Below are 72089 nucleotides of genomic sequence, written 5' to 3'. Positions count from 1 at the left end.
ATTCTTGAACATATGTACCTATGAATCGAATAATGCATTGGTTGTTTGAACCTGATGGATATGAATGAAGCTATAGCATACATTCAAATTCAAATCTGGTACAATTTGAAATAGCAGCAATTAAATTATGGTGAAATTACGCTCTCCAGGTCGTTACGGCACACACCGTTGGTAAAACACAAACGTTTGCGATATACACCATAATCTGACACGATTCATAGAGAGGAAACGTGTGCAAGCATGCACACAGTTGCCGCTTGCAAAGCGTGTGCGATGTCAGACAACATCACAAACGGTGCGGGCAAACTAAACGTTGTGATAGTTGCCTTACCGTACATGATTCGCAACCATGAACAGTTTTTGATGAAGTATGCATCGTAAATGTTGCACCACAGAATAGCGTGTGCGATAGTTGTCGTGTACGACGATGTTACGATGGTCCGACGTTTCATAATCCTCTACGACACTCGTACGATGATTAGCTAATCTTCTTAATTAGTTATCGCATACAGTTTGGGAAAAGCGAATGTGTGTGATTGTATGCTTGTCATACACGTTCTATAATAGTGAACCGTTTGTGATGGGCCGCACATCATAAATGTAGCAACCACGGAATACCGATTGTGATGGCAATGCGAGCACAAATGAGTAGGAGTACTGTATATGCATCTTGGCTCCCTATCCCCGACGGTTTCTGGGTCGTGTGGGAAGGACCCCCCCCCCCCTATCTCCCACACTCACTTGGCGACGGTTCCAAATATCGTCGCGGAAAGGGGTTAAAAACCGTTTGTATAACACCGACGCGTACCAGTGATCGACCACTATCCAGCATGCATCTAGTGTATTAAGTTCATGGAAAACGGAGTAATGCAATAAGAACTATGGCATGATGTAGACAAGATCTATTCATGTAGGAATAGACCCCGTCTTGTTATCCTTAATGGCAATGATCAATACGTGTCTTGCTGCCCCTTCTGTCACTGGGAAAGAACACCGCACGACCGAACCCATCACAAAGCACCTCTTTCCATCGCAAAAAAAATCGATCTAGTTGGCCTAACTAAACCAAATATTCGAAGAAGAAATACGAGGATGTAAGTAATCATGCATATAAGAGATCAAAACTCAAATAACTTTCATGGATAAAATAGATTTGATCATAAACAAACACACTACAAAAAGAGTTACATCAAATAGATCTCCAAGAGACTATTGTATTGATAATCAAAAGAGAGAGAGGAAGCCATCTAGCTACTAACTACGGACCCGTAGGTCTACAATGAACTACTCACGCATCATCGGAGAGGCACCAATGAGGATGATGAACCCCTCTGTGATGGTGTCTAGATTGGATATGGTGGTTCTGGAACTTGCGGCGACTGGACTTGTGTTTCATCGACTCCCCTAGGGTTTTTGGATTTTCGAGGTATTTATAGAGTAATGAGGCGGTGCAGGAGGTAGCCGAGGTGGGCACAACCCACCAGGGCGCGCCTGGGGGCCCAGGCGCGCCCAGGTGGGTTGTGCTCCCCTCGGAGCCCCCTCTGGAACTTTTGGCCCAATAGGTGTCCTCTGGTGCAGAAAAATTCTCCAAAAAGTTTCACTGCGTTTGGACTCCGTTTGGTACTGATATTCTACGAAGTAAAAAACAAGCAAAAAACAGCAACTGGCATGGGCACTATGTCAATAGGTTAGTCCCAAAAAATGATATAAAGTTGCTATAAAATGATTGTAAAACATCCAAGAGTGATAATATAACAGCATGGAACAAGCAAAAATTATAGAACATTGGAGACGTATCAAGAACCACTGCGATTGTACTTCCAGCTCACCTGGTTAAGTACCTCAGTGGAGAAAGCCGAAAATTGACTGTCATAATAAGCAAGAATTGGACGGCAAACTGATGACAAGTGTTAAACTACAAATCGATGGAGGTTACGCCGTGTTATACGAAGGGTTTCTACTCACACAAACCATGTGATTAAGGTATATACCTCGGCTATCCGAACATCACAAAACACTGCGGGGCTAGTCATGGCCCCCACAGTCAGGCTCCTATGGCTAAGTGAAAGCACTAAAACCGCATAGTCTGATTGCCTTGTTTCCCTCACACACTACCACCTTCAGGCACCGAGACATCGGCTAAGGGTCACAGTGTGGAGGTCGAAACACCCCTTGTAGCATCTACATGGGGGCTAAAGCCGACGGTTGGTAACTTTCAGATTAAAATGGCCGCACAGGAGTCAAAATAAACAAAAGCAGACAAAGTGTGATAAACCACACAAAGCAACTGCATTATAAAGCAAAAGGTTCAACTGTCATCTAACACATGATAGTGCACTCACTCATAAATTACATCTTTCGAACACTGGGCCTCTATCGCCTGACAACCATCCATCCTGATGGGAAAATATTGCTCGAGGTGCATGTGCTCCTTTCCTAGGGGCCGGGGTTCGGTAGCCATCTCGATTGGCTTGATCTTCGGCCAGTGCACCATCATCTTCGCGAACGCCATCCGAGCCCCCTCAATGCATAATGACTACTTCAGGACGTCGACCTAGGGCATGGCGTCACACAGCTTCTTCACGAGGCCAAAGTAGCTGCTCAGTATCGACTCTGAAGGCCACAGCCGGACACAAAGGTCCTTCATGACCGACTCACCATCCGGTGCAACTCCATTAGCTGCTTCATTTGATTACTCAGGAGGCAGGGTGCTCGGGCGCTTGGAACTACGCCAGAACAGCCTATGCTCGGCATCGCCCTCCCAAGACGCAAAGTGCCTTGTCGCGTCCGCCGCACTCCTCTGATGATCCACAAATGTGCTTGAGGAATGCCACACTCGTGTGAGAAAAGCGAACCTGTGACCACCAAAGACACTCTGCAGTAATATGGCTTACCATCTGTAATAAGCTTCACTTGGCGGAGTTCCTCTCAGGCGCCTCCCGTTTCCGTCCTCGCCTCCTTGATCTCTAGGTTCATCGTGGGCAGCTCAGTGGCTTGACCTTTATTTTTCCGCTCAAGGTCCTCACATTTAGTGATGGCATCCTTGAGCTCCTGCTGCACCTCGGCCACTCTGGCCTCGTGCTTGTCACTTACGGTCTTCACCGTCGACAGTTCGACGGCCGCTCGCTTGGCTGCCGCCTTCTGTTCAGCGGCCTCCTGCTTCGCCTTCTTCGGCTCGGCCTTGAGGTTCTCGACCTCCGCGGTAATAGCTACATTCATATTAAGCACTCTTTGCTTAGGGTTAACCCCGAATACCTTGCCCGCTAAGGAAATCCAAACTACTAAAAAGTTTAGTCTGGACTAACCTTGCACTTCGTCGAACCGCTTGTTGACAAGGTCGACCTCCTCATCAGAGCTCTTGAGCTTTCGATTCATTTCCGCCAGCTTCGCGGCATTGGCAGCCGCCGACGAAGATGAGGCCTACAAAACAGGTTCCATCATTTAGACTCCTGATTCAATGATTTTCAATCCTCCACCGGGTTTTTTCAATCCTCCACCGGGTTTTTTCAATCCTAACAGAGTCTCGGGGGCTACGCTTAAATTTTGAATATCATAGGCATTCTTCGACTATTTGATCCCCGCCTGAGTTTTTCAAACTCACCCAGGGCTCAGGGGCTACTACATATATGAGGATTGCACGACCTTGCTTAAATATTCACTTTATAGAAAGGACATTGCATGGCTTACCTCAAAGCACGTTAGGAGGCCGCCAAAAGCTTCCTCCGGTCCGCTGCTAACGGACCGAGCACTTTGTAAAACCATGCCAATTAGGGTGCGGTGTTCTGTAGCGATGGAGGGGATATTTAAAGCCTCCTCCATCACGTCGGCCCACCCAGTCGCGACCCGCTCTCCGGTGGCTGGCACTGGTGGCGAGGCCTCGGCTCCCTCTTCAGAGGAGGGCGGGATGGACGACTCTGGGGGCCTCGGGGGCTCCGGAACTGTCTTTGGGGAGGGCTCGGATTGACCGAGCTCCCCCTCTTTGTTCACCAGGAGGGATCCCCCTCCTGGTCTTCGGCGACCGAGGTGTTAACCTCGGCCATGACATCATCAGCCCCGCCCGCCGTGTTCGGGCCGAGAGAGGTCTTTCGGGACAACACCTCCCCGGTTTGACCTAGGCTAGCCCTTCATGTTTGCATCATGTTTAAATTCCATATAAATTTGAAATGGGGATTTGTGAAACCCTCAGAAATCATTTCTGGAAATAATCCAGATAAAAATTTCTCCAAAAAGGTCCAAGAATATGTTCATGTTACTCTCTGAAAATATTGGTCAGAGGTAAAAATCAAACCAATATTTTAAGGAACTCATAAATATTTATCTTGGACATTTGGAGTTAATCCAGTAATTATTTGCGTTGGATAAATATTTATATATATATGAAATATTGTCCAATAATTCTGAATTTTGGTGAGGGGCTTTGGAATAATCCCTTAGGCCCCTGCAAAAATTGTCAGAATTAAATAAAATGATTTGGTATTTTTATCAAACCAAAACAAATGTCAGAAATTAGAAAAGAGAAATAAGAGAGAAGGAGAGAAGTACCTGGGCCTTACCTGGCAGCCCATCTGGCCGGCCCAGCCCACCAGGGGCAGGGAGGTCTTCTTCCTCCCGCCAGTCGGATGCACAGCGCATGCCCGACGCGCGCACGGCCACCGCCGCCACCTCCTGCTTCCCCGCTCGGTGCTGGAGGCCCCCGACAATGCCACGCACTCCCCTCGGCCTCTCTCACTCCCTCTCGCTCTCCCTCCTCCCCTGGATCCCTCTCTCTCACCCCCCCCCCCCGAATGGCTCCGTCGCCACGGCTCGCCGTTGCCGCGCCCACCGTCACGGCCTTGCCCTCGTTCCATGCCCAGACGCTCCGCGTCGTCCTCCTCGTCCTCTCCACCAAGTCACGCACCACGGGAGGCCCTGGAGCACCGCCTCGCCATCGTCTTCACTTCCGGCCGCCGGAGATCACCCTTGCCGTTCCGGCTGCACCAAGCCTTCCCCGAGCTCGCCGACCCCGCCGTTGGATTCGCTGTGAGCCCCGCCATCGAACCCCCCTCTCCCCTGCTCTTCTGGCGCCCTCTAGCCCCGTCTGGCACCACGGCCGTAGCACCTCGCCGGCGGCCATGGCACCACCGTGGCCAGGGGCCATGCCAGCCACTCCCGCGCGCGTCACCGTGCTCCTGGTGACGCCAGGAGGCCGTAGAGGCCCTCCGCAGCCCCTGCCATGCCCCGTAGCTCGATTCCACCCGAACCCGTGCTCCGGCTGCCGCCGCGAGCCTCGCTCCGGCGAGCTCCGGCCATCCCTCCTCCTCCTATCTACCCCACTAGATGCGGGAGAGCACGGGCTACGCCCCGGTGCTCTCCGCCGCCCGAATGGTCGCCGGAGGGCGATTCCCGTGCCCTCCGCCGCGTTCGGCCTCGCCAGCGGCTAAACGCCAGCAGGTTTGACCGAGTCAACCCCGGTAATTAACCCCCCCCCCCTCTGTGACACTGAGAGTGGGCCCCGCACCCTAATCTATTAATTAGATTAGAAATAACCCCCTCTGTTAATTAACCTATGAAACTGACGTGTGGAGCCCACACGTCAGGTTTGACCGGTCAGCCACGGTTGACTTGCTAACGTCATGCCACTGTCATGCTGACGCAATTATTCATTTTCTGGTATTAAAATAAATCAGGAAATTCCAGAATATATTCAAAACTTCAAAAATTCATAGAAATTCAACCGTAGCTCAGATTGAAATAATTTATATATGAAAAATGATCAGAAAATTTCAATCTATCCATCTGTACCATTTTCATGCATGTTCAACCAACTTATACCCACTGTATAAGTGAAAACATGATAATGGCATTTTAAATGCTAAATATGGAGTTTGCATATGAAACCTTGGTCCATATGGATTTCATTTAAATTGTTGCTAGATGCATTAGTGCAAATCATAACATTATTACCATGTTCATGCATCATAATGTTGCATATGTTCGTGTCTTGATTTCCAACACCGTTCCTTCTCGATAGGTCCTGCTCCGGAAAGTGTTCGAGAGTACCTATCAGTGGAGCAGTGCCCCTCTGTTGATCTACCAGGCAAGCAAACTCCCTTGTTCATTCCGATACAATCCCACTCTCTCGCTCCTGCTCCCTTTTACTACATTAGGACAACAACGATGCAACGGCTACTTTATGTTGCGGTAGTTGAACCCATCCCTCTGCATGACCTGTCATTGCCACAGTAAATAGTTGAAACCCACTAGCATGTGTAGGAGTTGCTTGAGCCATGTTGTGTTCTTGCCATGCCATGCCTGCTATTGCTTAGAGTATGTCAGGTCTGATTCATCGGGAATGAATTGGAGTGTTATGATATGTTCTGGTGCTGAGAGTTAAGCGTGTGAACACGATTTGGTAAAGGTAGCCGTGAGAGGCCATGTAGGAGTACATGGTGGGTTGTCTCATTGGGACCGTCCTTAAGAACTGAGTTCTGTGTAAGTTGCCCAATGACTAGCTACTACCACACATTGGGCTCCGGGCGCTCCAAGCTCTCTCGGCTTATTAACTGCCTTGAACTCTGTCCAGGAGTTGCAAACAGTTTCTGGTGCTTGTAGGTAGTGCTATTTTTTCTACCGAGTGGCACCCGGCAGGGTGGGCTCGGGACAGACTAGGCACAGGTGGCACGGTGTACCAAGTGGCACCCGGATGGTGGGCTTGGGAACCCTGCTCACATCATTTGGGGCCGTGAGCGACACCCCGGCCGGATCTCCTTGCGGGTGGAACCCAAATAGGCGATAAACCTGGACTAGAGTCTTGCGTGGATTGTCAGGTCGTGGCCGACACCCTCGCCAGGCTACCGCTTGAAGGTTGCCGAGATACATGACGTGTACATGGTGATAAGTGGTGAGAGCGTGTGTGAAGAAGTACACCCCTGCAGGGTTATCATGATCTATTCGAATAGCTGTGTCCTCGGTTATGGACTTCTTGGATGCTTACGTGGTTCATAGACAACTTAAAGTGGATACTCTAAAATGCTCAAGACAAGTGTGAGTGCTATGGATGGCCTTCTCGTAGGAGAGACGGGGATGAATCCATAGTAGTGTATTGACGTGGTGATTAGTGAACTCGTGTGCGCTGCCTCACCTCAAAGAAGTTTCTCATTGTCGTAGAACAGGATAGCCACTGAGTCAAAGCTGGCTTGCTGCAACTAAACCCCACATTACCTTCTTGATACAAATGCATGTATGTTAGGATCTGATGTAAGTCTTGCTGAGTACCTTGTACTCACGTTTGCTTTATTTATGTTTTGCAGGTGAGACATCTGTCTCACTAGTAGTACCGCTTGGACTTCGACGAGTAGCTTGTTACCTCAGCTACGATCTTGTACCTTGGAGGGACTTGTAGATAGTCAGGCTTCTCAGCCTTTTTCTTTTGTAGTTGTCTGTACTCAGACATGTAATGCTTCCGTTGCTTGTATGCTCTGAATGATGGGTCATGTGACCCCTGTTTTTATTTATGCTATGTGGCTCTTCTGAGCCTTTATCTATATGAGTTGCGTTATGTTGTGATGCCATGTTGTACATCACATACTTGCATGTTATGCGTATGTGTGACGTGTATTGCTATGTGTGGGATCTGACAATCTAGTTGTTTGTCCTTGGCAACCTCTCTTATGGGGAAATGTAGTCTAGTGCTTCCTTGAGCCATAGTAGTCCGCTACAGCCCGGTTCACCGGAGTCCTGCTAGCCCAACACTACTGCTCAGAACACTTGACTGGCCGGCATGTGTTCCACTTCGTTCCTATGTCTGTCCCTTCGGGGAAATGTCATGCGGTGACTTCCGGAGTCTTGTTAGCCCAGTACTACAGCCCGGATTCATACGTTGTTGACCGACATGCTCGATGTGATTCATGTATGCCTGTCTCCATAGGTCTGTGCCGCTTTGGGTTCACGATTAGCCATGCCGGCCCGGGTTCCCTGTCATATGGATGCTAGCGACACTATCATATACATGAGCCAAAAGGCGCAAACGGTTCCGGGCCATGGTAAGGCGACACCCGTGGGGATACCGTGTGTGAGGTCGCAAAGTGATATGAGGTGTTACATGCTAGATTGGTGTGACTTAGAATCGGGGTCCTGACAGCTTTGGTATCAGAGCCTGACTGCCTGTAGGATTTCCAAGCCAACCTGGTCGAAGTTGAGTCTAGAAATTCTTTAGTTATGTAAGGGAATTGATTGTGGAAGGGAACGTAAGGCTCTTTTTACTTCTTTCACCTCATGCCTTCTGATCTGAGTCATCCTATCTTTCCTACGAGGTTAAGGAACTAGGCTTTCTCTTCCGTCCATCAGGATCACGTGTTACTACTCCGTAGTCTCTAAGGTTTGGTTGATCTGAGTCATATCCCAGTTTGAGTACCTCCGGTGTAGCCTGTTTAGCAATATCCCAGAACCTTGAGTGATGATGTTGAGTATGGTGCTACCCCGTCTTTGGCAGAATGTCTCATTTCGAGCATTTTACTGCCGTTATGCTGCCGGAATTGTTCTAGGAGTTCAAGAGATAGTATTTTTCCTCGTACTATATTCTACATCCTTATGATGATGTTGAATCCATCCTTGTTTCCTTGGTTGGTTCTTCAGGATGTCGTCAGTTAACCAAAGTTCTGTTGCTCGTAGCTGGAACCACGGAGATGGTAGGGATGAGGATCCTCCTGACCAGTCTTCGTTGGCAGAGTTCATGTTAGAGATGGAGAAGAACAAGCGAGAGTCTAACCGCTTGTTAGCACGTATTGAGGAGAACACCTCCCATCAGCACAAAGAGTCAGCGTCCATCTATGATTTCATTGGTCTGAAACCACCTACCTTCCATCATTCCATTGAACCACTCAATGCAGATGACTGGCTCCGTAGTATCACACACAAGCTGCGTTCGGCAAACGTAGCTGAAAGTGACAAGGTCACCTACGCTGCTTATCATCTGGAAGGTCCTGCTAGTCTTTGGTGGCAGAACTATGAGGCTATGCTTCTAGCTGGCCAGATACCTACCTAGAAGGATTTCACTGAGGCTTTTCGCGAGCATCACATTCCTCAGGCTCTCAATGATCGCAAGAGAGAAGAGTTTTGTAGTTTCACCCAGAGTAAGATGGCTGTTGATGCTTATAGTAGAGAATTTGAGAACCTCGCCCGCTATGCTACAGAAGAAGTGTCCACAGACGCCAAGAAGCAGGCTAGGTTCTGGAAGGGTCTCAACCCCAAGTTGTGTCGTGATCTCCACTTGCACCATTGCAATACCTTCCAGGCTCTTGTGAACAAGGCCATTAATGCAGAGACAGCTCAGCTCACTTATGAGGAGTCTCGTAAGCACACCCGTGATTTGGTTTCTTCCCCCGGTTCTAGTTCGCAGAAGCGCCGGATTTGGGTTCCGAACTCCGCTCTTCCACCCGGATATTCACCGAGGCCATCTTGTGTGGCACCCCACCCAGTTCAGTTACATGCTCCACCCAGGCCTATTGATAGACCGCTTGTCAAAGCGGGTCCACGTCCTACTTCAGGGACTTGTTTCACTTGCGGAGAGCCAGGACACTATGCACGTGACTGCTCTCAAACCAACTATGCTCCACCCCAGCCTGAGAAGTCTGTTGGCCGTGGTAAGCCATCACGCAAGATGATTAGTGTCAAGTCAGCTCCCACTGAACGTGGATGTGTGCATCACGTCTCAGCTAAAGACACTCATGATGATCCGGATGTCGTTCTTGGTACCCTCCTTGTCAATTGCCATCCAGCTTCGGTTCTGTTCGATACCGGAGCATCTCACTCCTTCATTTCTGAAGGCTATGCTCGTTTGCACGACATGTCATTTTGCGATATGCCAACTCCACTTGAAATCCAAACTCCAAGGTCTAGATGGAAAACTACCAGAATAAGCCATGGTAATGAAATCCTTGTTGACAGACTTGTATTCCTTGCATCACTTATAGCCCTCAAGTCTACAGATATTAACATCATCTTGGGTATGGACTGGATGAAAGCTCATCATGCCAAGATTGATTGTTACACAAGGTCTGTTCAGCTTACGCACCCATCTGGCAAGATAGTCACCGTCTCCACTAGAGTTGCAAAGCGTCGGCTCTATTCTCTTAATGCCAACCCTCTTCCAGACCTTGAAGATATTCTGGTAGTCCGTGACTTTCTGGATGTCTTTCCAGAGGAACTGCCAGGTATTCCACCTGACAGAGATGTAGAGTTTGTCATAGATCTTATCCCAGAAACCGCTCCAATCTCTAGGAGACCCTACAAGATGGCACCCTTAGAACTAGCTGAGCTTAAGAAACAACTCGATGAATCCTTGCAAAAGGGTTTCATCCGTCCTAGTTCTTCTCCCTGGGCTTGCCCCGTCCTCTTCGTCAAGAAGAAGGATGGTACGGACCGGATGGTTGTAGATTATCATCCCGTTAATTTGGTCACGATAAAGAACAAGTATCCGCTCCCCAGGATCAACGACTTGTATGATCAGCTCGCTGGATCCTCAGTCTTTTCAAAGATGGATTTGAGGTTAGGCTACCACCAAATCAAGATCAGAAATGGGGACATTCCTAAGACGGCTTTTGTCACTCCTTATGGCCAGTACGAGTACACCGTCGTGTCCTTTGGTTTAACCAACGCTCCAGCTACTTTCTCTCGCTTGATGAACTCAATCTTCATGGAGTACTTAGATAAGTTCGTCGTGGTTTACCTCGATGATATTCTTATTTACTCGAAGAACAAGGAAGAGCATGCCAAACATCTTAGGCTTGTGCTAGAAAAACTCAGAGAGCACCGCCTTTATGCCAAGTTCTCCAAGTGTGAATTTTGGTTGCCAGAAGTGACCTACCTAGGCCACGTGATATCTGGTAAGGGCATTGCCGTCAATCCCGAGAGAGTTCAGGCCGTTCTTGATTGGACTCCGCCTGAAACAGTTAAGCAAGTTAGGAGTTTCCTTGGCCTGGCCAGTTATTGTCGCCGCTTCGTTCAGAACTTCTCCAAAGTGGCCAAACCTCTCACGGAACTTCTCAAGAAAGATAAAAAGTTTGAGTGGTCCCCACAGTGTGAGCACAGTTTTCAGGAACTGAAAAGACGCCTGACTTCTGCTCCCATACTTGTGCCACCGGATTTCACTAAGGACTTTGTTATCTATTGTGATGCCTCACGACAGGGACTAGGTTGCATTCTTATGCAAGATCGCCATGTGATTGCCTATGCATCTCGACAGTTGCATCCACATGAGGAGAATTATCCTACACATGATCTAGAGCTTGCAGCCATAGTCTATGCACTTAAGACATGGCGACATTACCTTCTCGGTAAACGTTGCGAGATTTACACCGACCACCAGAGTCTCAAATATATCTTCACCCAACCAGATTTGAACCTTAGACAAAGACGTTGGTTGGAGTTAATCTCAGATTACGACTTAGGGATTACCTACACCCCAGGCAAGGGGAATGTCATGGCTGATGCGCTAAGTCGTAAGTCCTATTGCAACAATCTCATGTTGCAGCAGGGCCAACCACTTCTCCATGAGGAATTATGTAAGCTTAACCTCCACCTTGCTCCTCACGAATTCCTTTCTACCTTGGTGGCGAAACCTACTCTTGTGGATCAAATCATCTCTGCTCAGAAGCAAGATACGGGAATTTCCCGGATCAAGAGAAACATTAACAAAGGAGTTGGTGGTAGTTTCTCTATAGATGATCGTGGTGTTGTTTTCTTTGAGAGTCGCTTGGTGGTTCCCAAGAATCAACATCTTCGATAATTAATCCTTAAGGAGGCGCATGAATCTCCTCTCACGTTTCATCCCGGTAGTACTAAGATGTATCAGGACCTACGCCAGAGGTTCTGGTGGACTAGGATGGAGAGAGAAATTGCTCAATTTATTGCTAACTGTGACGTTTGTCGTCGCGTGAAGGCAGAGCATCAGAGACCTGCTGGCACCCTTCAACCTTTAGCTATTCCTGAGTGGAAATGGGATAAAGTTGGTATGGACTTCGTCACCGGCTTTCCCAGGACCAAGAGAGGGAATAATGCTATCTTTGTAGTCATTGATCGTCTTTCCAAAGTGGCTCACTTCCTACCTGTTCGAGAGAGTATCACTGCTGGTCAGCTCGCTGACTTATATATTTCTCGAATAGTGTCACTTCATGGTGTTCCACTAGAGATCAATTCAGACCGTGGTAGTCTTTTCACTTCTCATTTCTGGGAGTGTTTCCAAACTGCCATGGGCACCCATCTTTCCTTCAGTACCGCTTTCCACCCTCAATCAAGTGGTCAGGTGGAAAGGGTCAACCAAATTCTTGAAGACATGCTTAGAGCTTGTGTTATCTCATTCGGTATGGATTGGTAGAAGTGTCTTCCCTTCGCCGAGTTTGCTTATAACAACAGCTACCAATCCAGCCTCAAGAAAGCTCCTTTTGAGGTTCTGTATGGACGAAGATGTTGAACACCTTTGAACTGGTCAGAAACCGGTGAACGACAATTCTTTGGACCAGATATGATCCAGGAGGCAGAAGAGCAAGTTCGCATCATTCGTGAGAATTTGAAAATAGCCCAATCTCGTCAAAAGAGCCAGTATGACCGTAGTCATAAGGAAGTGGCTTATGAAATTGGCGACAAAGCTTACCTTCGGGTTACCCCTTTGAAGGGTACCCATCGATTCGGTATCAAGGGCAAGTTGGCTCCTCGTTACATTGGTCCCTTTCTCATTCTCGCTAAACGAGGAGAGGTTGCCTACCAGTTGGAACTACCCCCACATCTTTCTCGAGTTCATGATGTCTTCCACGTCTCTCAACTTAGGCGTTGCTTCTCGGATCCCATCCGCGAAGTGGACCACGAAACGCTTGATCTCCAAGATAACCTCACTTATCGAGAATACCCTGTCTGCATCCTTGATCAAGCAGAGCGTGTCACCCGACGTCATAACATCAAGTTTCTCAAGGTTCAGTGGTCTCATCATTCCGAGAGAGAAGCTACTTGGGAGTGTGAAGATCGTCTTCGACTTGAGTACCCCACTTTCTTTCCGCCGACTCCTGAATCTCGGGACGAGATTCTTCCGAGTGGGGGCGAGTTGTCACATCCCTAGTTCTGGTATGACCTAGGCTAGCCCTTCATGTTTGCATCATGTTTAAATTCCATATAAATTTGAAATGGGGATTTGTGAAACCCTCAGAAATCATTTCTGGAAATAATCCAGATAAAAATTTCTCCAAAAAGGTCCAAGAAAATGTTCGTGTTACTCTCTGAAAATATTGGTCAGAGGTAAAAATCAAACCAATATTTTAAGGAACTCATAAATATTTATCTTGGACATTTGGAGTTAATCCAGTAATTATTTGCGTTGGATAAATATTATTATATATATGAAATATTGTCCAATAATTCTGAATTTTGGTGAGGGGCTTTGGAATAATCCCTTAGGCCCCTGCAAAAATTGTCAGAATTAAATAAAATGATTTGGTATTTTTATCAAACCAAAACAAATGTCAGAAATTAGAAAAGAGAAATAAGAGAGAAGGAGAGAAGTACCTGGGCCTTACCTGGCAGCCCATCTGGCCGGCCCAGCCCACCAGGGGCAGGGAGGTCTTCTTCCTCCCGCCAGTCGGATGCACAGCGCGTGCCCGACGTGCGCACGGCCACCGCCGCCACCTCCTGCTTCCCCGCTCGCTGCTGGAGGCCCCCGACGACGCCACGCACTCCCCTCGGCCTCTCTCACTCCCTCTCGCTCTCCCTCCTCCCCTGGATCCCTCTCTCTCACCCCCCCCTCCCCCGAACGGCTCCGTCGCCACGGCTCGCCGTTGCCGCGCCCACCGTCACGGCCTCGCCCTCGTTTCGTGCCCAGACGCTCCGCGCCGTCCTCCTCGTCCTCTCCACCAAGTCACGCACCACGGGAGGCCCTGGAGCACCGCCTCGCCGTCGTCTTCACTTCCGGCCGCCGGAGATCGCCCTCGCCGTTCCGGCTGCACCAAGCCTTCCCCGAGCTCGCCGACCCCGCCGTTGGATTCGCTGTGAGCCCCGCCGTCGAACCCCCCTCTCCCCTGCTCTTCTGGCGCCCTCTAGCCCCGTCTGGCACCACGGCCGTAGCACCTCGCCGCCGGCCATGGCGCCACCGTGGCCAGGGGCCGAGCCAGCCACTCCCACGCGCGTCACCGTGCTCCTGGTGACGCCAGGAGGCCGTAGAGGCCCTCCGCAGCCCCTGCCATGCCCCGTAGCTCGATTCCGCCTGAACCCGTGCTCCGGCCGCCGCTACGAGCCTCGCTCCGGCGAGCTCCGGCCACCCCTCCTCCTCCTATCTACCCCACTAGATGCGGGAGAGCACGGGCTACGCCCCGGTGCTCTCCGCCGCCCGAATGGTCGCCGGAGGGCGATTCACGTGCCCTCCGCCGCGTTCGGCCTCGCCGGTGGCTAAACGCCGGCAGGTTTGACCGAGTCAACCCCGCTAATTAACCCCCCCTTTGTGACACTGACAGTGGGCCCCGCGCCCTAATCTGTTAATTAGATTAGAAATAACCCCCTCTGTTAATTAACCTATGAAACTGACGTGTGGAGCTCACACGTCAGGTTTGACCGGTCAGCCACGGTTGACTTGCTGACGTCATGCCACTGTCATGCTGACGCAATTATTCATTTTCTGGTATTAAAATAAATTAGGAAATTCCAGAATATATTCAAAACTTCAAAAATTCATAGAAATTCAACCGTAGCTCAGATTGAAATAATTTATATATGAAAAATGATCAGAAAAATTCAATCTATCCATCTGAACCATTTTCATGCATGTTGAACCAACTTATACCCACTGTATAAGTGAAAACATGATAATGGCATTTTAAATGCTAAATATGTAGTTTGCATATGAAACCTTGGTCCATATGGATTTCATTTAAATTGTTGCTAGATGCATTAGTGAAAATCATAACATTATTACCATGTTCATGCATCATAATGTTGCATATGTTTGTGTCTTGATTTCCGACACCGTTCCTTCTCGATAGGTCCTGCTCCGTAAAGTGTTCGAGAGTACCTATCAGTGGAGCAGTGCCCCCCTGTTGATCTACCAGGCAAGCAAACCCCCTTGTTCATTCCGATACAATCCCACTCTCTCGCTCCTGCTCCCTTTTACTGCATTAGGACAACAACGATTCAACTGCTACTTTATGTTGCGGTAGTTGAACCCATCCCTCTGCATGACCTGTCATTGCCACAGTAAATAGTTGAAACCCACTAGCATGTGTAGGAGTTGCTTGAGACATGTTGTGTTCTTGCCATGCCATGCCTACTATTGCTTAGAGTATGTCAGGTCTGATTCATCGGGAATGAATTGGAGTGTTATGATATGTTCTGGTGCTGAGAGTTAAGCGTGTGAACACGATTTGGTAAAGGTAGCCGTGAGAGGCCATGTAGAAGTACATGGTGGGTTGTCTCATTGGGACCGTCCTTAAGAACTAAGTTCTGTGTAAGTTGCCCAAAGACTAGCTACTACCACACATTGGGCTCCGGGCGCTCCAAGCTCTCTCGGCTTATTAACCGCCTTGAACTTTGTCCAGGAGTTGCAAATAGTTTCTGGTGTTTGTAGGTAGTGCTATTTTTTCTACCGAGTGGCACCCGGTGGGGTGGGCTCGGGACAGACTAGGCACAGGTGGCATGGTGTACCAAGTGGCACCCAGATGGTGGGCTTGGGAACCCTGCTCACATCGTTTGGGGCCGTGAGCGACACCCCGGCCGGATCTCCTTGCGGGTTGAACCCAAATAGGCGATAAACCTGGACTAGGGTCTTGCGTGGATAGTCAGGTCGTGGCCGACACCCTCGCCAGGCTTCCACTTGAAGGTTGCCGAGATACATGACGTGTACATGGTGATAAGTGGTGAGAGCGTGTGTGAAGAAGTACACCCCTGCAGGGTTATCATGATCTATTCGAATAGCTGTGTCCTCGGTTATGGACTTCTTGGATGCTTACGTGGTTCATAGACAACTTAAAGTGGATACTCTAAAATGCTCAAGACAAGTGTGAGTGCTATGGATGGCCTTCTCGTAGGAGAGACGGGGATGAATCCATAGTAGTGTATTGACGTGGTGATTAGTGAACTCGTGTGCGCTGCCTCACCTCAAAGAAGTTTCTCATTGTCGTAGAACAGGATAGCCACTGAGTCAAAGCTGGCTTGCTGCAACTAAACCCCACATTACCTTCTTGATACAAATGCATGTATGTTAGGATCTGATGTAAGTCTTGCTGAGTACCTTGTACTCACGTTTGCTTTATTTATGTTTTGCAGGTGAGACATCTGTCTCACTAGTAGTACCGCTTGGACTTCGACGAGTAGCTTGTTACCTCAGCTACGATCTTGTACCTTGGAGGGACGTGTAGATAGTCAGGCTTCTCGGCCTTTTTCTTTTGTAGTTGTCTGTACTCAGACATGTAATGCTTCCATTGCTTGTATGCTCTGAATGATGGGTCATGTGACCCCTGTTTGTATTTATGCTATGTGGCTCTTCTGAGCCTTTATCTATATGAGTTGCGTTATGTTGTGATGCCATGTTGTACATCACATACTTGCATGTTATGCGTACGTGTGACGTGTATTGCTATGTATGGGATCCGACAATCTAGTTGTTTGTCCTTGGCAGCCTCTCTTATGGGGAAATGTAGTCTAGTGCTTCCTTGAGCCATAGTAGTCCGCTACAGCCTGGTTCACCGGAGTCCTGCTAGCCCAGCACTACTGCTCAGAACACTTGACTGGCCGGCATGTGTTCCACTTCGTTCCTATGTCTGTCCCTTGGGGAAATGTCACGCGGTGACTTCCGGAGTCCTGTTAGCCCAGTACTACAGCCCGGATTCATACGCTGTTGACCGACATGCTCGATGTGATTCATGTATGCCTGTCTCCATAGGTCTGTGCCGCTTTGGGTTCACGACTAGCCATGTCGGCCCGGGTTCTCTGTCATATGGATGCTAGCGACACTATCATATACGTGAGCCAAAAGGCACAAACGGTTCCGGGCCATGGTAAGGCGACACCCGTGGGGATACCGTGCGTGAGGCCGCAAAGTGATATGAGGTGTTACATGCTAGATCGGTGTGACTTAGAATCGGGGTCCCGACACCGGATGCCCCCTTGGGCGGAGGCCCCCTTCTCAGGCCTCCCTCACCTCGGCCTTCTTCTTCTCTTTCTTCTCTGGCGCCGTAAGGCACCACGGTTAGCATCTCCTCCAATAGGGCCGACCTGGGGTCTTCAGGCAATGGGGCTGGGTTGTCGATTCACACGGCTTTGTTTAGCCAGCTCTGTGAATGCGGGGAAGAAAGAATTAGGTTCCTCGTTAAAAAGACAAATATTGGAACATAGAAAGTAAAACCTCGTTACCTCCCGGGGAGGGTGTGCGGCATCAAGGCTGATATCTTCTTCCTTGGCTGGCCACTCCTTCTAGGGCTTGAATAGCACCTTCCACGTCCTGTCGTGGGTGGTGCCATAGAAGCGAAGCATGGTGGCTAGGTCCTCGGGCATGTAGGACCACATGGGGCCGACCCGTTGTTGGCAAGGTAGGAGGCGGCGGCAGAGCATCACCTGGACCACGTTGGTCAGCTTGTCGTTCGCCCTTATCATACTGGAGACGCGTTTTTGTAGCGACTCCACCTCCGTGGATGATCCCCGGTCAAGGCCCTTCTTGGTCCACGAGGTTAGCCTTGTTGGAGGCCCGGATCTGAATTCAGGGGCCGATGCCCAGCCCGCGTCGCGTGGTTCGGTGATATAGAACCACTCTTTTTGCCAGACCTTGACGGTATCTATAAAGGTACCCTCTGGCCACTCAACCCGGGCAAGCTTACTAATCATCCCCTCGCACACACACACACACACACACACACAGTCTGCATGCTAGCCATCGACTATCTTTGACTTGACGTTGAAGACCTTTAGCCATAGGCCAAAGTGTGGCTAGACCCGCAGAAAGGCCTCACAGATGACGGTGAAGGCCGAAATATGAAGGATGGAGTTCAGAGTGAGATCATGAAAATCTAGCCCGTAAAAGAACATCAACCCCCTGATAAAGGGGTGAGGCGGGAAGGTCAGCCTCCGGGTGAAGTGGGGGACGAACAACACCCTCTCGCCTAGCCATGGAGTGGGGACGACTTGGCCCTCCTCCGGAGCCCGGTGAGTGACATTGGCCAGAAGGTAGCCAACAGGCTTTAGATTCTCGATGTCGTCATTGTGACGTTGGAGGCCTCCCACTTCCCTTTCGAACTAGATCCAGCCATGGACAGATTGAGGAAATGGCTAGGAGGGATTCTTGGGGGAGGATGGATCAGGGCGCTGGAGCCCAGTAGATTGGGGAAGCAATGGCGAGAGGGGAAGGGGAAAGCATGCAGAGAAAGCGGTCGAAATATGAAGGAGGGAGTTCGGAGTGAGATCATGAAAATCTAGCCCATAAAAAACATCGACTCCCTGATAAAGGGGTGAAGCGGGAAGCCCAGCCTCCGGATGAAGTGAGGGACGAACAACACCCTCTCGCCTAGCCAGAGAGTGGGGACGACTTGGCCCCTCCTCCAGAGCCCGGTGAGTGACATTGGCCAGAAGGTAGCCAGCGCGCTTCAGATTATCGATGCTGTCGTTGGTGACGCTGGAGGCCTCCCACTTTCCTTTCGAACCAGATCCAGCCATGGACGGATTGAGGAAGTGGCTAGGAGGGATTCTTGGGGGAGGACGGGTCAGGGCGCTGGAGCCCAGTAGATTGGGGAAGCAATGGCGAGAGAGGAAGGGGAAAGCGTGTGGCAGTTTTCCTTTTATAAACTGCCATAATACCAAGAGTCCCTTTACTGCGCCTCAGACCTCGCCGCTTCCCGATATAATCGTGTCATTATGCGTGAGTGGGATAAGCAAAATCATTGATCATATCCCTTAAAACACGGGGCACGATCTCCATATTGATGGGACGTGCCAATGGAGGAGCCGCCTCGAACCTGAATCAAGTTTTTACAATGGTTCAGTGTTTGTGGCCGGCCGTGACCTTTCGCCAAAAGTTATCAGGCAAGGGCACTGTTCACACTTGAGCAGTTGGCCTTCGAGGCTAAGCGATGTTCACAATTCAGAGTCAGGATATAATCTGGATGACCCATGGCTGAACTTGGACGAGTGGCCCTTGAGGGATAGGTACGATGGGCCCAACGACGCTTCGATGAATCGGGAGATCATCGGCAGCCGAACTATTGACATCCGAACATTGAGGGGGTGAAGAACTCATCTTGCAAGCCGGAGACTTCGGACATGCAGAACTACCAGAAATCATGAACCCCGGCGTTGGACACTAGTTCGGGGGCTACTGAGGGAGTCCAAGACTAAGGGGTCCTCGGGCTGCCAGACTATCTCCTGTGGGCCAGACAGGTGGGCCGCTCAATGACTACTAGAAGGTTGAGCTATAAGGCGACTCCGTGTCCGGATAGGAAACCTTGGAAGCCTTGGTGTGTCCTCCAAGTCAAGATGGTAGAATCGGCATGTTTATTCCTTCATTGTAACCGACCATGTAACCCTAGTATCCCTGGTGCCTATATAAACCAGAGGGTTTAGTCCGTAGAGGCTAGAAGAAGAAACATCATCCTACTCACCTAGGGTTTAGTTCATCTAATCTCGTGGTAGATCGACTCAGTAATCACCCTATACACTTCAATACAATCAAGCAGGGCGTAGGGTTTTACCTCTCCGAGAGGGCCCGAACCTAAGTAAACATCGTCTCCTTCGTCCCTTGTTCCCCATTGATCCAAGGTCCACAGCTCAGGACCCCCTACCCGAGATCCACCGGTTTTGACACCGACATAAGGGGAGCAAGAACGGAGTTTCGGGTGGAGTTTTCAGCACTTTGGAGCCACCATGATGAAGTACAAGGACATGGAAGAAATATACAAGATGCCCTTTTACTAATTTCGTCCATAGCTTAATATAGGTGTTGTGCCACCTTATTTTTGGGCTAGACCCATGTAATTTTGAAATACTACTTTTAGGCTATATTTTTAGAGTCTGTATTGTAGGGAAAACGACTTAGGAGGTGTTTTAGTTCCACCTTGCCAAGGGAGGAAAAAATCTCCTCTCTTTCCCCCTACAAATAGAGCCCTTAAGGCACCCTTTATACTTTGGGTTTTGTTTAGATTAAAAGTTCGCCGTAGCAGCAACTTCGCGTACTTTGTTTGTGTTCTACGACCAGACAAAGACGTCACAGAACCCCACCTTTCATTAATAAAGTTTTTCTCTTATATTCGCAATATCCATATTGTAATTTTAGTTTCTTGCTTGTTCTTCGTTTGCGTGCAGAAAACAGACCCTCATGGTCAGGTTAATCGTGCTCCAGCGTGATCAATAACCTCTCGGAGTTGGTTCAGGGCCGGCCCTGAGGGGGGCAGGGACGGCCGCCCCAGGCCCCCAAAATCTAGGAGGCCCGGCCCAGGTATGTAGGCAGGCTATGGCCTATGGAGTCGGAGAAAAAATCGCAACGCTGGGCTTTCACGCATGCCGGCAGCCAGGCACGCAAGCGCGAGAAGCAGCAGGCAGATAGCCCGATCCCACCCAGCAGCGATCGATTTGGCTTACCCTTAAGAAAAGCGATCGATTTGCATGCGATCCCTTTCATCACATATTAAAAAAAATCGTGGTCCCTTTCTATTTTTTAATTAGCACAGATCGTGATCCCTTTATATTTTCCATCACGCGGGGATTCCCAGTCCCAGCCCTAGGCCGCCGACGCCATACTGCCGCCCCCTGCTCCTACGAGTAACTCCTTCCAAATCCAGTTCACCGGCGCCGCTGATTAGTGATTACAATTCCCAAGGTCCCCGTCGTCATCCGGTTTGCTCAATTGAATTGCTCTCTGACTCTAGCCTCTTGGCCATGTATAGCAGTATAGGCACACGCACTGACGCTCATCAGTATTCAGTCATCACAGATTCGACCGTCGGGTATATCGTAATCATATTGTCGTTCATTGATGCATAGCAGGCACTATTCAACAAATGATGCAATGATTTTTTTCGTTTGCAGCAGTGTGTTATCAATATCATGTCATCCAGAAACAGAAAGTATCCATCAGGTAGTGATAAAAGGAAAACAAAGAAACTTGTGGATAAATTGGTACAATCACAAGGCAGTGATATTCATAAATTTCTCAAGAGTAATATTGATGCTTCCGCTGCTTCGATAAACCGAGATGATGAGTTGGTGATGGTTGTCATAGAGGAAGAGAAAGAGCAACCAACTAATGAGAATTCGGAATAGGATCAGGAAAAAGAAAAGGCTGACCCCATATTATTGGATGACATTGACATCACCCCCATCATAAGTGATTTTAGATGCATTTAAGTGTTGTTTAAAATATTATGATGCTCATGTTGTTGTTGTTGTTGTTGTTGTTGTTGTTGTTGTTGTTGTTGTTATATCCATATTAAGGGCCTCGAGTTTTAGTTTCGCCCCGGGCGCCCACAATCTCAGGACCGGTCCCTGAGTTGGTTTAACGATTGCTAAGGTGCGGCATTCTCACACGTTTGTAGTCGGATCTTTAAAGTCTACTCCACCAAAAACGATAGCTATCATTTTATCGAAAGACAGAATATCTTTGCCTATATCACGACCCAAACTAAAAACCAGACAATCCCATCCGCTCGGCCGACCCAACAAACAAAAAGCGTTCAAAAAAATTGTGGATGCGAAAAAAAATGCATCGGCCACCCATTGGGTGACGCGGACCCAAACTAAAAATCAGGCAATCCCATCCGCTCGGCCGACCGAAACAGACAAAAAGCAAACAATACGTGCATTCGTTCGGGTTGGCGCGTTGGAGTTGCCCAAAAAGACAAAAAGCGGACAATACATGCATCCGAAAATCAGACAATCTCATCCGCTCGGTCGACCCAAACAAACAAAAAGCCAACAATATGTGCATCCGTTTGGGTTGGCGTATTGGAGTTGCATTGGAGTTGCTCTTATCATCCCTTAGCTTTTCACATGTTACACAGAAATGGCCGAATAAATGGATAGAATTGAATCAATGAAGTTTATTCTAACATGGTGTGTTTATACATGTAGTGCAAGCAGCTGTTTCAATTACAACATGGGTATTGACAATGTTACAAGTGGAAATGTTGAAACTATACACTGATGTTACAGCTAATTAGTACTACGAGGCAGAACGGACAATTGCCTTGGGAAGTACAAACAATTACCAATTGGCAATATAAAAAATAACATCTGTATTGTGTATCTATAGAACATCACCAGCTATAGATTATCCCAATCAGTGGACCGCGGGGGAATGTACTTTGATCGGTCAGTTCGAATTCCCCTAAACCCTGTTGTTCTCGAGGAAACCATTGGGATTGCAAGCACTGAAGAAGCGCTGATGGTCTCCTCCCCAAGGCCAAGTGACATGGAGCAAGCCGACTGCAAATAAGATGACATGAGGTAGCATACCTGCATCAACGCAAAAGCATACCTTGATCTAGAAAAAGACGCACTGACCTTTGCTCTCGACAATATGTGTTTTGCTTTCACTTTTACTGAGGTTGAGAATGAGTCCATATCATCTACTTCCGTCTCCTCCATCGGCAACTTTCTTGGCCTGCAATTTCCTGATACATGTGCTTCACTGAAAAGGCAAAGTAAAAAAAGACATTCACTGTAAAATGCAATGAAGCATAAGGTTTAACTAGTGGAAAGTGCAATGAAGCAACAAGAACCTGTTCATATCAATTGCCGCGTCCTTTGTGGCGTTAGAGCCATCTTTGGTGTCAGCTACTAAGAATTTCCATGGTCAAAACCATTTTATGTTTATGTAAAAGCACATGAAATCAACTTATTGCCAAGTGCGCACCTTTATTTTCATCAGGTGCTAGCAAGGATATGCCTACGAAGACAAATGTCATGCCCAGCACGAACATTATTATCCTGAGTGTATCAAACACCTAAGGCAAGTCAAAAGCTTCAATTAGTGCATGACCAAACACAAAATTCACTTGCCATTACAAACATTCATGAATAAGAACTTACTTGATACTCTTGAAAGTAAACAAATCCTGTACAAATAGAGAAGAAAGTCCATGCAATCTGAAACATTGGGACAATCAGTATTGCATCAAACAGAGACAGTCCTTCATTCAGTCTCGCCATCTGTGCCACAGTAGAGTCCGATTACACAACAATATCAATCACAACAGAATGTATCATTGTCTCGGAATAATGCATTAGCTTAGTGTCTGCACTACATTACCCAAAATCCAGCTGTACAGAGAAATAACAGAAGAATTGAGTATGTGAACCAGCTGTGGAATTGGTATCTGCTGCTCATGGTCAGCCTCAGCATGTTAGACCTAGTAGTAACCAAATAAAGGTGGGGAGTATTGCAGGGTAGTCAGAAACTCGCAATCAAAGAGGATATGCATGTCATATGCATAAATCTCGGTCAAACCTACAATGATTTCGCAAACAAGACGGAGCAAGATCCAATGGCACCAGATACAATAGCGTAAGAAAAGGGCAGCAGTGTTCGCCAATGTGTGCTAGTATCTTTTGCATTATCTGAAAGAATTGTCTCTCCACTCCTGCAGCAGAGTATTGTAACAGGTAAGAAACAACATAACCGAACGTTTCTAAAGAGGCTAGGTTTTAAGAGGGCAATTTCACCTATAGAGATATTGACTGAGTGCAACAACAAAGACCAATGACATACAATAGAGAACAAAGACCAAGTTGCTGTATTTCGCAATCAGCTGCTCCGGAGTATAAACTGTCCATGTATTTATATCATCAGAAGATTTACTTACAAGTTAGAACACAGATAAAGATAAAGCTGCGGGCTTACAGCTATACATCGTAATAGTATATGCTGCACCCAAGGTAATATGTTCCCTTGCAGGAGCGATGGTGTTACAATTGGCATGGAAACAAAAGCACACCAAAATAAAAACTAAAACTAAATTTCCTTACTGCAATACTAGTCTATAGGGAAACATACAACATAAATAATGTATTAAATAACTCATACCAGGAGATTGGTGATTGCCGAAGGAAACTAAGAAGACATTGCCAAAGACAATAAAAGTTGTGGCTACCATGACCCTGAAATAAAGTAAAATCCTAATTACTCTCATTTCATGATTCAATGTATTCATTCTAATATTTATTAATGTGGTCCCAAGAAGCTAAATATACATACTTCACTGAAATGGTCTTGTTCAACACAACGTAGGCAAATGCAATATTGGATACAAACTGAATTGATCCAAGAGCTGCAAGAAGTGACTGCAGTAAAATTACATGACCAATCATTTTCCAAATCATCTGAGTCACTAGAATGGAACGGGATATGAAAAACATGGTAGAATGAAATTAATTATATACATGCTATACTAAAGAGGCCAACATATGCGGCAAAGTCAACTGAACCTGTTAAGTATGTCTTGTAGAAAAGCAAGAGGGAGGGGGGGGGGGGGGGGGGGCGCTATAAGCCATTTATTTTTCAGTTGCATATGCACTAGTAGTCTTCCATGCTAACTAACTATAGTTGCTTCAAGGAGAAGGTAGTAATCCAACCTGTGCGGCATATGCAAAGGACATGAAGTTTAGGCAGTTCCCCACAGCGAAAAAGAGTATACCTGGACGCATTTTTATATTATTAGATGTGACAGTTTCCTGTTATTTTATCAAATACATAAGTGAGTGAATAGGCTTATCAGACAGCATACCTATTCTCCAAGTCTGAAAATACATAACTGATTTTGGGACGAATTTGCCATCGCCTTGATTGTTACTTGAGTAGAGCTTTTCTCTCTGCCAAAAGAAACGAAAAAACAATCTTAAAATAAAATTCTAGAAATATGTTTCTTTCATAGAATGTTTGGCAGAATAAAATAATATGCTCAAACAAGATCAGGGGGTAAGCATGCAGAAAGAATGAGCTACATCATTGAGTATTGGCTTGGAAAAGCCACGCAATATATGCCATGTTGTCTGATTCTTTCACATAAAGTGCAAGTTACTGAAAACAAGTTGCTTACTTGAACTTGAGCTGACAGATCACAATCCTAATTCAATAACAGGAAGTTTTCTTATGACAAAAATAGCTAAAAATGCTACATACCATATGGAACCCAGATTTAATTTATCGAGTTAAGTAGATAGGTAAATAGAAAGCAATTGTGCAATACCCACCTGATCATGGCCCAGTTTGAGAAGATTAGTACCAAAGTTTATGGCAACACTACCCACAATATTGATCAACGCTCCTATAATCCAGTCGCCCATGAGTCGAAAAGGAATAAATCTCTCTTACAAATATATGGCATACTCCTCCAACAAGCCACTTCTAGAAGAGCTCATTTCACATGTCTTGCTGTAACCAACTGGAAGAGTTTATTTTGTTCACCGGTCCGCAAGAAATAGTATGGAGATGAAACCTGTGGTGGATGACACGGCAACCTGCAAAAGGAAGGGCACAACTGGCATATGAGTCAGATGCGTATACGATGATTTATCACTCAAAAAGAGCATCATTTGGTGTCCAAAGATGAGCTAGCACCCCCTGAGAAGCTGGCCAATGTAACAGCAAGAAGCTACAACCTTACTGGCTGTGCATAGTATCTTCTGGCGAACATTGCCAGAGAGGGAAACAAACTTTTATGTTAAACAACTGCAAGCTACAATAATCCGTCCACATTTAGCTATCCAATCTTCAATAAGCTACTCCCTCCGTAACAAAATGTAAGACGTTTTTTATGCCCTGTGCAAAACCAAAAAAACGTCTTGCATTTGGTACAGCGGTAGTATTGTTTATTCATTATTTGAGAACTGCAAAAGGCTAACATCCTACCGTTTGGGGGAGGTAAGAAGGGCCCTCCCCATATTGATGGCAAAATGTAACCGGCTTTGCCGATTAAATACTAGTACCAATTGTTTGGCCAATTAATCACAGGATCCATCATCTCAGGCTGGGGCAGCGTGAACTGATCGACTGGAATAATGATAATTAATAGTACTCCTCAACCCCGGAGTTGCAAACCCTGTAGATCTCGTCCCAAAACGACCAACAACGCATAAATTACTTCCAAAAATACGAGAGAGGGAGCGTGCGGACGCATTCGCAGCTTAGATCTAGCCTGAAATCGACAATATAAATCAGAGCCCGAACAACCGACCACATGCGGGGGGGGGGGGGGGGGGGGGGGGGGGGGGCAACACGATTCCGACAAGTAAAATGCAAACAATATAGCAAAGGAAGGCACAGGCACGTGTAGATCAAAGCAATCATCACCTGAAACGGAAGGGAAGAAAAAGCCGAGTATGTTCTACACTCTCGTGGTAGTAGGCGCCCTCGGTGGCGGAGCTCGGATTCCTGAGGCGCGCGAGGGGAATGGAGGGAAAGCGGGAACCGGCAGGGGGGGAGAAGAAATGCCGGAATGGGTGGAGAGTGGAGACGTAGACAAAGGAAGAGGACGATGCAGGTCAGGTCAGAGGGTGGTTGGCACGTAAAGAGATCAGCGGAAGCCGTCGGATCTCTATCGGACGAGCAGCGTGGACGGCGGGTCAGGTAAGCCGGAACCGGAAAGGGACGCGCAGGCAGACAGCCGGGCATCTTTTGGCCACAGGATTTATAGAGAAATTTTAAAGGAAAAATCTTTTGATGGTCTTTCGTTTAAAGGAATGGAATCCTGTACAGGATTTCTTTTTTTCCTTCATGTTTTACAGGAAAAGAAAAAAGAGGTCCGACCTCTTGAAAAACTTTCCTGGCGCTAACGATGCGCGAGTCGGCAACTGTTCGATCACTTTTTTTTCGCCTGCATTGCTCACCACGTAAAAATAGACAGAGGAGGAAAAGAAAAAAAAAACTGAGCCCAGATCCATCTATCCCCTCCTCTCACGTAGAAATAGAAACAGCTGACTGGCAGGGAAACGACAACGGACGGCCGAGCGATGCGGCCACATTCGGACGGCGGCCAGCAAACATCGGCAAGCTAGAGAGCATCTACCGCCGACCTGCTTTATATTCAGACCTGGTGCTAATTAGTGGAGAAATAGTCCAGTCCAATTTGCCGGTATGAGTTGCCCCAAGCAATTTCCCCTATCTTGAGTGATAGAGGCAAAGGTGTCCCGATGTTTTGATGAGATGGTCGCTATCGTTTTCAGTGGGAGTCGACCTTAACGATCCGATTACGAACGTGTGAGACATCGCGCCTTAGCAATCGCTAGACCAACTTCCGAGGGGTTATTGACCACGCCGGAGCACGATCAACCTGACCACGAGGGTCTGTTTCCTGCGAGCAAACGAAGAACAAGCAAGAAATTGAGATTGCAATATAGATATTGCGAATAAAAGAGGAAAGCTTTATTAATGAAGGTGGGGTTCTGTGACATCTTGGTCTGGTCGTTGGACACAAACGAAGTACGCGAAGTTGCAGCTATGGCGAACTTTTAATCTAAACAAAACCCAAAGTCTAAACGACGCTCTAAGGGCTGTATATATAGAGGAAGAGGAGGGAATTTCGTGGCCCTTGGAGGAGGGGTCCGAAACCAACCCTAACTCTTGTTTTCCCACACATACGGACTCTAAAAACAATCTATACTTAAGTATTTCGAAAATAGATGAGTCTGGCCCAATAATAAGGTGATGCAGCACCTAGAGTAGCCTCTGGACGAAATTTATGAAGTGCCATCTTGTATATTTTCGTCCAAGACTTCATGCACTCCTTATGGTGGCTTCAAAGTCCTGAAATCATCACTTGTAACTCCGTTCTTGATCCCCTTGCGCATGCCATCATCTCCATGCTTGAACTTGCTCCAAGGTTCATTTTTCTTGTTCAAACTAGGCCCTTCATTTGTAAGCAAAACAAATGTATCCAATTTAGGCAGCATCATATTCTCATGAACATTAGAATCGTTACCAAGAAACGAAAGTACCTGATAATTCAATTGGCGTGCGCGAGCTCTAGTAATTGGTCCAGTATGTATAACAGTAGGGGCTGTGGGTGTAACAATGGTATTGATGTCCTCATCATCATCCTCTTCTTGAAATGAAGTCGTCCTCGACGAAAGCTCATCCTCCCCACTCAAATAAGGCTTCAAATCTGCAATGTTAAAAGTGGGACTAACCCCAAAATCTGCAGGCAGCTCAAGTTTATATGCATTATCATTTATTGTCTCTAACACCTTAAAAGGATCAGCAGCACGTGGCATTAGCTTTGATTTGCGCAAATTAGGAAGTCTATCCTTACGCAAATGTAACCAAATAAGATCTCCAGGTGCAAACACAACATGTTTTCTACCCTTATCTCCAACAAATTTATATTTAGCATTCATACGCTCAATGTTTTCCTTAGTTAACTCATGCATTTTTAAAATCAATTTAGCATGTTCTTTATCATCAAAATTAACCTTCTCCGAAGATGGAAGGGGCAACAAATCAATAGGTGCACGAGGTAGGTAACCATACACAATTTCAAAAGGGCACATCTTAGTAGTAGAATGCAATGAACAATTATAAGCAAATTCAATATGAGGCAAGCATTCTTCCCACATTTTCTTATTATTCTTCAAAACAGCTCTAAGCATAGTAGACAATGTTCTATTGACTACTTCAGTTTGTCCATCAGTTTGGGGGTGACAAAGTAGTACTAAAAAGCAGTTTAGTCCCCAACTTAGCCCATAAACATCTTCAAAAGTGGCTAAGAAATTTAGTATCACGATCTAAAACAATAGTATTTGGCACATCATGCAAGCGAATAATTTCACGAAAGAACAAATCAGCAACATTAACAGCATCATCGCTTTTATGACATGGTATAAAGTGTGCCATTTTGAGAACCTATCCACGACAACAAATATGATATCCCTCCCCTTCTTTGATCGAGGTAAACCTAAAACAAAGTCCATAGATATATCCTCCCAAGGAACACTAGGTACAGGCAAAGGCATATATAAACCATGAGGATTGAGTCGTGACTTAGCTTTTTGACATGTAATGCAGCGAGCAACAAAACGCTCAACATCCCGTCTCATCTTTGGCCAAAAAAATGTGTAGCAAATATATCCTCCGTCTTCTTGACGCCAAAGTGTCCCATTAATCCTACTCCATGCGCCTCCTGCAATAACAAAAGACGAACGGAGCTAGCTGGAATGCATCGAAACACAAATCCATCGTTAAGAACGAACTTGTTCCAAGTTCTCCCTTCCTTACAATTCTGTAATACATCTTTAAATTCAGCATCATGCACATATTGATCTTTGATGGTCTCCAAACCAAATATTTTAAAGTCAAGTTGTGAAAGCATAGTATGACGACGAGACAATGCATCAGCAATAACATTTTCTTTACCCTTCTTGTGTTTAACGACATAAGTGAAAGTCTCAATGAATTCAACCCATTTAGCATGTCTACGGTTCAGTTTTGCTTGACTTTTAATGTGTTTCAAAGAATCATGATAAGAATGTATAAAAAATTCCTTGGGCCATAAATAATGTTGCCATGTTTCTAAGGTCCGAACAAGAGCATATAGTTCTTTATCATAAGTAGAATAGTTCAGACTAGGCCCACTCAATTTTTCAGAAAAGTATGCAACAGGTTTGCCATCTTGTAATAACACACCTCCTAATCCAATTCCACTAGCATCACATTCAAGCTCAAAGGTCTTAATAAAATCAGGAAATTGGAGTAAAGGAGCATGTGTCAACTTATCTTTCAATACCGTGAAGGCTTCGTCATGTGCGGTACCCCAAACAAAAGGCACATCCTTTTTTGTAAGCTCGTTGAGAGGTGCAGCAATGGTGGTGAAATCTCTCACAAAACGCCTATAGAAACCAACGAGGCCAAGGAAACTCCTCACTTGTGTGACCGTGCGGCCAACTCTTAATAGCTTCAATCTTAGCTTTGTCAACTTCAATTCCCTGTGGAGTAACAACATAGCCAAGAAAAGATACTCGGTCGGTGCAAAAGGTGCACTTTCTAAGGTTACCAAACAAACGTGCATCACGTAGAGCAATAAAAATAGCACGTAAATGTTCCAAATGTTCCTCCAAAGATTTGCTATAAATCAATATGTCATCAAAGTAAACTATCACAAATCGTCCAATGAAAGCACGTAAAACTTCGTTCATTAATCTGATGAAAGTACTAGGTGCATTAGTTAACCCAAAAGGCATGACTAGCCACTCATATAATCCAAACTTAGTTTTAAATGTTGTTTTCCATTCATCTCCCAATTTCATACGAATTTGATGGTATCCACTACGCAAATCAACTTTGGAGAATATTGTAGAGCCACTCGATTCATCAAGCATATCATCTAGCCTAGGAATAGGATGATGATAACGAATAGTAATATTATTAATGCCTCTACAATCAACACACATACGCGATGTACCATCCTTTTTAGGCACTAGTATAATAGGAACAGTACAAGGACTAAGAGATTCACGTATATAACATTTGTTGAGCAGCTCTTGTACTTGACGCATAATCTTCTTCGTCTCCTCTGGATTGGTACGGTATGGTGCACGGTTGGGTAATGATGCAGCGGGAATTAAGTCAATTTGATGCTCAATCTGATGCGGAGCATCCCACGTTGATCCCCATGTACACTCCGACTACTCTCCAAGCCCTAAGAGAACATAAGACGAGACCTCATCTATACACCATTGGACACAAGGTGAACTTGCTCCTCTTCGAACCATCACTTTCCATACGTGAGACATGGCTACTACCTCAAACATGTGTGCTATGCATGACCAGGAACCAAGAGGAAGACCATGGACAAGAAGGCGAGGACACCAAGCGCGAGGAACGAGAAGAAGAGCTACGGAAGAAGCTCCAGCCACCGGACGACCGGTCGGGACCGGACGTCCGACGCCTGAAGACCCACCGGACGACCGGCAATCCCGCACCCGAGCCAAACGAGCGGACGTCCGACAAGTCCCGGATGTTCGACACACTCCAGCGACCGGACGTCCGACCGTCTCCGAAAATCCGGCTCCACGTCAACCGAGCCAAAACGCCGGACGTCCGACAAGTACCGGACGACCGGACCCTCGTGAGCCACCGGACGTCCGGTACCCGTCGGACGTCCGACGCCTGTCTGTGCATAGTGTATCGGGCCGAGCCCATGTATCCCTTCGCCCTCACTTACCTCTTCGTGGCCCTAGACTATATATACTCATCCACCTCCACCATTTGAGGATTAGCGTTGGTTTAGCTCATACTTAGAGATAGAGCTTCGCTCATCCACATCGGATCTACTCCTCGTGAGAGAACGCGGCCTCTTCGGAGAAGATCCCTTTGGATTCAAGACCTCCTTTTGGAGAAGAACATCAAGACCTCCTCACGGAGAAGACCGGCTACATTTGTATCGTCCGTTGTTGACTTTGGATCTTGTATCTTACCTTTGTGTTCATCGATCTAGTGCATGTGTGATCTATTCTTGTTGGTTGAGTGATTCTCTTGTGTTTCCTCTTGTGTTTTCCCTCGTCCCCCCCCCCCCCCCCCCCCCCCCGTGTTCTTCGCGTTCTTGGACGGGATCCGCTCCTTTCGTGAAAGATCGGCCCCTAGGGTTCCTACCCTACATCATCTTGGTATCATGAGCCACGTTGATCATGATTTCGGAGCCTCCCCCACCGTTTTCTAGCCTTCTTTTGCTTGATTTCGTCCTAAATTTGAAAATCCCCACCAAAAATAGCCCCAATTTTTTTTGTGATTTGTTGGTTTGATGATGTTTTGTTGATTTTGATCCATGTATTTGCTTGGTTTTGAGTGGATCTAGCATCTCCCCAAGTTTCCCCATCTTTCATCCACGAAATCTCATCAATTTTGACCCCCAAATCCCTAAATTCCGCCCAAAATCGCGTCTCGAATCTCGGATCTGGAGTTGACCCCGATACACTGGACGACCGTCACCTTACCGGACGTCCGGAGCCACAGGAACCACCGGACGTCCGACCTTACCGGACGACCGGAACCCCCTAACCTGAGCAGAATCAGTAGATTTTCGACCAGACCGGACGTCCGGCGACCAGACGACCGTTTTTTCCGGACATCTGCTACATGTAGATATCAACTTCGGCTGATTTTTGTTTCGGCCATAACTAATTCATCCGGAGTCCGATTTTCGCGTTCTTTAGCTCGTTGGAAAGCTCTTGACATCCCCCTTCCCAAACAAATACTACCATCACCATTGGACTCCATCAAATTTTGAAAATTTTGGCATCTTTGCCTAGGGCTTCCACCACTTCATCCACTACACCAGCACCGACTTCCGCAAACTAACCCATATTGATCCCCAGCGCATATGTGGTTGCTTGAGGAGTGATTTGAGTCTCCTAAGGTGTCTAGGCTACTTAGGGACGGTTGCTTCTTCATCAACCACCACCACTTCCGCATAGGCTTGACCACTATACACTTCCGCCCCCCCGCCCCAACTTAACCCAATTTTGTTTGTGTTGTGAGTTGTGTCTCCTAAGGTGTTTCGGCTACTTAGGGACCGTGCTTCCAACTCTGACACCGTGTATAGTCAACCACCTTACCCTCCATTTCCACATTGCCTACTCGCAAAACCCATCATTGCACTTCCGCAACCACCACCGCATCCTGCTACCACCATTTGACATTTGAGATTTTGAGTTCGCGGTTTTTCCGTTTCCTAAGGTGTTTCGGCTACTTAGGGACGAGTTTCCATCATCTTGGTATCTACATCAAGAATACCGCTACTCATCATCGCCAAGGATGGTAACCTCCATATCATCTTGGTATCGTGGTACCCCTCTGTTGTACATTCCCCTTGCAATTGCATTGTTAACCCCTAGCCCATTTTGCGTTACTTGCCTATCGAGACTAGCCATTTGAGTATTGCCGGCAACGTTACTTGTGCACATTAGTGATCTACACCATACATTGCATACATGCCATATCATATTGGTATCATATCATCTCGTGTGCCTCAAGTTTGTTCCCGCATATACACAATTACTATCTTGGTTTGTGCATTTCGCAAAGTGGATATATAAAAAAATTAAGCTTTTAAGCAAAAGTGAAAGAGCAAAGAAGCTTGTAAGCAATAGCCATAGCATCCACCACATTGCATAAGATTGTCATATCCGATCATCTTGGATCAAACACCAGGAACCATACATACATAGCATACTTGGGATAGAAAGTTTATCCATTTTGCATCTTATAGGTTGTGCACAAGTGTCGTATCCGCCTAGTGAGCAATCGTGCTAGCGTCTCTCTTGAGTTGTGCAACACGAGCGTTTTTCATGGATTCCACATTTTTTGCTCATCCTTGGTTGCACAACCCCATTTATCTATCCGTGTGTGTGTGTTTCCGTGTGCCACATATTGCTATTGGTCTACTTGTTACACTTGCGAATTTGTGAATCTCTTTCAACATTATAGACTCTTGTTAACATTTTGCATCAAATATTTTGTGCCACTATCCTCACCGAGCTCCACCATAAGCCTTACTTGTGTAGGTGTGAGAAACCGACAAGAATTGGTACCAATTGTGCTATTTCCTTGTCTACATTGGAGTGATCATTGATCCACTTTCAACTTCGGTCAAGGTACATTTGGTATTCGTTCTTCTCTTTCTCCACTAATATTGGCTCGAATCTTGTGATGGATAGGCAAGGCATTTCATCTCCGGTCTTCCACAACAACGATGGCATGAACAACTACATCACCAAAGCGTCAATCTTCGATCTACAACGACAAATGCAAGGCGCACAATCAAGACTGCGAGAGCGCATCGAGAACCTCTCCATCGACATTCGTCACTCCGAAGCGAGGAAAAGGGACTACATCGACAACAAGCTTTCCGCACAAAAGGAGGAGCAAGATGCAAGGATGGAGGAGATTCGGGCCTTGATCAAGTCTACTTCCCCTTCGTCATCTTCAAGGCGGCGGCAAGCACATCGATCCTCTTTGGAGCGCCCAAGCGACACAAGCGCAAGACGTCAACGTCCACATCTCCATGGCGACCACCATCACGTTCATGATCCACCTCATCATGAAGGGCAAGTCACCTCCAAGCAACATGTGCACGACGACGATGAACGACATTTACTACGAGCTCAAGTGCGACAACGCCACCATCAACATGAAGATGCTCGAGATGCGCCTTCCTACAAGTCCCAACAAGCCCTACTTCACGCCAAGTCCAAACTTCATGAGCACAAGAAAAGACCGCGAGACGAGCACCACCAAGATGGAGCTACGGCTACACCAACCACTTCGGCATCTTTGCCAAGTGCTATCAAGGCATCTTCGCCTTTGGACGTAAGACATCTTCGCCTACTTCCCATGAGTTCGCCTACATCGACATCTTCAACTACAAGGCAACCAACTACGCGCGAGGGAGACACTTCCATCTTCGGAAGCCCCTCAAGGAAGATGGCCGAGCATGGGAATTTCCCTTCGGTCATGGAGACGAGCTACGAGGTGCCACATCATTTGGGCCTCCAACAACAAGACGGCGACAAGAAGGTCGAGCAAGGGCCATCCTCTTTGACCACGACGACGAGCACGAACGTCTTCAACAAAATGAAGACGGCGCCAATATTGGACTCATACTCCGAGTCAAGCTACGAGACCACTCATGAGACATTATCTTTGGTCTTTGAGGAGAGTGATGATGTGCCATCTTCGGCATTCATCCACGGCTACGACCATGACATGATTGAGCATGGAGACATTTGCACCAACATCTCTCCGACAATGACATGTGACGAGATGCCCCAATTGCCATGGGAGGAGAGCCACCACCACATGAGTGACATGAGTGACTCCACCACACGTGACATTGAGAGCATTTCCTATGAGAGGATGAGTGTGACCACCACTAGCCCCAGACTTGAGAGCATGCCACACATCCTATGTGAGGTTGAGAGCCATTTGTGTGACTCCACCAACCATATGAGTGAGAGAATCCGAAAGGGTGTGAGTGAGCCACAACACTTAGTGAGCGAGGTAATTGACACGACATGTGAGGCCACTTTGATTTCTAACGACTTAACCCCTACTCCTAGTGTGTTTTCTTCTTTGGTGCTAGGTCTCCTACATGACGACACGCCTATCCTCGACAAGTCCATACCTCCAATGGAGACAACGATGGCCATGGTGGAAGAAGATGCACCACCCACATGGTTCCATCACGATGAAGATGACCACGACTTGGTCTTCGACACCTCACCTACAACACATGAGCGATGCTCCATAGGTAACATAGGTGATGGTGCTTCTCTTGTCCCACTAGTGGACTATCTCACCAATGATTGCTTGCATGATGTTGATCCACCTATTCCCATGCTTCATGCTAGTGCGACTTCTTCATGTCATGACTCACCTATTTATGATAAATATGATGATGAGCATGTTGATTTTCCTAGTTTTGATGCTATGCTCCATAGGATATCATGTGAAAATTCTATTGGTCACATCATGTTTGACAATCCATTAACCTTGTCATATGCTATGAGTGAGATATCCCATATTGCATCATTTCAATCTCAACATAGTGACTATGCATGCCCCGTTACAATAAATCCCATTCGCACTTATGGCATAGATGACGAGATGATGGTCATTGGCTTTTGTTTTTCTTGTGATGATATTGACATGCTTCCTTTACATGATTTGCGCAATTCATCTACTATGCCATGCCATGATCACATTGTTCCAAATATGCATTGTTTTGGATGTTGTCAATATTCTCCGTGTGATGTTTCCACTAATGATCATGAGGAGACCCCCATAGTTTCCTCATGCGTATTAGGAGGTTTTGATGCATTCCATACATTGCATGATTCCCATAATTGCTTGCACCATATGCATTCCATGAACAACAATGCTCTACATATTTCTCGTGATGCATTACACAATTTGAGTCTCCATTATGCTATACATAATAACAAACCTCTCATGATGGATGACATGTTTCTATATCACGCATCTCATTTATTTGAGCATTGGCTATTTTGTGCTAACCAACACAAGCACGTGCGCATCATGATGGATGATGTGTACATCTACCACGCACACACAATTTTCCCTTTGTCTTTGTTTTGTGTAGGTACTCACGTATACTCGTCAACCTCTCAATCCCAAGAGTTGACGAAACGAGCTCTTGAGAGCATAGATGACTTGGGATCCCGTGAACTACCCTTCCCACCGCTCTCTTAGCGCAATGTCTACGCGCATCTCTCTCACTTGGATCTCACATGGCTATGGGCTATATACCACTTCTCGCTTCTTGCTCATTTTACCGTGTTCACTTTGCATGCTATGCTTGCTTCTATGCCTTTGCCATGCAATTGTGACCCTTGCTTGCATCTACCCATGATTAATCATTATGCTACTTCTATGTGTATTTGCATGCTTGGTGGAGATCCTTGTTGCCATTTCCATGTTTATCATGTGCCTCATGCCATTGATGCTATTTTGCTCATATCTTGCCTTCATGCTTGTGATGTGTCTTGTGCATTATTCATGACTACCATTTGCAAACATGACATATTTAACATGATTCCTTCTAGTACGTTGCATCTTCGCACTACTAGCTTGCTTGCCTTGATTCATATGATTGCTTTCTTTGTCGCATCACCCATGTTCCATTATTACTTGCTTTCTTGGGTTGATGACGTATATGTTCATGCCTCTCACATGATACATCTTGTGATGCATGCTTACTTGCTTGCGCCTATTCTATTTGGTTGTTCTCACATCATATGCCTTCGTACTATGAAATGCTCCCTTGTCCTTTCTTATGATGAGCATGATGCATCCACTTGTTGGGTATTTTACCGCACGAATGATAGGTTTTCTGCTAACCTCATTTGTTTTTTCGAGTGTTTGTCATGTTCTTTCATGTTGAAGGATTCACAAGGCGATACCGTCATGACACAATTTGGTCATGTGAAGGCATACACGATGTGCAACACCAACATTTGCGAGAATCTCCTAAAGGTGAACTCCTTCCCTTTGAGCCATCCTCAAATATGCATATTGGATGGGTCACTCTTTCATTGTTGTTTCCTTCTTCTTGTATACATGTTACATCTATTGGATGGAGGACCGACATTGGAGATGGAACCCATGGACCTTCAAGTTGAGGAGCGCTCAGATTTATTGGATGCACCTTCGAACCTCCACTCATGCCACGGCATCGAGCATTGGTATACCAACACCTCCATATTTGTTGATTGTGTTCACACATGTCATGCTCGATGGACATATCATACACATGAAAAATTTGCATCTTATGCATGGATTGACTCACATCATGATTGCCTTGTTGCATCTTGTATTCCCATGTCATCCATGATATATGAGCTTGTGCATTTCACTAGCAAATTTGTTGTGATACACCTTGATGGCATATTCATACATCATGATCTTATTGCCTACCATCAATTGCATGATCACATCACATTGAGCATCCATTACCATATTCATGCTATTGATAAACCGTCTCACTATGACATCATTTTGCACCGTGGTTGCATTGATCACATCCACAATACATTTGTGTGCACAATGAATGATTTTGCTCCCATGAATGCTTTACATGTCATTTTACATCATTTGGATAAGCATCTCATGCATTTTCATGAACAATTCCTTTGGACGAACTCATGTTTATTTGATGGACACCTTGTGTGTGTTAACCTTTGTATTTTCGAGTGTCGTTTTTGTTTGCTCTTCTTGCATGTATACCACTCCGGTGACACCCTGGAGTACTTGGATTGCGCAATGTCTTCAACTCCGTCCAACTACAAGTCCGTCCACGACTACCGTTTCCATGGTGATGAGGATCACGATCTGAGGTTGGATCTTTCCCAAGGGGGGGGGGAGATGATGCGGAGCATCCCACATTGATCCCCATGTACACTCCGACTACTCTCCAAGCCCTAAGAGAACATAAGACGAGTCCTCATCTATACACCATTGGACACAAGGTGTACTCGCTCCTCTTCGAACCATCACTTTCCATACGTGAGACATGGCTACTACCTCAAACATGTGTGCTATGCATGACCAGGAACCAAGAGGAAGACCATGGACAAGAAGGCGAGGAAACCAAGCACGAGGAACGAGAAGAAGAGCTACGGAAGAAGCTCCAGCCACCGGACGACCGGTCGGGACCGGACGTCCGACGCCTGAAGACCCACCGGACGACCGGCAATCCCGCACCCGAGCCAAACGAGCGGACGTCCGACAAGTCCTGGACGTTCGACACACTCCAGCGACCGGACATCCGACCGTCTCCGGAAATCCGGCGCCACGACAACCGAGCCAAAACGCCAGACGTCCGACAAGTACCGGACGACCAGACCCTCGTGAGCCACCGGACGTCCGGTACCCGTCGGACGTCCGACGCCTGTCTATGCACAGTGTATCGGGCCGAGCCCATGTATCCCTTCGCCCTCACTTACCCCTTCGTGGCCCTAGACTATATATACTCCTCCACCTCCACCATTTGAGGATTAGCGTTGGTTTAGCTCATACTTAGAGATAGAGCTTCGCTCATCCACATCGGATCTACTCCTCGTGAGAGACCGCGGCCTCTTCGGAGAAGATCCCTTTGGATTCAAGACCTCCTTTTGGAGAAGAACATCAAGACGTCCTCACGAAGAAGACCGGCTACCTTTGTACCATTCGTTGTTGACTTTGGATCTTGTATCTCACCTTTGTGTTCATCGATCTAGCGCATGTGTGATCTATTCTTGTTGGTTGAGTGGTTCTCTCGTGTTTCCTCTTGTGTTTTCCCTCGTTCCCCCCCCCCCCGTGTTCTTCACGTTCTTGGACGGGATCCGCTCCTTTCGTGAAAGATCGGCCCCTAGGGTTCCTACCCTACATCACAATCCCTCGAACAGGTGGTAATCCCGGTGGCACGTCTTGTGGAAAGATGTCAGCGAACTCCTGCAAAATGTTAGTGACAGCAGGAGGCAAAGAGGAAGGCATGTCCTCGAATGAAAATAATGCCTCTTTGCACACAAAAGCATAGCAAACAGATTTGCTGAAATCTAGATCATCAATATCAGATTTGGTGGCAAGTAAACATGCACTTTTCAATTTAATTTCAGAAACAACATTAGATGGTTTATTATTAGGCTTCATGTGTTGCTCAAATTCTTTTTCCACAATCTGATTTTCACTCTTATTTTGCTCCTGTTTTGCTTTATTAGCTCTATTAATATCATCTTTCAAAATGGAATCAGGAGTCATAAGAAGCAAAGTAATATTTTTGTCCTTATGAACAAGAGTATACTGATTGTTTCTACCATGGTGTACAGAATTTTTATCAAATTGCCATGGTCTACCAAGTAATAAGGAACATGCTTGCATAGGTACCACATCACAATCAACATAATCAACATATGTAGAGATACTAAAATGCACACGAACAGTACGTGTTACCTTAACCTTGCCAGTGTTGTTGAACCATTAGATGTAGTAAGGATGTGGATGAGGTCTTGTGGTGAGATATAGCTTCTCCACCATCTCCATGCTAGCCAAGTTATTGCAGCTCCCTCCATCTATGATGACGCGAACAGAACGTTCCTTCACAACTCTCTTTGTATGGAACAAATTGTGTCTCTGATTTTGCTCAGCTTGTGTAACATGCACACTCAAAACACATTGAGCAACTAAACATTCATACCTGTCAGCATCTTCAGCAGCCATATATTGCGTCTCATGATCAGAATCATCTCCGCCATGTTCTTCATGTGTAATAAGAGCCAAAGTCTCCTCATCATAGTCACCAGCGGACTCATACCCACCATCCTCATTAGCAATCATCACACGCTGAGATTTGCATTGTCTCGCAAAATGTCCTCTTCCCTTACAACGACGACAAATAATAACACTTGTGTGCCCTGTTGATGCCATGGAAGAAGAAGAGTTGTGCGCAGGCCCGGCAGGTGTGCTCTTGGCAGATGGTGGTGGTTGTGCCTGCTTTCTTGTATCACGGCTGGAGGTGGCACCTGATGGAGATGCTGGTGTAGTGGAAGTAGAGGATGCACGTGGTGTCCATGATGAAGATCGACCTGAAGAAAAGTTAGTTCGCGTCAATGCATGTTGATCTTGCACTTCACATTCAGCTTTACAAGCAAGATGGAATAGACAAGTGATATTAGTATACTCCTTATACTCTAGAATGGTCTGAATCTCTCTATTTAGTCCACCCATAAAACATGCAAGCATAGCTTCATTCTCCTCAACAATACCACATCTAATCATGCCAGTTTGTAATTCCTGATAATATTCTTCTACAGAATTTTTTCCTTGTCTTAAACGTTGTAATTTTTGAAGTAATTCATGTTGATAATATGGTGGAACCCAACGAGTATGCATAGCAGTTTTCAAAGCAACCCAAGTAGTTGGAATAGGATATAATCTACAATGTTCAGACCACCAAACACATGCAAAGCTAGTGAAAGCACAAACAGCAGCAGGAACACGTCTCTCCTCAGGATTTTGTAAACATGTAAAACGTTGTTTAGTTTCTAACTCCCAAGTAAGATATATATCAGGAACATATCTACCTTCGAATGGTGGAATATTCAATTTCAGTTTAGGAAGACGGTCATGATCTCATACCTCATGTGGTAGTGCAGGCCTACCGTTGCGATGATATACCTGAGGATGACATGGTGGTGGTGGTGCTGGTGGTTGCACGTAGTTCTGGTTTTGATCAACCTCATCCTCGTAATGGTCCTCCACCTCTACAGTAGCAGCAGGAGCTACAGAAGCATCAACAGCGGCACCAGAATTTTGCCCAGGGTCAATGGGAACGCGCTGTGCTCGTCCCACTTGATTTGGAAGGCGACGTAGTTGTTGTTGCTGTAGAGGTGCGTTAGGTGCAGCCGGTGGTGGTGCTGGTGGTGGAAGACGTGCGAGCAATTCATTAAACTTGTTATCGAGCTTTGTTTCACACGTCTTCTCCATGCCATCTATATTCTCCAAGGCCTCTTCAAATCTGTTTAGCACATCTTGCACCTGCCCACTCATCATTTGTTGAAATTTATCATGCAACTCCTTATTCGTCATGTTCTCCCTGTCAGTCTCATCGGCTTGTGATCCTGCCATGGTTAGCAGCAATAGAAACACACAAGAATAGGATCCTACAGACTACAAACAAAAGTTGGTGGTGGGTGTCACAAATCCATCAAGAAAATCTCAAATTCTTACCAGTTCTTACCCAGCAGCAGGCGGTGATCGGCAACCGTCGTAGTCAAAACTCTCAAAGCTTGGATAGAGCGATTATCAGGGAGAGTCAAACGCACGAGGTAGATGTATGTGGAGCTGGGAAGGCTTATAATATGGTAGCAAAAAAGGGTCAGCAATAATCAATTCAGAGATGCAAAGTTGAATAAACGCTCAACAATGGTGCTGTGCTGGTCCTAGGCTAGACCGTGCTAGAGACGCGAGTCTAGAACACTAACAAAATCACGGCGCTGCACGTAAACAAGGGAAAAGCACATTCTGGAACTTTTTTCGCTCTGTTTTTTTGGCGCGCCACTTTTTTGCGCTCTTTTTTTGCGAAAAATCATTATAATGGCAAGTGTCTCTATCGGTGTCAAAACCGGCGGATCTCGGGTAGGGGGTCCCGAACTGTGCGTCTAGGCGAATGGTAACAGGAGGCAGGGGACACAATGTTTTACCCAGGTTCGGGCCCTCTTGATGGAGGTAAAACCCTACGTCCTGCTTGATTAATATTGATGATATGGGTAGTACAAGAGTAGATCTACCACGAGATCAAGGAGGCTAAACCCTAGAAGCTAGCCTATGGTATGATTGTTGTTCGTCCTACGGACTAAAAACCCTCTGGTTTATATAGACACCGGGGGGGCTAGGGTTACACAGAGTCAGTTACAATGGTAGGAGATCTACATATCCGTATCGCCAAGCTTGCCTTCCACGCCAAGGAAAGTCCCTTCCAGACACGGGATGAAGTCTTCAATCTTGTGTATCTTCATAGTCCAGGAGTCCGGCCGAAGGTATAGTCCGGCTATCCGGACACCCCCTAATCCAGGACTCCCTCAGTAGCCCCTGAACCAGGCTTCAATGATGACGAGTTCGGCGCGCAGATTGTCTTCGACATTGCAAGGCGGGTTCCTCCTCCAAGTACTTCATAGAAGATTTTGAACACAAAGGTAGTGTCCGGCTCTGCAAAATAAGTTTCCACATATTGCCATAGAGAGAAATAATATTTACACAAATCTAATCTGCTGACGTATTCCATAGCGTGACATCACACCACGGCCAAGTCTTTATTCGAATCGTTTTACCGTTCTACCTCAGCGTGTTTAGCGAGGCGGTTTCCTTGGCACGTCTTGTCAAAGCAGAGATCGTGTCACCTTATTCCAGGATTCTCATCAATACGGGCGTGGGTAACACAACCGCGCCATTGATTACGGTGCTTGGGAGATAAGCGAGTTTTACCAGGCTGGTGGGGACGCATAGTCGCGTCCGCCCATATAAGGGGATAAGGATCCACCTTTTCATCCACGCCTTCTTCCTCCTTTGCCTATCCATTTCCGCGCACTCGAGCTCCAGCGCCCAAGTCCGCACACCCCACCTCAACCTTCTCCAGCCATGTCCGGAGCGGGAGGCAAGTGGATGGTCTCCTCCATTATGGAGGGACACATCAGAAGACTGAGGAAGGCCGGATACTTATCTAACAACATTGCGCACCGGCTTCCCGAAGAGGGGCAGCTCATCCCCACCCCTAGGCCCCATGAGAGGGTGGTGTTCCTCCCTCATTTCCTCCGAGGACTGGGCTTCCCTCTCCACCCATTTATCCGGGGCTCATGTTCTACTATGGCCTGGATTTCCACGATCTGGCCCCGAACTTTGTCCTCAACATCTCGGCGTTCATTGTCGTGTGCGAGGCTTTCTTCCGCATCCGCCCCCATTTCGGCCTATGGCTCAAGACTTTCAATGTCAAGCCGAAGGTGGTGCGCGGCACCCAGGCGGAGTGCGGAGGCGCCATGGTGGGCAAGATTCCCAACGTCCTATGGCTCGAGGGCTCCTTCGTGGAGTCCCTAAAGGGGTGGCAATCGGGGTGGTTTTACATCACCGAGCCGCGCGACCCTGAATGGGTCGCAGCCCCCGAGTTCCGATCCGGACCCCCTACGCGGCTCGCCTCCTGGAAAGAGACGGGCCTGTCGTGGGGTAAAAAAGGAGAGCTGACCGGACCCCAAACATGCGTCCAAACCCTGGTGGACAAGAAGCTCAAACTTGTCAACGTAGTCCAGGTTATGCTCATCCACCGGATCCTCCCGTGTCAACAACGGGCTTTCAACCTGTGGGAGTTCGACCCGGCGTGACACCGAACTCTGAGCAGGCTCTTTGACACGATGTACGAAGATGCCTGGAAGGTGCTTTTCAAGGGTGCCGAGGCCCCCGCATCTGCTACCGAGGATCGCAGATTCAGCACGCAGCGTCACGCTCGTGCGGTAAGCTGTTTTTACCTTTTACAGGGTATTAGTCTTTCATAGTTTGACTCCATGTGGGATCTAAGCTCTCTTACCTTTGACAGGATTGGCAGGAGACGTCTGGACAGATCAACTGTCCGGCTCCTTTGCTCGAAGGCCCAGCGGACGCTCGCTTGGCGAAGCTGCTGGTTCCGGCACCCTACATGGTGCCGGAGAAGAAGGCCAAGAAGAAGGCCATGGGGACTCGAAAGAGTGCCCGGCACCAGGAGGTGTCGGATTCATCATCCGACGACTCCAAGGCGCACTCCTCCCATGAAGACGAGGAGGAGGAAGAAGAGACCTCTCCCCCTCCAGCGGGGGGAGGGAAGAAACGGAAGGCCGCCCCAACTGGGGAGGCCGAAGGGTCCAAGAGGGGGAAGACCCCTCCTCCGGACTACTCCACCAACGCCGACGACAGCGAAGAGGAGTGGCTGCACAAGGCCAAGCCCCTGGCGAGATCGTAAGTATCCGGATACCAGAGTGATTCATAGTATTCCCCCATTGCACAACTTTTCCTTACGTCGAACATGTCTATGCAGTCCGCCCAAGGCCGGGCTCGATGAGTCATCGAGCAGCTCCCTGGATTCATCGGATGTGAATTCGCTTCTGGCGGCTACCTCCCCCCACCCTACGGACGACGCCGAGGTGGCGTCCCAACAGGTTCCAAGCTAGGAGGAGGTGGTCCTGGAGGCGCCGCAAGGCGACCTCCCGGACTCCAGGCGTGAAGGGGATAGAACCCCCAAGGGCTCTAAGTCCGGCTTTGAGCCGGACACCGCACCGGAACCTTCAACGGTTCCGGACTCCGGTAGGCAGCCTCCTTCCAAGAGGAGCAAGCCTACTGAGCCGGTGACCTCCGTCCAACCGGAGGCACCGGACAATTTGCTGGAGGTGCTTAACGGTGCCTCCATCGACGAGGAGCACCACACTATTATGAGTGCGGTGATCTAGAAGGTTCAGTCCACCAAGAGCGGACTGACTGAAGCCTGTGCCAGCCTTCTAACAGGCTTTGAGGTAAGTAAGGAATATGTAAAAATATTACCGCATAGACAGTAGCCCCTGATGCTCTGTTCGGCGTTCGGGAAGAAAAGCCGAATAGAGGATCTAATAACATTCACAGGAGTCTAACAAAAGTAAGTCAATATGCGTATGCAGGCTTCGCTGCTAGCATCCGCCGCACTGACAGCGGAGGTGGGCACGCTGAAGCAGAACCTCGAGCGGTCCGAGCAAGAGCTCGGCCTAGCCAAGCAGCAGCTCGAGGAGAAGGAAGGTAAGAAATACCTTATTGAAATATGTGAAAGGTGCAATTGCAAAAAGTGACAGGATTAACGCGGCTATTGTAGGGGCCACAACTGAGGTGGCGGCCCTTAAGCAAGCGCTGTTCGAGGTCGAGAAGAGGGCGGCCACGGAGCGCACCGAGCGGGAGAAGCATGAGACGCAGGTTGGCAAGGTGCGGCAAGAGCTCCAGGCTCTCATGAAAAAACATGAGAGTTTGGAGCTTGACTCGAAGACGCGAGAGTCTGAGTTCGCGGCGGCCATTGAAGATGCCAAGTCTGCCAAGGCCGAAGCCCAGAAGGCCCTCCAGGAGGTTGAGGCAATAAAAAAGATAGCGGCGGGTAAGGCATTCTTTATGCAAAGCAAGCACGTAAAAGTGAATTACTTATTACTTACCCAAATTCGGAGCTCTCCAGGAGCATTCGCAGACTTGCCCCGTAGCGTGTCGGATGCCACCGCCTTCTACCGAGCCGAGGAGGGAAGCTCGACGGAGAAGGTGTTCTGGTCTCAGTATGCTGAGGCCGAACACCCGGTGCCCTTAAGAGACCAGCTGAAATGGCTGGTCGAGCTCCATAAGGTGGACGAACAGGCCATGAAGGGCCTCATAGTCCGGCTGTGGCCTGGAGAGGCCATGCCTGGGAGCTACTTCGGGCTGGTGAGGCGGCTGGTGGAGGCCTGTCCAAGGCTCGAAGTCATCAAGCGCTCCGTATGCATCGAGGGTGCCCATAGGGCGCTTGCCCGTGCGAAGGTGCACTGGGGCAAGCTGGATGCTGAGAAGCTTGTGAAGGACGGGCCACCGCCGGGCAAGGAGCATCGCAAGCCCGAGATGTATTATGAGGGCGTTCTGAAGGGGGCCCGCCTTGTGGCGGATGAATGTTCCATGGATGTAATTTTTCAGTAAACTCGCTCGTTTTGTCCTGTGCGATGAAAACTTGTTCATTTGCGCTAAGCAATGCTTTTTGAATTTAAAATATTACCTTCTGTGCGGCCGTTTATCAAATTTGAGAGATGGCAAGTCGTCAGCTTCTGCCCCCATGGCACGAGTGCTGGGGTGTTCGGGATAAACATGAGCGCTCTTTTCCCATTCTTGGGTCCTTCGAGGGAGGCGCTCAACACAACGAACAAGGCAACCAGACTATAATGCTTGAACACTCTCACTTAGCCATATGATTCTATAATTTTAAATTTTGGCGAAGCCCCTAGTGTTCGGAAGACCAAGTTCGGGGCGCTATCCACGCCTAGGCCGGACAAAGCCGACTCCTCGCTCTAAGCGGCATAAGTCTTTAGGGACTTGGAAACCTCTCGAACAGCGACCAGCTCTCGCCTCATCATGACGGTCAGTTTTAGCTTTCTCTACTGAGGTGCTTAGCCCAGCTCAACTGGGGCACAATCGCAGTAGTTCTCCTAGTGCTACCTTAGCCGATATAACGGAACGTAAGGTACCAAAACATAGGAGCCGGGCAAACCCAACTATTAACCCAAGACATGATTCAGAGCCGATGCATATAATGCTATAAGTTCGGGGTGCCGCACTTGTGAAAGTGTTCGGACTTCTCACACCGTATTGTGGGGTACTTAAGCCCCTGGCATATTGGCCGTACCAAAGTGTACGGGTGCAACATGTCATTAATGAACATATATTCCTAAAAGAGAGTAATGCAATAATAGACGAAAGCTATCCATTGTTTATTTAAAAAGGCTGCGATCAAAGCAGGACGATACAAATAGTGCAATAAGCAAAAGATGGGACTATCAAATATGTCCTTTCCAGGGGCGAGTTGCGGAATGTTATGCGAAACAGGTATACTGCTCGTTATAGAGACCACCTTAGAGTTCCATAGTGCGGCGTAGCTTTCTGCTCCCCTGGTTGTTGTATCGTTTGTGCGACAATTGTACTGCCGGACAGGCCTTCCGAAGAGTGGAGTCCTGAAAGTAAGAGAAAATGAAAAAGTTGGCAGCCCCTAGTGCGGTTTAAGCCGTGTTTCGGGCGTGCCGTGATTGTGCCCCTCCCCTTTTGCCCATGGTATTTCCAGAGCGTAGTTATGTACGCGCAACACTGGTTTCACAAGTTCGAGAGGGCTGGGGTTGGAGCCACATTGCTACGCTTGCTCGGAACGTGCCCGGCGGTCTTGTTGTAGGTTACTCTGGGCGCGCTTGACGGTGTCCAGACGTTTAATGGCCGGACTGGAGAATTGCCTTGAGAGGCTGCTTTGTACTTCCGCTGCGATAGCCGCCGTATGCTCCTCCGTTTGGAGAGAGCGTTCGGTGTTTCCATTGACCGTGATGACTCCTCGATGGCCTGGCATTTTGAGCTTGAGGTATGCGTAGTGCGGCACCGCATTGAACTTGGCAAATGCGGTTCGCCCGAGCAGTGCGTGACAGCCACTGCGGAACGGAACTATGTCAAAGATTAACTCCTCGCTTCGGAAATTATCCGGAGATCCGAAGACCACTTCAAGTGTAACTGAGCCTGTACAGTTGGCCTCTACACCTGGTATGACGCCTTTAAAGGTCGTTTTAGTGGGTTTAATCCTCGAGGGATCGATGCCCATTTTCCGCACTGTATCCTGGTAAAGCAGGTTCAGGCTGCTGCCGCCGTCCATAAGGACTCTAGTGAGGTGAAATCCGTCAATAATTGGGTCTAGAACCAATGCGGCGAATCCTCCATGACGGGTGCTAGTGGGGTGGTCCCTTCGATCAAAAGTGATCGGACAGGAAGACCATGGGTTGAACTTTGGGGCGACTGGCTCCATCGCGTATACGTCCCTTAGCGCACGTTCCGCTCCCTCTTGGGGACGTGGGTTGCGTATATCATGTTCACCGTCCGCACTTGTGGGGGAAAACCTTTCTGTCCACTGTTGTTCGGCGGCCGGAGCTCCTCCTCGTCATCGCTATGCAGCCCCTTGTCTCTGCTTTCGGCATTTAACTTGCCTGCCTGCTTGAACACCCAACAATCCCTGTTGGTGTGATTGGCTAGTTTTTCGGGGGTGCCATGTATCTGGCATGAGCGGTCGAGTATTCGGTCCAAACTGGACGGGCCCGGAGTATTTCTTTTGAATGCCTTTTCTGCTGACCGGGTTTAGAGCCTCTGAATCCGGCATTAACTGCCGTATCCTCAGCATTGTCGCCGTTAATGCGGCGCTTCTGCTTGTTGCGACGCGACCTGCCACTGCCGTCCTTGGTATCCGAATTACCAGGGCTCTTGGTCATGTTATTGCTGCGAGCTAGCCAGCTGTCTTCTCCCGTGCAAAAGCGGGTCATAAGTGTCGTGAGGGCTGCCATAGATTTCGGCTTTTCCTGTCCTAGGTGCCGTGCAAGCCACTCGTCGCGGATGTTGTGCTTGAAGGCTGCTAGGGCCTCTGCGTCCGAACAGTCGACGATTTGATTTTTCTTGGTTAGGAACCGTGTCCAGAATTGTCTGGCCGATTCTTCTGGCTGCTGAATTATGTGGCTAAGGTCATCGGCGTCTGGTGGTCGCACATAAGTGCCCTGGAAATTGTCGAGGAATGCGGCTTCCAGGTCCTCCCAACAACCATTTGATTCTGCTGGCAAGCTGTTAAGCCAATGCCGAGCTGGTCCTTTAAGCTTGAGTGGGAGGTATTTGATGGCGTGTAGGTCACCACCGCGGGCCATGTGGATATGAAGGAGATAGTCCTCAATCCATACCGTAGGATCTGTTGTGCCATCATATGATTCGATGTTCATGGGTTTGAAACCCTCAGGGATTTGATGATCCATTACTTCATCTGTGAAGCATAGTGGGTGTGCGGCGCCTCTGTATTGGGCTATATCACGACACAGCTCAAACGAGCTTTGTCTACTGTGTTCGGCCCGGCCGGATTGACTGTATCCGGAGTGACGATTACCGTCTCGTGCCGTGGGGAGCCCACGCGATCCGTAGATCGATCTTGTTTGCCTTGGCTTTTCCTCCAATATATCTCGCAGGTCTGGCGCATTTTCCCGTGCCATGGTATTTTTTGAGCGGCGCCGGGGTGCGACTTGAGTGGAGGGCCAAGAGCCCTCTCTGTCGCGGCCACGGGGTGGCCGGTCGGCCACATCATGCGCTGGTGATGTAGGTTTAGGTGCTTCCTCCTCTAATCGGGGTAGCAGCCTGCGCTTTGGGTAGCTCTTGGAGGGGCGTTCGAGTTCATACTCTTCGGCCGCAAGGACCTCAGTCCATCTGTCGGCTAGCAAATCTTGATCAGCTCTAAGCTGTTGCTGTTTTTTCTTGAGGCTGCTCGCCATGTCCATAAGCCTGCGTTTGAAACACTCTTGTTTGACGGGATCCTCCGGCACGACAAATTCGTTGTCGTCGAGGCTTGCCTCGTCTTCAGAGGGAGGCATATGTAGGATCTAGAAGTAGATGTGTCTAGAGGGGGGTGATTAGACACTTAGTGCTAAAGTTGCAATTTTTTAATCTCTTTCGGTTTAAGTGGAGTTTAGGCACAAATTCAACATGCACAATACATATCAAGCAAGCATGCAAAGAGTATATGAGCAGTGGAATGTAAAGCATGCAACTTGCAAGAATGTAAAGGGAAGGGTTTGGAGATTTCAAACGCTATTGGAGACACGGATGTTTTTCCCGTGGTTCGGATAGGTGGTGCTATCCTACATCCACGTTGATGGAGACTTCAACCCACGAAGGGTAACGGTTGCGCGAGTCCACACAGGGCTCCACCCAAGGGCAACGGTTGCGCGAGTCCACGGAGGGCTCCACCCACGAAGGGTCCACGAAGAAGCAACCACCCACAAAGGGTCCACGAAGTAGCAACCTTGTCTATCCCACCATGGCCATCGCCCACGAAGGACATGCCTCACTAGCGGTAGATCTTCACGAATTAGGCGATCTCCTTGCCCTTACAAACTCCTTGGTTCACTCCACAATCTTGTCGGAGGCTCCCAAGTGACACCTAGCCAATCTAGGAGACACCACTCTCCAAGAAGTAACAAATGGTGTGTAGGTAATGAACTCCTTGCTCTTGTGCTTCAAATGATAGTCTCCCCAACACTCAACTCTCTCTCATAGGATTTGGATTTGGTGGAAAGAAGATTTGAGTGGAAAGCAACTTGGGAAGGCTAGAGATCAAGATTCATATGGCAGGAATGGAATGTCTTGGTCTCAACACATGAGTAGGTGGTTCTCTCTCAGAACGAATGAGTTGGAATGGTGTGTGTGTTCTGATGGCTCTCTCATAGAATGAGAAAGAGGTGGAGGGGTATATATAGCCTCCACACAAAATCCAACCGTTACACAGTTTTCCAATCTCGGTGGGACCGAATCATAAAACTCGGTCGGACCGAAAATGTAAACCTAGTGACCGTTAGGAATTTCGGTGGGACTGACATGCAACTCGGTGGGACCGATTCGGTTAGGGTTTGGGCATAACGTAATCTTGGTGAGACCGATTACACAAACTTGGTGGGACCGGGTTTGGTAATTAGCTAACCAGAGAGTTGGTCAGGCAAACTTGGTGGGACCGATTTGCTCTTTCGGTGGGACCGAGTGGAACTCGGTGAGACCGAAAAGTTACAAAGGGGAAACACTGAGTTTACATTGCAATCTCGGTGAGACCGATTGCATATCTCGGTGGGACCGAGAATATTGCAATAGGTAACAGAGAGTTTGCAATCCCATCTCGGTGAGACCGAGATCCCTATCGGTAGAACCGAATTGCTAGGGTTTGGCAGTGGCTTATGACAAGTGAAACTCGGTGGCGCCGGATAGGAAAAATCGGTAGGATCGAGTTTGGCTTAGGGTTTAGGTCATATGTGGATATGGGAAAGTAGTTGAGGGTTTTGGAGCATATCATTAAGCACATGAAGCAAGAGGCTCATTAAGCAACACCTCATCCCTCCTTAATAGTATTGGCTTTTCCTATGGACTCAATGTGATCTTGGATCACTAAAATATAATATGAAGAGTCTTGAGCCTTTGAGCTTGAGCCAATCCATTGTCCTTGGCATTTTTGAGGGTTCCATTTTCATATCCATGCCATGCCATTGTTGAACTTATCTGAAACATGCTAGATAGAAGTGTTAGTCCAACAAGAGATATGTTGTCATCAATTATCAAAACCACCTAGGGAGCACTTGTGCTTTCAATCTCCCCCTTTTTGGTAATTGATGGCAACATACATCAAAGCTTTAGATAAAGATATACAGAACAACAAGTAAAGCTTTGGAAGAACATGTAGCAAGCATAGGCTCCCCCTACATGTATGCACTCATGTAAATATGAAATATAGAGGCATGTGAGAGCATAGTCATGACAGAGTAGGCAATGTGTTACATGTATCTTGGCCATATGCATCAGAGCAAACGATTATTAAGGAAAATACCTTCATGCTCATGAGTCCTTCTTGCAAACAGTATGTACATAAGCAAGAACTCCTCATACTCATGATTTTGATGCATATACTTACCTTGTGGTCTCGAGTTGGCTTAGGATGGAATGAACCTACAAACAAGGTTAGATAACACAGGTACGTCCACTAGCCAGAGCAAACAAAGAAACAACAAGAATGCCAAGACTGGGATGACATGTAGAGAATGATATCATTGGATTCAACATGTCCCCAAAAATAAAGATATGTGATGAATTTGGTTGATTTCTTTTCCCTTAGGTGTCTTGCTCCCCCTGAATCTTACATGGGATATTGGGAGAAGATAGGAAACAGAAAATCAGAGCTGAATAGAACTTAATTCAAATGAGTTCATATGAACATGTCTTTCCCCCAAAAAGACATGTGGCATCTGTCCTCTTGAACATCAAGCATCTGGGATCCTTGAGTATTTTTCTCTCCCTGGAGATCTCTCTCTCCCCCTTAACAACATCTGGGATCCTTGAGACTTTCTCTCCCCCTTAATACTTTTTCTCTCTTGATGTGATCTCTTTTTCTTACAAGCTTTGATGTGATCTCTCTCTCCCCCTTTGACATCAATTTCCAAGAAGGTTTTTCCTGGAATCCGTCGAATAGGTTTGGTCCTTGAGATTCAGCACAAGGCAGAGGATAAAATTGTGATGCTTGTGGAGGACAAGATTCATTGAGTGGAGCTGGATCGTAAGAAATGTAGAATAAGTGGCAAACTGTTTTTCTGATTGCAAAGTCGGTGGCACCGAGTGGCATATTTCAGTGGTACCGAAAATATTCGGTTGGACCGAAATTTGCAAGTCGGTGAAACCGAGTTTACACAGAGAAAAACACTTGTCACCTCAGCTCACTAGTCAAGTAAGATTTCACAAAGATTTGCAATGAATTAGCTGAAGGATTTGCAAGGAATTAAATGCAGAAAATGCAGAACAAAACAAACAGGAAAAAGTGAAAGTTTCTAGATGAAGTTTTTTTTAAAGAGAAAGAAACTAAACATGCATGAGACAAATGCAATGACACAGAAAAGAACACAGGAGAACTTCATCTAGAGTTGGGCGGTGACATAGTCACCTATGTTAGAGTATATTGACTTAGGAGTCAAGTGAGAACACTTGATCATAGGTCATACTCATCGTTTAAGCTCAAAATGGGGTTACCATTTTTTCGTTTAAGCATCTTGATGTATTCTCATCTTGTTGAGTTGCTTTGACTCATGTCTTGGAGTAAAGCTTCTCTAAGATGAAATAACATACCTAGGGTGGTGATGTGGTTCTTGCTCATGTAGTTGAACTTGTGTGGGTGCTCAAGGTTGATGTAGTTCATCAAGAGTTGGGAGCACCACTTGGAGTTTGAGTTCATCCACCTACATGGGTTAGTTCTTGCAAGGAAGAGCACTTGTGTATCCAAAAATGACAATCATGAAGCTTAACATAGAATTTTTCAAAGGATATGTTTGAATGGTTTTGAGCTTCCTTGTCTTCAACCACTATTGTGTAGAGTCTTGGTGATGTAGAGATTGCTCAAGATATGAGTGAGTCGCAATCTTATGGAGTTAGATTCAACCAAGCACCTACATGGGTTAGACAACATGCAAGGTGCAAATATATCCAAGACATAAGATAGTCATCATAAGAGATACATCATGGATTAGTCATAAGCTCATGTCTTGCATGTGTCCAATGGAGTCTCTACTCCAAGTTCGAGGCATCAATGATGTTCAATTCTCCTCTCAACCTGCAAAACACTTTCTCATCAAGCGGTTTAGTGAATATATCCGCTAATTGCTTATCGGTGCGAACATGCTTAAGATTGATGTCACCCTTAGCAACATGATCTCGAATGAAATGATGACGAACTTCAATATGCTTAGTTCGAGAATGTTGTACAGGATTATGACCAATTTTGATAGCACTTTCATTGTCACAAAGCAGTGGAACATGTCTCACATAAATCCCATAATCTTTAAGAGTTTGGGTCATCCAAAGTAATTGAGCACAACATGAACCAGCGGCAATGTATTCCGCTTCGGCGGTGGATAAGGATACCGAGTTTTGTTTCTTGGAAGACCAAGACACAAGAGATCTACCAAGAAATTGACAAGTACCTGAAGTGGACTTTCTATCAACCTTGTCTCCGGCATAATCTGAGTCGGAATAGCCAGCAAGATCAAAAGAAGACCTCTTAGGATACCAAATGCCAAAATTTGGTGTATGGATTAAATATCTCACTATCCTTTTCACAGCCTTAAGATGACAATCTTTAGGAGCAGCTTGATACCGAGCACACATGCACACACTTAGCATAATATCGGGACGTGAAGCACATAGGTATAACAATGAACCAATCATAGAGCGGTAAACCTTTTGATCAACGGGTTCACCATCTTTGGTCAAATCATCATGTCCACTAGTAGGCATGGGTGTAGACATACCTTTGCATTCTTGCATATTGAACTTCTTGAATAAGTCCTTGGTGTACTTTGTTTGAGAGACAAATGTACCTTCCTTAGTTTGCTTGATTTGCAACCCGAGAAAGAATTTGAGTTCACTCATCATAGACATCTCAAACTTCTCTGACATTAGATTTCCAAACTTTTCACTAAAGAGGGGGTTAGTTGAACCAAATATGATGTCATCAACATAAATTTGGCATACAAATAGTTCTCCATTAACCTTTTTAGTGAAAAGAGTAGAATCAATTTTACCAATTTCAAAACCACTTGTAGTAAGGAACTTGGTCAAGCATTTATACCATGCTCTAGGAGCTTGTTTAAGACCATAAAGAGCTTTGTGAAGTTTGTAAACATGATTAGGTTTCTTAGGATTGACAAAGCCAGGAGGTTGTTTGACATAAAATTCCTCCTCTATTTCTCCATTTAGAAAAGCACTTTTAATGTCCATTTGGTACAAGGTGATATTATGGTGATTAGCATAGGCAAGTAAGATGCGAATGGACTCAAGTCTAGCAACGGGAGCGTACGTCTCACCATAGTCCATACCTTCGACTTGTGTGTATCCTTGGGCGACGAGACGTGCTTTGTTGCGGACCACTTGTCCATCTTCATCTTGCTTGTTGCGAAACACCCATTTGGTACCAATGATGTTGTGGTTGTTGTCGGGCTTCTCAACCAATGTCCAAACTTGGTTCCTCTCAAAGTTATGTAGCTCTTCATGCATAGCGTTTATCCAATCCGGATCTTCCAATGCTTCTTCAACCTTCATTGGTTCAATGCTAGAGATGAATGAATAGTTTTCACAAAAGTTAGCTAAACGAGTTTTTGAGCGAGTGATTCTCCCGGTTTGTATATCATTGAGGATTTGCTCGACGGGATGATCTTTGACAATTCTTGCTCGAACTCGTGAGAGCTTTTGCTTGGGTCTTTGTTGAGCATCTTCTTCATCTTGTTCTTCTTCTTGGACTTCTTCATTGTTGACGTCGTCGTTCTCTTGTCGCGGTGGAGAAGGAGGTTGTTGATGTTCATCTTGACGTACTTCCTCGTTTTCTTCATCTTGGTGTGGCCCACTTGTGGATGCTTCCGTGTCGATTCTTGGTTCACCTTGTCGTGAAGTAGAAGCTTCCACTTGGACGGATGAAGTACTCTCCTTCACCTCCGTTGGACGAATTTTGCCAATGGACAAATCTTGAATTGCTTCTGAAGGGTCTTTGTCTCCTACATCAATTGGCAATTGCTCTACTTGCGAGCCATTAGATTCATCAAACTTCACATCTACCGTCTCTTCAACCTTTCGGGTGAAATTGTTGTAGACACGGTAAGTGTGAGAGTTTGAGCCATAACCAAGTAGAAAACCTTCATGAGATTTAGGAGCAAACTTTGAACGACGATGCTTATCAAGAATGTAGCACTTTGAGACGAATACTCGAAAGTATCCAACTTGAGGCTTGTTACCGGTGAGGAGCTCGTATGCCGTCTTGCCGAGTAGCTTGTGAAGATATAAGCGATTTGTTGCGTGACAAGCTGTCTCAACCGCTTCTGCCCAAACGTGCTTTGGCGTCTTGTATTCGTCAAGCATTGTCCTTGCCATTTCGATGAGCATCCGGTTCTTCCTCTCAACAACTCCATTTTGTTAGGTGTGTATGTAGCCGAGAACTCGTGTGAAATCCCTTCTTCGTCAAGAAAGGTGTCCACATTTGCGTTCTTGAACTCCGTTCCGTTGTCACTCTGAACCTTCTTGATCTTCACATCAAACTGATTTTGAGCTTTCTTGGCGAAGTTTCTGAAGATCTTCTGGACCTGCGATTTGTCATTGAGGAAAAACACCCACATAAATCTTGAAAAATCATCAACTATAACTAGACCAAAGGAATTTCCACCGAGACTCTTGTAGGCATTGGGACCAAAAAGATCCATGTGAAGCAGCTCGAGTGGCCTCCTTGTGGTCATAATGTTCTTCACAAGATGTCTTCCTCCAACCTGTTTACCTGCTTGACAAGCACTGCAAAGTCTATCCTTATCAAATATGACATCGTTAACTCCAAGGATATGATTTCCTTTAATAAGCTTGTCAAGGTTTCTCATGCCAACGTGACCTAGTCGTCTATGCCACAACCAACCTTTTGAGGATTTAGCAACAAAGCAAGTTTTAGGTTGTGCCTTTTTAGAAAAATCGACGATGTAAAGATCACCTCTACGCATACCCGTAAAGACCATTTTATGATTGTCTCTACGAAATACTTGGCAATCTACCTCAGTAAATAGGACGTTCAAACCGAAATCAGCAAGTCTAGATACAGAAAGTAAGTTATAGCCAAGAGATTCAACGAGCATGACATTTTGAATGGAGCTATCATGTGAGATGGCCACCTTACCAAGGCCAACCACTTTACCCTTTTGAATTATCACCAAAGGTGACATATTTTCGAGGGCCGTTGTTTTCAGCAAGCTCACGGAACATCTCCTCATCTCTGGTCATATGATCGGTGCATCCGCTATCAAGAACCCATTCCTTTCCTCCTGATTCATATCCCCGAAGATTTGCCATAAGACCAAAATGTCTCATTGCATTGTCAAGATCGGAATCACTGTCATCATCATCATAATATTCATGTCCATCATGATCTTGTGACTCATCATTTCCTAGAGAGGGTAATTCATTAGATAAATGATCAAAGTGATTACTTTTATGAATTCTTATAGCTTTGAGTATGATATCATTAATGATTCCAACATCTCCTTTAGCATGCTTAAGATTTGCAAGTTCATGAAGACATTTACCAAAACTAGGATCACTAGAGTTCATCTTACTCAAGGCAATAGATTTATGGAGAACTTCATCCAAAGTTTTCAAGGAATGATTTGGAAATTGTTCCTCAAGAAATTTCCATATAGTATAGGCACAATCTTGAGTAGGCAAACAGGCAATCAGATTTTTGGGCAATCCTCTAATAATGAGCTCAATAGTTCTAAGATTGCGAATCATGTCAATATCTTCATCTAGGGTAGGATGCAAGGGATCAATATGGGGTGCACAAGGACTAGCAATATACTTGTTCAAATGATATTGATTGAAGATTACAAGCATCTCATTTTTCCACTCATGAAAATACTTTCCATCAAAAATGGGCACTCTATGTCTAAGACTCCCTAAACTAGACACATCCATCTTCCTCCAATGGTGATTAAACCAAGGCAATGGAGACCAAAGCTCTGATACCACTTGTAGGATCTAGAAGTAGATGTGTCTAGAGGGGGGTGATTAGACACTTAGTGCTAAAGTTGCAATTTTTTAATCTCTTTCGGTTTAAGTGGAGTTTAGGCACAAATTCAACATGCACAATACATATCAAGCAAGCATGCAAAGAGTATATGAGCAGCGGAATGTAAAGCATGCAACTTGCAAGAATGTAAAGGGAAGGGTTTGGAGATTTCAAACGCTATTGGAGACACGGATGTTTTTCCCGTGGTTCGGATAGGTGGTGCTATCCTACATCCACGTTGATGGAGACTTCAACCCACGAAGGGTAACGGTTGCGCGAGTCCACACAGGGCTCCACCCAAGGGCAACGGTTGCGCGAGTCCACGGAGGGCTCCACCCACGAAGGGTCCACGAAGAAGCAACCACCCACAAAGGGTCCACGAAGTAGCAACCTTGTCTATCCCACCATGGCCATCGCCCACGAAGGACATGCCTCACTAGCGGTAGATCTTCACAAAGTAGGCGATCTCCTTGCCCTTACAAACTCCTTGGTTCACTCCACAATCTTATCGGAGGCTCCCAAGTGACACCTAGCCAATCTAGGAGACACCACTCTCCAAGAAGTAACAAATGGTGTGTAGGTAATGAACTCCTTGCTCTTGTGCTTCAAATGATAGTCTCCCCAACACTCAACTCTCTCTCATACGATTTGGATTTGGTGGAAAGAAGATTTGAGTGGAAAGCAACTTGGGAAGGCTAGAGATCAAGATTCATATGGCAGGAATGGAATGTCTTTGTCTCAACACGTGAGTAGGTGGTTCTCTCTCAGAACGAATGAGTTGGAATGGTGTGTGTGTTCTGATGGCTCTCTCATAGAATGAGAAAGAGGTGGAGGGGTATATATAGCCTCCACACAAAATCCAACCGTTACACAGTTTTCCAATCTCGGTGGGACCGAATCATAAAACTCGGTCGGACCGAAAATGTAAACCTAGTGACCGTTAGGAATTTCGGTGGGACTGACATGCAACTCGGTGGGACCGATTCGGTTAGGGTTTGGGCATAACGTAATCTCGGTGAGACCGATTACACAAACTCGGTGGGACCGGGTTTGGTAATTAGCTAACCAGAGAGTTGGTCAGGCAAACTTGGTGGGACCGATTTGCTCTTTCGGTGGGACCGAGTGGAACTCGGTGAGACCGAAAAGTTACAAAGGGGAAACACTGAGTTTACATTGCAATCTCGGTGTGACCGATTGCATATCTCGGTGGGATCGAGAATATTGCAATAGGTAACAGAGAGTTTGCAATCCCATCTCGGTGAGACCGAGATCCCTATCGGTAGAACCGAATTGCTAGGGTTTGGCAGTGGCTTATGACAAGTGAAACTCGGTGGCGCCGATAGGAAAAATCGGTAGGACCGAGTTTGGCTTAGGGTTTAGGTCATATGTGGATATGGGAAAGTAGTTGAGGGTTTTGGAGCATATCATTAAGCACATGAAGCAAGAGGCTCATTAAGCAACACCTCATCCCTCCTTAATAGTATTGTCTTTTCCTATGGACTCAATGTGATCTTGGATCACTAAAATATAAGATGAAGAGTCTTGAGCCTTTGAGCTTGAGCCAATCCATTGTCCTTAGCATTTTTGAGGGTTCCATTTTCATATCCATGCCATGCCATTGTTGAACTTATCTGAAACATGCTAGATAGAAGTGTTAGTCCAACAAGAGATATGTTGCCATCAATTATCAAAACCACCTAGGGAGCACTTGTGCTTTCAGCATATAATTATCGTCCTCGACCTCTCTGTCCGCCGCTCTCTCATGAGGGCTGGCTTCTCCATCCTCCTGTGCTGAATCTTGCTGGAGGTGGTTGTCTTCGGCACTGTTTGGGGTGTTATTATCTCCCGTGCCAGAATCACCGTTTTTGCTTTGGCGGGATTTAGAGCGGCGCCGCTGACGCCGGCGCTTAGGCTGCTTCTTGGAGGGGTCATCCTCCGCTGTTCCATCGCCATTGCCTTCTTTTGGGGTGTCCACCATGTATATATCATACGACGAGGTGGCTTTCTAGTGCCCTATAGGCACTGGTTCTTGATTGTCTCCTGGATTAGCGTCCATACCGTCGATGTCTTCGGAGTCGAAGTCGAGCATGTCGGTTAAATCATCGACAGTGGCTACGAAGTGGGTGGTGGGTGGGCTTTGAATTTCTTCATCATCCGCATCCCAACCTTGCAGACCATAGTCCAGCCAGGGCTCTCCTGATAAAGAGAGAGACTTTAGTGAATTCAGAATATCGCCAAAGGGCGAGTGCTGAAAGATGTCCGCGGCGGTGAACTCCATGATCGGCGCCCAATCGGGTTCGATCGGTAGGGGTGCGAAGGGCTCAGAGTCTGGAGAGGAGTCCGGCTCCTTGGAGTCACGGGCTTCGCAGAGAATAGGGCTGGTGTTCGGCTCGATCGCCGTAGAGATTGCAGCCCCTGAGGCGGTGTCCAACCACCCATCCTCGATCGGCGCAGTTGGTTCCGAATTAAGGGTCGGAGCTGATGAGGGTGCGGCCTCCAGGGCACTGTTTGGCGGCAGAGCTAGATCGTGCCCATCGTGACAGTGCGGCGCGCTCGGCTGCGGCTCGAATCTGTCGAAGATCAAGTCTCCGCGGAGGTCCGCTCTGTAGTTTAAATTTCCAAATCTGACCTGGCGGCCAGGGGCGTAGCTTTCGATCTGCTCCAGATGGCCAAGCGAATTGGCCCGCAGTGCAAAGCTGCCAAATACGAAGATCTGTCCGGGGAGAAAAGTCTCACCCTGGATCGCATCGTCATTGATGATCGGAGGAGCCATCGGGCCTAAAAGTGACGACGTAGAGGAACTCTCAATGAAAGCACCAATGTCGGTGTCAAAACCGGCGGATCTCGGGTAGGGGGTCCCGAACTGTGCATCTAGGCGGATGGTAGCAGGAGGCAGGGGACACAATGTTTTACCCAGGTTCGGGCCCTCTTGATGGAGGTAAAACCCTACGCCCTGCTTGATTAATATTGATGATATGGGTAGTACAAGAGTAGATCTACCACGAGATCAAGGAGGCTAAACCCTAGAAGCTAGCCTATGGTATGATTGTTGTTCGTCCTACGGACTAAAAACCCTCTGGTTTATATAGACACCGCGGGGGGGGGGGGGGGGGCTAGGGTTACACAGAGTCGGTTACAATGGTAGGAGATCTACATATCCGTATCGCCAAGCTTGCCTTCCACGCCAAGGAAAGTCCCTTCCGGACACGGGACGAAGTCTTCAATCTTGTATCTTCATAGTCCAGGAGTCCGGCCGAAGGTATAGTCCGGCTATCCGAACACCCCCTAATCCAGGACTCCCTCAGTCTCAAAACTCTTCCCTCATCAAACTGACAGGATGGGCATGAAAAAAATTGACTTTTTTTGGAAATCAGGGCAGCGACGACGAAAAAGTGCGACAAAAAATCACTATGATGGCACGTGGCTCGAAAGACTCAGAAAAGCCTAAAAATAGGATAGGGAAAAAATTGCATGTGAAAATTTGGGCCTAAAAACTGCCCGGGGGTCTCTAGACTTTTTTTTCCAAAACCTACTCAGGCAAGGAAACACGAATCGGAAATTAGACGGATCTCGAAAACAAACCTAATATGAAAGGAACTCAGATTGGTGGTGGATATATGGTGGTAGGATATGGCAGCGGTGGTGGTATATGGATACGGATTGGTGGTGGTATATTGATACGGATTGGTGGTGGTATATGGATACGGATTGATGATGGTATATGGAGACGGATCGATGGCGGATAAGCGGTGGTGGTAGATGGCAGGGGCGATGATGATGGTGCGGCACCGGCATGACAACTTATGATCAGAGCTCTAAACTCTAAAAGACTAGACTCTAAGACCAGCAACTAGACACGACAATGCAACCGCAAATTCAACAAAGCAAAATACTGAAAAGATTATGCAAAGGCTCAGATTGGTTCGGATAGGATGAACTAACCCTAAATTTTTTTGGCCTTTTCTTTTTCGTGGACTGTAGGTATGAAGAACAGACTCGATCTAAACTACGAAAAACTGTAAAATCTCACTGAGCAACCTGGAAATCTTATACCACTTGATAGAGGCAAAGGTGTCCTGATGTTCCGATGAGATGGTGGCTATCGTTTTCAGTGGGAGTCGACCTTGACGATCCGACCACGAACATGTGAGACGTCGCGCCTTAGCAATCGCTAAACCAACTTCCGAGGGGTTATTGACCACGCCGGAGCACGATCAACCTGACCACGAGGGTCTGTTTCCTGCGAGCAAACAAAGAACAAGCAAGAAACTGAGATTGCAATCTAGATATTGCGAATAAAAGAGGAAAGCTTTATTAATGAAGGCAGGGTTATGTGACGTCTTGGTTTGGTCGTTGGACACAAATGAAGTACACGAAGTTGCAGCTATGTCGAAATTCTAATCTAAAAAAAACCCAAAGTCTAAACGACGCCCTAAGGGCTGTATATATGGAGGAAGAGGGGGGAATTTCGTGGCCCTTGGAGGAGGGGTCCGAAACCAACCCTAACTCTTGTTTCCCCACACATACGGACTCTAAAAACAGCCTATACTTAAGTATTTCGAAAATACATGGGCCTGGCCCAATAATAAGGTGACGCAGAACCTAGAATAGCCTCTGGACGAAATTTATGAAGTGGCATCTTGTATATTTTGTCCAAGGCTTCATGCACTCCTTATGGTGGCTTCAAAGTCTTGAAATCATCACTTGTAACTCCGTTCTTGATTCTCTTGCGCATGCCATCATCTCCATGCTTGAACTTGCTCCAAGGTTCATCTTTCTTGTCCAAACTAGGCCCTTCATTTGTAAGCAAAACAAACGTATCCAATTTAGGCAGCATCATATTCTCATGAACATTAGAATCATTACCAAGAAACGAAAGTACCTGATAATTCAATTGGCGTGCGCGAGCTCTAGTAATTGGTTCAGTATGTATAGCAGCAGGGGATGTGGGTGTAACAATGGTATTGATGTCCTCATCATTGAGTCTTTGGTCCCTTCCCTCTACTTTTTAAAGATGTGATTGTATTGAGGCAAAAGATGGTAAAAGAAGCCATCGATGCTCACTAAATACAAAAATTGGATGGATTCAAACCTTTTTTTTATGAGTAGCATGTTCACCTTTCCTGCACACTTTATTTGTTGTCTCAAAGAGTCAAAGGTGAGTAATAAAGTACTCTCTCTGTTTAAAAATAGATGACTCAATTTTATAATAACTTTAGTACAAAATTAGTATAAAGTAGGGTCATCTATTTTGAAATGGAGGGAGTAAGTAACAGTACATATTTTACCATCTCACTAGTCCCATCATATGTCTAGTTGCTTCAAACTTTGAAAAAATAACAATACATATTTTGTTAAGGGCTAGTTGCTTCAAACTCTGAAGTATTTCTTTATATTTTCTATGTGTGGTCCTACCTGTGAATGAAAGGGCATGACGCATGATGTAGTCTCTATAGTCTCTATGGAGAGGATGGAGTCCGCGTGCTCTGGCGATGGCGTTGGCGACCCGCGCCCGCCCGTGGCGGTCGCCGCCTCCGCCGCCGCCTCCTCCAGCCCGTGCTCCGCTCCGGTCCTCGCAGCCTCTCCCTCCCCGTCGGCACCAACCACTCTGCTCGGGCCATCGCCCCCCTTGCCCGCTCCCGCCCCCTGCGTCCGTTGGGCCGACCTCATCGAAGAGGACCCGCTGCCTTCTCCTGATGGCCTTCCCTCGCCCCCTACCACTGCTCCCCGTCGCACCGTGCAGCCCAGCCGGGCCGGTGGCTTGGCCCCCCGTGTGCGGGGCTCTGCCGCTGGCACGCGACTGCTGTGGTCGCCGACGCCGCCCTCGAGCTCGACTCGGGCGGAGGGGATGCAAGGTGCAGTCTTGCGGAGTGGTGGGGCTCGCCGCCGACAGGTTTGGGCCTGGGCGTGGTGGGTCGCTCTGACAGGGGCTTCGCCCGCTCTTCGTGGCGTCGTCCAATGGCTGGTCTGTGCCCGGCGATGCCCCCGGCGATGCGCAGTGGCCTTTCCCCCGCGGCCCCGTTCGTGCGTTCCTCGACCTTCCGGCCGTTCCTAGAGGCCTTTGGATCCTCCTCGCTCCGCGTTCCGACTCCCCGCCCCCTGCTCTGCCCTTGGCCTACCCGTTCCGGCGACTCGCCGGCGGCGGCAATGCCCCGTCCTTCCAGGGAAACCCTACAGGTCTCGGGTCCGCCCCGCTCGCTGGGCCGAGCATTGCCAGCGCGGGGCATCCTGGGCCCCGGCCCGGTCCAACTGCGGCTCCCTCCTGTTGGGCCTTCATCGCCTCGGTTGGGCCGGCCTGTGGATCCTAGGACACATCCGTGCCCTAGGCCCATGCCACCGGTGGACTCGATCTAGCTACCTCGAGGCCTCCCGTCCGCCTCTGTTTCCTCCCTCGCCGCCTCCTCCGATCCAGTCCTCCCCACCCATGCTCTCTAGCTCGTCGCGCCGCCCTCCCCTCCCTCCCGTCCGGCCACCGCTGCTGTCCCTCCCCCACCCCTCCTCCCTCGCTGCGGTAGGCTATGCCCCGCGAATGGGACGACGGCGTGGCCCGGCACAAGCGGCGTGCCGAGGACTGACACGACTTCTCCCGCCCGTCTCCCGATTCGCTCAGCCGTAAAGAAGAGCTCCGGCTTGAGCTACGGGAAATCCACGAGGGCCGCCGCGACGATGGCGTTCCTCGGCCCGCCGTGACGCCCGAGGCCGATCCAGCTCCCCACGACCTGTGGCCTCGGGTGACTGGCGCACTCGACGTCACTCTCCGTCCCCGCCCCCATGCCATGGCCATAGCCCCGCCTTGTCCCGGTCGGCGCGCCCCCTGTCACCGCGCGCCCAAGCTCCGCCGACAGCCCCTGTCGCTTGGAAATATGTGCCGCCTCAGGTAGCCGCCCCTTCGGCTCCGTCTGCTGCTGCCACCCTGGGCAGTGGCCCCTCCCGCGGTCGCCAGGGACCGAACAAGAAGAAGAAACGCCGCGACACGGGCCGTGGCAACCAGCCCACGCTCCTCCCGCCGGCCCCGGGCTCCTCTTCCGCCCCAGGCCTCGTCTCCAACCTCCCCCGCCCCCCTGCTTCAACTGTGCGGTGGCGGGTCACTCGCATGTCAACTGCGTCAACCCCCAGTGTTGCTACCTCTGCAAGGACCCTGGTCATCCCACCATCCTGTGCCCGGATAGACCGGTGATGTCGGAGCTCATGATGTACGGCCACGGCATCGAGGGGCTGGGCTTCTTCCACCTCGAGGTCCCCGACATCCCACCTCCCACTCCCTCCCTCCAGGTGATCGTCACTGTGGTCGATGGAGTGGCCTCCCCGGAGATGATTGAGGCCGAGCTCAACCACCTCTACTGTTGCCAGTGGGATTGGGTGGTCACCCCCACCGGTGGCCACATCTTCACCGTCGTCTTCCCCGACTCCGTTAGCTATGGCTACGCCACTCCCAGTGGCCGGACCACCCTCGCCCTCAACCAGCTCATCGTCGACATCACTGAGCCGATCCTCGATGCCAAGGTCGTGGCCGTCCTGGACACCGCCTGGATCCTCGTGGCCGGTCTCCCCGACATCGCCCGGTTCGAGCTCGTCATCCGCCAGATGTCCTGGATCCTGGGCAAGGTGGTGGTGATCGACGAGCTCTCCCTCCGCAAGGAGGAGGAGGAGGTCCGGGTCAAGGTCAAGTGCCTTGACTCCTCCAAGCTCCGTGCCACTGTTCGTGTGTTCTTCAATGACCAGGGCTTTGACTTCAGGATCGCCCCGAGCCTTCCAACCACGTCGGTCGTCCCCGCTTCTTCGATGATGGCCCTCCCGGTGACAATCCGAGGGCCGACGGGGACTACCACGGTCGCCTCCGCTCCCGCCGCTCGAAGGAGGGGGGGCTCGGATGACTTTCACTCCCGCTCTCCGTCCCCCTCTCCTACGCCTCCGGCCGTCGGGGGCAGGGACGCCAGGCCGCGCCCGGCTTGCTCTTGGACGCCTTGTCCGACTCAGTGGCCGAGCCTTCAGAGAGAAGCGACACTTCCAGTGTCGGCCTGGTCGTCTGCCCCGCCTCCTCCCTGCGCTCTCCCGCACCCACTGCTCTTGTTGGGTCGGTCCGGGAGACGGTGCTGCCCCCGGCTGCGGCGCTGGATCTCGGCCTGTTCTCGCCAGCTCCGATCTCCCCCACCCTCTGGCGGCGGTCTCTGGTGGTGTCGTGCCGACCTCGGTCACGGCCCCTTCTTCGGTGCCTCTCCCTATGGTCGTCCGGCCTCCTCCGGCCGAGTCCCCGCCGCTGCCACCGTTGCCGTCGGTGGACCCGGCCCCGCTCGTCGCCTCCCCTACTCCTCCCCCGATGTGTTCGACTCCGACTCCGGCTCCGTTGCTCCTCGGCTGCGCTGGGCCAGCTCTCCAGCTCCCCCCCGCGGCGGATCCCGCCTTGGATGGGGAGGCTCGGGTGACCAGCCCCATGGCTGCCCAGCATCCCCCTTCGCGGTTTGCGGCCTATTCCCGACGGGGCCGGTATGCCTCCTTCCTGGTGACAGCTTCTTGTCGGAGCGCTCGGCTTGACGCTGCGCGTCCCGAGGGCAGCCCGGCTATGCCCATCCACGAGCGGGCGGAGCTCCGTGCTGCTGCTCAGAACCTGGAGCCAGCTTTGATGGCTGCTTAGCCGCCCTCAGGACCGTGACACCATCTCCGCCTTCATTACCGACATCCGCTCGATGGCCGTCTGTCTGTCGCCGCCGCCCCTGCCGCCCCCGCCGCCTCCGCCAAAACCTGACTAGGCGCTTGTCTTGCTCTCCGGCGCTTGTCTTTTATTTTTTTTGGGCTTGTTGAGCTGTGCCCTCAGCAGAACCTCTGTACTTCTTTGTGAGACTTGGGTGTGTGTGTTTGGACTAGTCCTTGTATGTGTGCTCTCTGGCGGTTTGCTTTATTTATAAAGCGGGGCGAAAGCCTTTTTCGGTAATCAAAGGGCATTTAATTTCCTATTCCTATGGTCTGAGCACTCATAGGATTCAAGATGCATGCACCTCATTTCCTATACTTTTTCTATTCCCATGCAATTCCTATCCTATGAACCAAAGATAGCCTTTGTTTTTGTTCCTTTTTACTCCCTCATATCAGTTTACAAGTCTTGCACGTGTACCTAGGTCGTTAATTTGACCAACTTAATAAGAGGAATACATTACAAAAAATATATCATTAGAAACTTTAGATATTCTATTTTCTAATGATATATTTTTATGCTAAACAATTTGTTTTATATAAGTTAAATTGACGACCTAGATACACGTGCAGGCCTTATAAACTGAGATCGAGGGAGTAGTTTATATATTTATATAAGTAATAATAAGGTATCTTTTTTTTACGAGAGGGAATCTTACATCTTAGTGCATCTACAATGGTTGATAAGACAGTCTTATCTTAAGTCTTGCATTTAATTTAGAGATGAAAAGCAAAATTGTCTACAATGGGTCATCTTTTAGCCTTATCTTGAATAACTAGTTATTCTAAAAAATGTGGTGATACATATTGTGCTAAAAGATCATCTCTTGTTTTCTCTTAAATAAGAGAAGACAAGCCTTATCTTATGATTTCTCTCTCCTCCACCTGTAACACCCACGATGCGGCTATATCTCCCACGTGTCGGAGCACGACTTAGAGGCATAACCGCATAGTAGGCATGTCGCAAGAGGGGTAATCTTTACACATCCCATGTACTGAATAAGAAAGAGGTACATAGTTGGCTTACAATCGCCACTTCACACAATACATTAATATAGCATTACAACATCCAGATACAATCAAGGTCCGACTACGGAACCAAAATAAAGAAGACTACCTCTAATGCTACAGATCCCCGATCGCCCCGACTAGGCTCCACTACTATTCAACTGAAACGAAACAACACAATGAACAAGATCTTCATCAAGCTCCTCCTTGAGCTCAGTTGCGTCACCTGCACGGTATCATCAGCACCTGCAAACTAGTTTTGGAAGTAATCTGTGAGTCACGGGGACTCAGCAATCCCACACCCTCGCAATCAAGACTATTTAAGCTTACGGGTAGGGAAAAGGTATGAGGTGGAGCTGCAACAAGCACTAGCATATATGGTGGCTAACATACGCAAATGAGAGTGAGGAGAGAAGGCAAAGCACGGTCGTGAACTAGAAGTGATCAAGAAGTGATCCTGAAACTACTTACGTTCAAGCATAACTCCAACACCGTGTTCACATCCCAGACCCCGCCAAGAAGAGACCATCATGGCTACACACGCGGTTGATGCATTTTAATTAAGTTAAGTGCCAAGTTTTCTACAACCGGACATTAACAAATTCCCATCTTCCCATAACCGCGGGCATGGCTTTCGAAAGTTCAAAACCCTACAGGGGTGTCCCAACTTAGCCCATCACAAGCTCTCACGGTCGACGAAGGATATTCCTTCTCCCAGGAAGACCTGATCAAACTCGGAATCCCGGTTACAAGACATTTCGACAATGGTAAAACAAGACCAGCAAAGCCACCCGGATGTGCCGACAAATCCCGATAGGAGCTGCACATATCTCGTTCTCAGGGCACACCGAATTGTCCAAACTTCCGGTAGGCCAGCCCAGAGTTGCCCCTGGTGGCCACCGGCGGCTGACAGGTTGGACCAACACTCAGAGGAGCACTGGCCCAGGGGTTTAAAATAAAGATGACCCTTGGGTTGGCCGACCCAAGGGAAAAAGGCTAGGTGGCAAATGGTAAAACCAAGGTTGGGCCTTGCTGGAGGAGTTTTATTCAAGGCGAACTGTCAAGGGGTTCCCATTATAACCCAACCGCGTAAGGAACGCAAAAATCAAGGAACATAACACCGGTATGACGGAAACTAGGGCTGCAAGAGTGGAACAAAACACCAGGCATAAGGCCGAGCCTTCCACCCTTTACCAAGTATATAGATGCATTAATTAAATAAGAGATATTGTGATATCCCAACAAATATCCATGTTCCAACAAGGAACAAACTCCAATCTCCACCTGCAACTAGCAACACTATAAGAGGGGCTGAGCAAAGCGGTAACATAGCCAAACAACGGTTTGCTAGGACAAGGTGTGTTAGAGTCTTGACATGGCAATATGGGAGCCATGATATAGCAAGTAGTAGGTATCGCGGCATAGGCATAGCAATAGAGCGAGCAACTAGCAAGCAAAGATAGAAGTGATTTCGAGGGTATGGTCATCTTGCCTGAGATCCCGCAAGGAAGAAGAACGAGTCCATGAAGAAGGCAAACGGACGTAGTCGAACGGATCCTCACAACTCCGGAACGGAACCGAAGCTAACGAGGGAAACAACCCGGAAAGAAGCAAACAACATAGTAAAACAACCACCACATAAGCATGGCATGATGCACAACCAAATATGATGCATGTCCGGTTTAAATATGCATGGCATGGCAAAGTGCACAAACAACACTACAAATTAAGTGGAGCTCAATATGCAACGAGTTGCATATTGACGAAACACCACATGACTTATTTAGTTCTCTCTCGGTTAGGTACTCAACAATATTAAATGTTGGTTAACATGGCAAGAGGTGAAGCATAACAAAACTATACCATTTATTGAATTTAAATGGGGCCGGATATAACAAACCACAAATCCGGTAAATCCCCATATGCATTAGCAATTTAATGCAACAACAATTTTAAACATTTTAAATGTTGTTATTGTGATGCGGATGACATGTGCAAGTTTATGCAATTTTTATAAAAATTTGACAAGAGCATTATGAAGCATTTGTCACCGTGGTGGAAAGAAAAGGGGTGCCCTGGCAACGATAACGAAAACGGTGCCACGACAACGTTCCGGTTCCGGTAACTCGATTGAGATACCGATGCAAAGGAGAAGTGTGCGGATGCGTGCAAAAGATGGTGGGGCACTCTCGGATACCGGGTGTCCCATGAGTCGACGATGGTGACAAGGCAAAAGAGGGGCAATGTGCACCGAAAATTCGAGCACAGAGCAAGCACGAGCATCTCATACATCACACATGCATTCGTTCACGGGCGGTCGTCTCGGGGTTATACCTTCGAAGCGTGTGTTATCGGAGGGGTTCGAGTTCGATGCGGTGTAGGGGAAGTAGACATTCTCGGGACGTCGAGGGAAGTAGTGGTTCATGTTCGTAGATGTTCGGGGTCACGACATGGAACTTGACGTCCACGGGGTCTTCGAGGGTGTACATGTTCCGAAGATGTTCGAGCCATCGGTAGCGGTACTTGGTGAATCCCAAAATGGTCTTGGCGTCTTCGTGCTTAGGGGGTACTTGGCGTTTCCGTGTGGTACTTGGCGAAATCCACATCGGATGTAGTAGAACATTTTGAAATGGAACTTGGCCATCCGAAGGTGTACTTGGCGAACAACGTTCATCATGGAAGTAGTGGTACTTAGGCGTTTCGGTCAGCACTCGTTCGGACATCCAAGGTCTTTGGCGCTACGGTAGTCGTACACACATTCGGAGAGGAACTCAGCGTATCCATGTACTTGACATTCCGGTGTGGTAGTCGTTAGGGCGTCTGACAAAACGGCACTTGGCATTCTTCAAAGACACTGGTCGTCGTGGAACACGTTCTTGGCGATACCGTAGGGCAGCAGGGTACTTGACGCATCCACGAAAGGTCTTGGTGTCCTTGGCAGATGAAGATCGCGATGCGAGGATGGCTTGGGGTCGAACGACCGAGGCAAAGTGGTGCAGGAAGGCGAGGCTGGTGCAGGAGCTTGAGGTCATGGGGCCCAGGCATGCAGCAGCACGGCACCACAACGGGCATGCCATAGTCGGCAGCGAAGGAGGGGCAGGCCGTGGCGGCAGGAAGGCGACGACAACGGGTAGCAGCGAAGGAGCAGGCGCGACGAGGGAGGCGGGACGCGCGCAGCAGAGGCCCGGCTTCCTGGTGGTACTCCGGCGAAGACGGCCGGAGCGGCGGTGGTCGACTGGCGCGACGCAGCTGGAGGGCGCCACGGCGCGCGCGGGAACGGGGTAGCAGAGAGGTGCGGAGGCGCTGGAGGAGGGCGCCGGCAGCGGGCAAACTCCAGGGCGGCGGCTTGGTCGGGTCCTGTAGGCATGCTCCGGCGGAGATGCTTGAGCGGGGGCAGACACGAAGGAGAGGACGGAGTGGCAACGGGGTCGGCCTGCAGGTGGTGGCGCACATCGGGCTCCAAGGCGATGAAGAGGAGGCAGTGGGATGAGGGAGCGAGCGAGAGGAAGGAGGAGCGTGGGGGTCGAGGGAAGGAGAGGATGCGCCTGCGTGCGTGAAAGAGAGATCAAGGGAGATGGGGACCCGGATGCGTGCGAGGGAGATGGCGGTGGCGCTGGGGATCGAGAGGCAGAGGGGTTCGGGCGAGGCTAGGTTACGGGAGAAGTGGGCCTTAGTGGCCGGCCCAGGAGGTAGGACTGGCTGCGAGAATGGATGGGCCTGGTGGGAGGCCCAAGTGGCCAGCGGCTGGGCTCTGCTCTCTCTCTCTCCCAACTCCCTTTAATAGAAAGCAAAGAGAGGAGAGAAAAAAAAGAAAAAGGAGGGTTGGGCATGCGGTTAAATCTCCCGGACTCATAAAAATGAGTTCGTTCCGAGAAAATGCATTTGGCACCGCTTGAAAGGATTGCATTCAAACACATTTGAATGTGATTCAAATAAGTTTGAATTAGAAAAACATTTTTGGAGAGTCCAAAAATGTTCGGAATTTTTGTGGAGATCGGGAAAACGATGAAAGAAGATATGGGCAAAGTTTGAGGACCAAACTTGAAGCGGGAAAAAGGCATGTGATTATTTGCAAGTGTGTCATGGTGAATTCCAAAATTGGAATATTTTACAATATCTCCCTAAATATCGGGAGGGTATGTTTTAAAGAGAAACCACCATGTGTGTTCCCTCAATTTAGATAGATCAAAAGATCTATGCAATTTATTTAAGTGAGATGCAAAAGATTTATGACATGATGGCATGATGCAATGCACATGATGCAAACAGGAAAGCAACGAACCAAACAAATCACACGACAAATCTCGGAAACCAAGGAAGGTATCTGTAGCTCTGGTCTTGGGGCGTTACAACACTCCACCACTACCAGAGGATCTCGTCCCGAGATCTAGGATGGCACCGGAGGGAAACGGAAGAGGAAGAGAAAAGGTAAAACAAAGTTGCTTCTTTGACAAACGAGTGAAACCGAAGAACCTTGAGATGTTGAACAAATAGAAAGGAAGAAAGCCACAGAGATGAACAAAGTTGAAAATACTTCGTTAGGAAAGAGGAACAAGGAAGAACAAATTCGGGCAGCACTCTGGTTGAAAAGTGATAAGAAACTTTATAAGATGAAAAGAACTTGAGCAGCGGGCACACACTCCGGTTAAATGGATAAGCATGAAAAGAACATGATCCTCACAATTCGAGATGATGAGTGAAGAGAGCAACATCACCATGCCTCCGGCACGAAAGAATAGAAGATACATAATTGAAAAAAAGAATGGAGAAGAAAAATGCCAGCTTCTGCCACAAAAGAGCTTGAAAAAGGTATCCTTAGGAGAAGGGTCGAACGGAATTGTTGGAAAACCAACAACGAAAAGATAAGCTTGAAGTGGGCTTATGGAAAACATCTCAAAACTGAGGTGAAATTTTGCCACTAACGGAAATGATAGATTGGATTGATACGAACAAGGAGACGAGAAACTATTTCACCGGGAGGATAAAAGAAGAACTTAGGTCAATTATACGCCTCACAATAGCAAAATCCTTTGGGAAGGCTTTAGGTGAAATATGACCCAAGATAACTCCAACAAAGCGATTGATGGATTGAGAAGAGCTCATGCTTGAAGAGATTGATGGGTTTAACTATCTCATTCTTAACAACAAGTGAATCATGAAACCTGAACTCAAATTATCAATAATGACATAATACCACCTCAAATGATACAGTTGAAAGAATTGCACTCCGGATTGCAAGATGAAGAATGCTTGAGCTCCTCTGAAAAGAATCTCAGTGAACACTTTGAGAAGGAATTAAATCCTTTATGAACCATCATGTAGCGCCTCCATGAAGAACTCCGGTAAACAAAAGGATAACGAAAAGAAAGAGAAGTTGAAAACACAAGGTGAAACCTTGTAATGATTTAGATGGATCTCCGTGATAATTAGAGCTTGGAACTTCGAGAAAGAAAAGATGAACAAAAGAAAATCAAGAATTTATTCGTCATGGACAAACTCCGAAGGAAGGAATTAATCACTTGGATGAAACAAGAATAAGGATTA

At 47.8% G+C, this 72089-nt stretch overlaps 1 protein-coding gene across 3 annotated transcripts; it reads right to left on the bottom strand.

Moving 5' to 3' along the window:
* Positions 1 to 22010: 22010 nt before the first annotated feature.
* Positions 22011 to 26475, bottom strand: LOC125513017 (magnesium transporter, putative (DUF803)). 3 transcript variants are annotated; one of them, XM_048678059.2, is made up of 14 exons: positions 26279 to 26475; positions 25180 to 25446; positions 24714 to 24798; positions 24562 to 24623; positions 24185 to 24270; positions 24014 to 24087; positions 23653 to 23755; positions 23442 to 23570; positions 23240 to 23339; positions 23020 to 23139; positions 22844 to 22934; positions 22710 to 22767; positions 22492 to 22618; positions 22011 to 22413 (listed from the first exon to the last, which is right to left on the bottom strand). In XM_048678059.2, the coding sequence occupies exons 2-14, from the start codon at positions 25270 to 25272 to the stop codon at positions 22252 to 22254; spliced, it is 1290 nt and encodes a 429-aa protein (XP_048534016.2). In that variant the 5' UTR covers positions 25273 to 25446; positions 26279 to 26475; the 3' UTR covers positions 22011 to 22251. The 3 variants fall into 3 exon arrangements, with proteins under 3 accessions (XP_048534016.2, XP_048534017.2, XP_048534018.2); XM_048678060.2 differs by having other exon boundaries at positions 22710 to 22764; XM_048678061.2 differs by lacking the exon at positions 22710 to 22767 and having other exon boundaries at positions 22492 to 22601.
* Between the last annotated feature and the right edge of the window lie 45614 nt (positions 26476 to 72089).

This window comes from Triticum urartu, chromosome 6A (assembly GCF_056163025.1).
Source record: "Triticum urartu cultivar PI428250 chromosome 6A, HENAU_Tu73, whole genome shotgun sequence".
In the NCBI taxonomy this organism is placed as follows: Eukaryota; Viridiplantae; Streptophyta; class Magnoliopsida; order Poales; family Poaceae; genus Triticum; species Triticum urartu.
Note: the sequence above shows the minus strand (reverse complement) of the source record. Positions and strands in the feature narration are given on the sequence as shown.

What these genes read in the sequence shown, in the direction of transcription:
- LOC125513017 (XM_048678059.2), bottom strand. Translation starts at nt 25,272, where the DNA reads ATGGGCGACTGGATTATAGGAGCGTTGATCAATATTGTGGGTAGTGTT. An exon ending in TCAAACTGGGCCATGATCAG is followed by an intron (nt 24,799 to 25,179) that starts GTGGGTATTGCA and finishes TTCTTTTGGCAG; the next exon opens with AGAGAAAAGCTCTACTCAAG. An exon ending in CTCAGTCAATATCTCTATAG is followed by an intron (nt 23,571 to 23,652) that starts GTGAAATTGCCC and finishes ACTCTGCTGCAG; the next exon opens with GAGTGGAGAGACAATTCTTT.